This window comes from Gossypium hirsutum, chromosome A02, assembly GCF_007990345.1.
Source record: "Gossypium hirsutum isolate 1008001.06 chromosome A02, Gossypium_hirsutum_v2.1, whole genome shotgun sequence".
Classification (NCBI taxonomy): Eukaryota; Viridiplantae; Streptophyta; class Magnoliopsida; order Malvales; family Malvaceae; genus Gossypium; species Gossypium hirsutum.
The window spans coordinates 1,312,331-1,383,656 of record NC_053425.1 but is presented as its reverse complement, the minus strand read 5'-3'; the positions used below and the strand labels follow the sequence as shown (position 1 = coordinate 1,383,656).

Here is a 71,326-nt window from a genome sequence, read left to right as displayed (position 1 = left end):
ACATGGAAATTATTTTTACCACACACATGTTAATTTATGGTTTAATTGCTTATTTAGTCCATTGACTTTTCTCCATTCTATAATTCAATTTTTACCCTATATTCAATCTAGTCCTTATACCTAATTACTCTTAATTCAAGCTAATTCACCTAGCCAAAACCTAATTAACCACACAACGAACTTCGTAAATATTTTTAATAAATATTTACGAATCTGATTTACAAAAATGGAGACCCAAAAATACACTTTTCGATAACCGTAAATTTCGAGTCGTTACATAAAATTTACTAATAGTTGGGTGACTACCAATATAATTACCCAAGAAAATATTGCAAATGTTGGGATTTGATTTTTAAATTAATTCAAATTATTTGAGTTACGGGTGATGATGGGTTGAGCCAAAAAGACACTTAAGGATTTTTTTTTACTAAATTCAGTTAAGGAAATATTTGCAAATGCTAAGGCTTTAGGATCATGATGTCTTAAGTTCAAATTTTGATCATGTTTGAGCGTCTCAAATTCATTATGGTTTTAAAGCTAGCTACTTGTTGATCCTTTCTAAACTATTCTAGTTTGATTTTGTATATTAAACTGATTGCACTTTGTAGTGTTTCGTTCTAGTTATAGTTCAATTAGATATGCATTGCTTGTAATTCCAAACTTCAAAAAAATTTACCACAACTTCTTAACATGCCTCAAACAACATCATCAAGGGATCTATGCAATCCATAGAAAATATATATACAGAGCAAAGAACTTATGACAACATATGTCAATCTATCACATTTCAAACATTTTATTTGGTCTCATCCAAGTCGACTCCAACAATATTTTAAGCTAACACATGTCACCCTATCACTGCATTCAGGGTAAAAACAACTCAATAATTGAGATCTATATCAAACCCCCATTCCCCAATAAATACCCTCACCAAGGTAAGGGAAGAGCAAGCTAACTTTATAAAAACTCTTCTTCATGATGTCTCCAATATAACGATTCTCTACACCATTACATCCCACAATACAAACCATCACTACAAACTACATCTACATTTTGCATTGTAACACTAACAATTAATTAGAGCCAAAATGTAGCCACTTTTAAACTATAGAATCTATGGGCTAATCTTTAAAATAGTTTGGGGGTATATTTGGGCACAATTTATTGATTTATATTTGAAAAATATATGTTAATTTAAGTAATATTTTCAAAATAGAAGAAACCCAAAATAAATAAATAAATAAAGTCCATAACAAAAAATAAATAAATATTCGTTCTCAAAATAGAAAAAAAAACTATTTGCTTTGAAAGAAAGAGTTTTATTTAAATATTATTTCAATTCGAATAAAATTAATTTTTAACATTACAATGAATAAATATTTATAATAAAATAAAAAGTAAAATTTAAGTTTGAAAATCGATTCAATTATTATTTTTAAATAATTTTTTAATAAGTGAAGTTTTAATCAAAATCACATGCCCATCCCATGTTCATTAGCAATTTTGGTAAGAACTTGAAGGGGAAAAAAGAAAGATAATTTTAAGAACAATTGATAATAAAGGTAAAGATAGTATAGTGAAAGGTGTATTTCGTTTTATAATATTTTAATCAATTTATTTTTTAAATTTTAAAATTCAGGTCCTATTATTAATACTATTAAATTTTTTGTTAAATTTAAGTTAATTACAACATATTTTTTTAATTATATAGCTATTAAATAAATATATATTTTTTATTTTAAAATATCAACAATAAATCTAACAAAGAAAATAATATTAACAGTTGAAGCTGAATTTTAAAATCTAAAAAAAAACTAAATTTCTAATTTTCAAAAAATACTGGTTGTATACACAAATTTCTAACCTACATATTTCTATGGAAGGCTGTGGGCTAGCAAGAGAATCCAAAGAAGAGTCAAACCCTGGGCACCATACAAGAGAGGAACCAACTGTGAAACCTCCCGAAAGTAAACTGATGTTTATCCACTCACTAAACTCGAGGTTACAACATCCCATAATATTAAACACGCTATAAATACAATATAAAAAAAATCAAAATTTACCTAATACAAGTAAACTATTATTATATAGATTTTTTAATTTTTATCTATACTTAGTATAAATCCTCTTATCAAATTGATATTACGAATTAATTGAATAACAATTTAATTAAAAAAGGAAGAAAACACCCTTATTTTACAAAATAAATTATATTATTTTAAAAATATTTTTGTCAGTTACATCATTTATATTAAACATATACATATAAAAAGATTTAAACCCGTACCTTTTTAGTGTTCAAAATTTATATTCAAATTTTTATGAATATATTTATTAAATAATTTTATTTTTCACTAGAGGTGTCTATGGGCCCTAATAAAATTTTAAATCCGTTTGATATGCCTGGGCACAATTCGAAAAATGGGTCTAAAATTTTACCCAAATCCGACTCAGATAAAAAATGTTAAAACTCGAGTACAGCCCGACTTGCCCTATTAAAATTTTTTATATAAAATTTTTTGAAAAAATTAATACATCAAAAACACTGAAAACATTAAAATAAATGTTTCCAAACAAATTGAAAATAATTTTTTTTTTAAAGTATATTTAAATAACACAAAGATAAGTACAACTGAACATGTAAATGCCTCTAAAATAGTAGCAAAATTAACAATAAAACAAAAATTATACAATATTCAAATAATAACAACAGACCAAAAAACTTACATGAGGCCGAACCCATTTTCTAAATATGCCTTATTTTTTTACTTGAATCTATTTTCCGAACTTACATTTTTACTTAAATATTCAAATTTTTCAATCGATAGTGGACAATTCTATTTTTTTCACCTGATAGTATCTGTATTACTATAGAGATTTATATAATGATATGTTAGATATGGTTAATGAATATGAAAGACATAAAACATGATGTAATCTTTGTTAATGATAATGAAATCTAGGATTATAAGCATGTGAAAAAAAATAATTTATAGAAAAGGAAAACTTTGAAAATGGCCAAATTTAGGCAAAAAGTCAAACACCGCGTTGAATTTCAACAACTTAATTCATTAATATTAAAACTCAAAGCAAAAGTGTCCAGTCAAATCAAGTAAGCCAACAATAATTGGTGGTCTGTGTGTGTACTTATTTTACTACAAAAATTTTAATTACCCCTTTTTTTTCTTACACCAATACCTTAATTGTCGGCTAAATTCCAAACCTTTTGCATTGTATTTTTTTTTCAATTTTTTAAAACTATTTTTAACAAAATTTCGTCCCTAGTTATCCATATTTTCCGACCATATTTTTTAGTTATATTTATTAAATAATTTTATATTTGATTTCCATACCTTATCCAAAAGAAACAGATTTTAGGATGGCAAAACTCGAATTACTTTATAGAGTTTATATTAATGTGTTTGAAATAGATGAAGTTTTAAAAGGAAATGAATGCACGACGATAGAATAGGGCACTTGCAATAAATGCTTGCTCTATCCAGTTTTGTCTCGATATTTAAAAGGCGTTAACACTTAACGTTTATATTTTGTCAATTTTGTCTTTATTTTTTTAGCTAAATTTAAACATCAACGTTTTAAAAATAGTAGAATTTGACCATCAATTTTTCAAAAAGAGTGACAAAAATATTAGCTGAAATGTTAAATTTTTAAAACATGGTCACTCACAAGGCAATCCACGTTTATTTTATGTTCTTTCATTTTTTTAATATTTTTTATGAATTTTAAATTATTTGTTGACGTGACATATAAGACAAATAGTGCAATGCAGGTTGTCATGTCAACATTGTTAAAAAATAATATTTTAGTCAATATTTCTGTTAAAGAAAAGTAATTTGACTCTTTTTTAAAAGTTAATGGCCAAATTTAGTTCAAAATAAAGAGAATAAAGAAAAAATTAACAAAAAGTATAAACGTTATGGATTATATATATTGAAATTAGGTTAAAACTTACTACAAGTCCTTGTACCATACCGAAAAGTTCATTTTAACTCTACCATTAAAATAAGCATTTTAGTTTTCGTATGTTTCAAAATCAAACATTTTAGTGTTCGCACATTAACTTTATCGTTAATGGGATGGCGTGACTAAATGGTGGCTGATGTGATTTTAAATTAATTACTAAGTTGAATTGAAAAGCTTACTTGCATTTGAATATTAATTTTTTTATTAGTTAAAAGACATGGGTTTAATATTTGATTTAAGTCAATTTAAGGCACAATGATTAAATTGTTAGATTTTCAAACATACATGAACTAAAATGATTGTTTTAATAATAAATACATTAAAATGAACATTTTGATATGGTATAAAGACTTATAGTAAGCTTTAACAATCAAAATTATGTTCATGAATAAATTATAAATATATAATTTTGTTGATACACGGTATCAACGGAGATTAAAATCAAAGGTTAAGATGGAGGATGGTGTTCTAATCCAAAAAATAGAGAAGAAGGCCCCCTTAAATGAAGTGCCTGAAGTTACTTAAACTATGGGTATTTCGGGTCAAATTCTTATATATTTTTTAATAGTTATATAACAAATTTTATAATATTAAACTGAAAAATAAATAATAATAAAAGCGAGATAAAACAGTGTGGAGTGGTAATGAATATAACCAAATGATATGAAATAAATATCATATATACGATTATATCAATAAATTTGATAATTAATTTAATAAAAACCATATAATTAATTAATTTATATACTTTATCAAAAAAATTATTTTATTACAATGAATCCAAAAGCAATATACACATATAAAAAGAGTGGGTTTTATTTTTATTTTTATTATTGTTTGTTCCTAGTTAGTTCAACTCACTTAGAAAGCTTTTTAAGGTCAACCCCACAAAGTAACACCTTAAAAAGCTTATGCTCGTTTTTTCACTTAAAACACAATAATATATTTTGGGTTGTATGTCCGGGTTCAAAGACTTGCTAAATATTTGAGTAAAAATATTAAACTCCGACAATAAATATGAATAAAACAATTAAGTCCGTTTAAAATATTTTCCACATTTAAATTTTAATATTTAAAGCTTAAATTCGAACTCAATCTAGCTTGATTCGTTTTCAAGTTTATATATGCTATTTTTCATTTATTTTACGTTTTATTTAATTGATATAAAATTATAATATGTTATACTATAATATAAATATTAAAAAATGTTAGACTTGTTTATATTTATAATGGTAATAAAAGAAATGTTCGTATATAAAATTACTAAATATTAAATAAAAAATTATGTAAGTGAGCTTAAAGGGGCTCGGATTAGTTATTTACAAGCAAGCATGGACATAATTTTGCCAACTATATATACTATTATAATATTATACATTAATCTAACTCGAGCTTGACACGATTTAACCCATAAACTCCTCTACTTTAATATATATATATATAATGAGTTTGGGTTTGATATATATAAGGCAAAGGCAAATCTGACGAAAGATAAGCAAGGGCTTAGGTCCTCCAAAAATGAAAAAAATTGTAATTCAATTTTATCATAAAATAATAAAATTACACTTTAACTTCAAAAAATAATATATATTTAATCCTTTTAAAATTCTCAAATAATTTGTAATTTAATCCCCATCTCTAATTTTTTTTAAATGATGATAATAATCTATAATTTCATAAGTTGGAAGCCTATCTCGTGTCATATTATTAATCTCATGTATGCAACATAAAAAATTTACTATCAATTAAATTTCGACCCACCCAATATGTGCTTAAAAAATTATTTTTTAGAATAAAGTATTTAATTGCTAGATATTTACTATCAATATTAAATTTCAGGAATCGGTCAACTACATAAAACTTTTCAAAAAATTGTTTTTTAAAGTTAAAAGATATAATAATATAATTTTATGAATGATTACATTATTTATTTAAAATTAAGATTAAAAAATTACATTTTATGTCCGAAAAATATATTTGACAAAAAATTAAGTCCATTAAAATACAAGTATACATGGGTTTTAGTATCTAAAATTTGAATCTAAATCCAAACCTAATTCAATCTATTTTTATCTTTATAATTTATGTGATTTATCAAAAACATTTTAATTTTAAAAATAATATAAAAGAGCTTAAAACGAATATGAGTTAATCACTTATAAATATGTGCGAGCTTACTACTATTTCTCTTAGATGTAAGAGATAAAAAGTTATCTAAGCCTTAAATTCATAATTGCTATCAACTGAAGATACAAACCTTTTATCAATATAGTTATGACTGAATGAATAAATACATAAATTTATCAAGTGTGGCCTGAGTTCGAGTCGCGCTAGTTACGTTAGTTGTTTGAATTTTGCACTATTATTGAAATCTAAAAAAAAAAACATAAATTCGACTTTATTCATCAACATAGCTTAACTTTTCAGATCATACCATTTTTATATTTTATATAAAAGGTAAATATCTATTCTTTTTTCCATAAAAAGTAAATATAATTATTTACGAAAAATGTATAGTATTAATTACTACTACTATTTCTGTTAGGGTTAATATTTGGTACTCGACTGTATATTTTTTATTCCATAAGTAATTTTAAAAAACTTCCGCATGTATCTTTCCCTTATAGAAAAAAATCAAAGTTATCTACGCATTAATCTCATAACTAATGTTAAATGAAGATATGAATCTTTTATCGTTGTATCTATGATTAAATCGATTTATTTTATTTGAGGATAAAGCAACATTTAGTCTCTGAATTTAACAATTTTTCTCAACTTAACCCTTGAACCTTTTTTTGGTCCACATTAATTCATAAATTTATATTTTTTTCAAGTTTAGTACATGTGATGATGCAACACTCTAAGACTATATCACGTCTTAAAATGAATATATATATATTACATAACGATATGTCACAACCTCATAACCTCACACCATCTCACAGACTAAAACTGAGAAAAATTGCTAAGTTCATAGACAAGAAAAAACCAAGGATCAAGTTGAAAAAAATTACAAATTTTAATGACTAAATATAACAGTATCCCTTTTATTTATTTATAAAAGTAATGATGATGACCAGCCGTAACAATTTCAGCCTCCGAAAAACCCTACCGACCACTTAAAATATATAAAAATAAATAAAATTCCATTTTTCTTTTTATAAAATAAAGTTTTTAAATTTTATAAAATTTCCAGTCAAATGTCAAATACACGCCCAACGTGCTGTTTTGTTTTTTTTTTTCTTTTATATTTTCCTTCTTCCCTCAATTTCACCATAAAAGAAACACCGTTTTCATGGCGTTTAATTTTTTTCAACTTTCCTTCCTTTTTATATAAATCCCATTTCATCTCTTCCATTTTCATCCCCCAAATTTCATCTCTTTTCTCTCCTTCTGACAGTGTCTTCAAATGGCGTCCAAAGCTTTAATGAAGCCAACCTTGAACTTTAAACATGGTACCCTAAAGAACAATGAAGCTCAAGTTCAGTCACATTCTTTTGGTCAAGTTTGTTTCCCGGGAAAGAATGGGGTTTCTTCGTCGAGAAAATCTGTTGTCGTCTCAGTAGTAACAACGAAGACAGCATCGCCAGCGACGGTGGTGACAGTGCCTGTGAAAACTGGTTCGACGGTTTTGTTATCCCCGAAATGGAGAGAAATCCAGGGGTTAAACAACTGGGAAAGCTTGGTGGAACCTTTGCATCCTCTCCTTCGAAACGAGATAATCCGATATGGCGAGTTCGTTGCCGCTTGTTATAAGGCTTTTGATCTCGACTCGAACTCGAAACGTTACTTGAATTGTAAGTATGGCAAAAAGAACATGTTGAAAGAAGTGGGAATGGATGATTCTGGGTACGAAGTGACCAAGTACATTTACGCCACCCCAGACGTCAACATCCCAATCCAGAACGACGCCGCACCTGGTCGTTGGATTGGGTACGTAGCCGTTTCATCGGACGAAGTGACGAAACAGTTAGGAAGAAGAGACATGTTGGTTACGTTCAGAGGGACGGTGACGAACCACGAATGGGTAGCCAACTTTATGAGCTCACTAACCCCAGCACGCCTCGATCCACTCCATGATCGCCCAGACGTGAAAGTAGAATCCGGGTTTTTAAGCTTATACACATCGGAAGAAGCCGAGACCAAGTTTGGCCTCGAGAGTTGCCGGCAACAGCTATTATCCGAGGTTTCGAGGCTAATAAACAAATACAAAGGCGAAGAATTAAGTATCACTTTAGCTGGTCATAGCATGGGAAGTGCTTTAGCCCTACTATTAGCTTATGACATATCAGAGCTTGGGTTAAACAAAGCTGATGATCGTCGTAAAATACCAGTCACAGTGTTCTCTTTCGGGAGACCAAGAGTTGGTAACTTGAGCTTCAAGCAAAGATGTGAACAATTAGGGGTTAAAGTATTAAGAATTGTGAATGTCAATGACCCCATCACCAAGCTACCAGGTGTGTTATTCAATGAGAATTTTAGGGGTTTCATCGGCGGCAGCAGATACGAATTCCCCTGGTTCGCTTGCTCCTGTTACGTCCACGTCGGGGTCGAATTAGTCCTCGACTTTTTCAATGTTCAAAACCCTTCATGTGTTCATGATCTTGAAACCTACATCAACTTACTCAAATGGCCTCAAAGATTAGGGATTCAAAAAGAGGGTTTTGATTGGATGAACAAAGCTAGGGATTTGCTTACAAGTGCTCAAAGCCTTAACATCAATTTGATGCCATGGAAAGATGTTGCAATCAACATGGTAAACATGGTTCAATCTCAAAGAACATAAAAAAAAAATGTATATTTTGTTATCTGTTGTTAGTTTTGTATATTATTAACCCTAGGGCTAGACTTAAAAGGTGAAAAATTAGCTAACTTTTATACTTAGGGTAAATATTTTTGTAATCTCTAAGAAAAATAAAGAGATTATCTTGAAACAATAATAACTTAGTGTATAGATTATTATTTAAAGGCTATTCTTTTGCATTTTTGTTTACACTTAATATATATAATAGGATTATCCGATGATCAAACTCGAGATGAGGGTTAATTGACTAAAGATAAAGGTATAAAGATGATTGGATGATCGGACTCTGCATTGATGTATGCATTTGGGGTTCAATCAATAGCTCACATGAATGCTTGATTATAAGCAACTTTTTTATTTTTGATTTAACCCTAACCTTATTTATGATAATAGTTATCTAGATACTTTAAATATAATTAATTACCTTTTATTCATTTTCTGATTATGAAAAATTACCTTCCTTTTATACATTATTAGCATCGTTCTCGTTCACATATTTAGAATTTAATCTCTACTTTTATTTTCAAAAGTTTATTTTTTGTATTTTTTAAATTTAAAAATTTATGTCCAGTTGTTATCGTCGTTAAAATTCTTCTATTAAATTTACTGTTGTATCCTTCTGAAATTAATATATATTCAATTGGAAGTCATGTAACATTAAAAATAATGTTCAAAATATTGATTAGAATTTTTCTTAAAAACACTCGCTCAAACGTCAACATTTGAATATTAACTATTTAGATTAACTAATGACATTATAAAAGTAAAGGAACCGAATTATCTAAAAAAAATGAAGTATATTATAAAAACTACACGTCAGTCGCTAAGAATCTTAAAACATTCAAATTATATATAACCATATAATATTTTAATATAAAAATTAAAAATATTAACTATTTCGAACTAATTAATAATATTATAAAGTGATCAAATCATGTTAAAGATTAATATATATATATATCAAATTTAAGCATATTAAAGAACCAAAATTAAAATTTAATTATTTTTTTACAATGAAAAAGGAAAAAAAAGTATACCCATGTGCCATTAGAAGGAAAATCCTTTCATCTTTCTATAGATATATAATTATAGAAATTGTTATAAATTTGTAAAGGAAAAGATATAGATTGTTATAAAGGGTAAATTTTACGTGTATTTATGGACCGACTATTTGACTTCATGGATTTCACGAACGTTTTCGACGTGAAATCAATAGGATGGTGTGGTTTTATGTTGTTTAATATTAGATGTATTTGTAATGAATATATTTATAACTTACATAATATATAAATATAAAATATTTTAATCATGTCGATTGAGTATTAACTCGGTTGGTATGGTTATTGCTGTCAATGAGGAAAGACGTAAGTTTTAGTGCTCTGAAAGCGCATTAACCTCCTATTTATGAGTTAGGAGGGGTTATGGGTAGTTCTAGGTATATGTGTAAAAAAAACATATATAAACAGATTGCTCAAAAAAAGATAATTTAACTACAATTATGATACCATAAAATATATGATTGAAAGAATGATAAATCAACCCTAGAATGTTGCTTTCATTGACTTTACTCGATAAATTAAAAAATTTTGAAAATTTTATATCCTCAAGATGTCGAGATATGATATTCGTGTTCACCAGGGATGAGTTTAGAAAATTCTAAAAAGAAATTGGAATTGATTTTTAACCAGTCAAAATATAATTTTAGAAAGATTAAAGTATAATTCTATCATTTTAAGAGAGCTGAAATACTTTTTTTTTTCATTTTTGACAAGACTAAAACTCCTGCCTGCCCCGTTTGCATTCATTATCGGTATTCTCTAGTGATGTTAGATATGAATATGTATTTATATTTAAAAAATGTTTTTTTTATAATATCCTTGTATTTATATAACATAAAATATAAATAAAAAATATGAATATTAACTTATTGTCCCTTAGATCATTTGGCACCATTATCTTTGCATTAACGTAGAGGACGTGGGTAGGTTGGATGTATTTAAGCGCGTTTTTTTCCTATTTAAAGATTTAAGAGTTATAGGTAGAAGTATTATATAAAAAAATATTATTATTATGCTTTATTTGTATATTTTATATCCCAATCATGTTCAATGTTCCATATTTATCTTATATTTAAAACCCATGATTGAGTTGGTCTCATTAGCCAATCGAACGCCAACTCAATTGAAAAATAGCTAATACATCCTTTTTTGTTTTACAAAATAAAATTATATTATTATAAGAATATTTTTATTTTTATATATTTTTATAAAAAAGCAATAAAAAAACCCACACCATAAAATTTTTGATATTCTAATAATTCAATATTTTTTATATAAAATACTTCACTTAGAATTAGTATTATACTTTAATCATATAAAATACATAAATATATTGATAATTTTTCTTCTTCTTCTTCTAAAACTTGGACCAACGTTTTTTTAAGCACATCATTCGTCTATGCATGGAGCAAGTGTGAAAATAATTGAATACTAATCTAATTATTACGTTAATTATATTTTTTTTCACATTTTTATCTTATAATTTCTTTTCTCAAGGTATTTACCGGAACGAACTTAATAATTAATCATTCATGTTTTATAAACCCATTAAAAGATAAATACTGGTCATGAATTTTAAAATTACTCTTACCCGAAGTAAGAATCAAATCTTCAATCACTGGTTAAAGTAAGAAAAATTCTTACATCTTACTTAATTCCATGATTATATATATAATTTTAATATCACACAATTTGGGAGCAAAATAATTATTTTTTTATGTGGATAAGAATGTCTGCAATCGTGCATGCAAATTATGAAAACCGACACACAAAAAAAAACTGTGGAAGAGTGGAACACGTGAAAACTCATTTCTGTCACTAAAAATTGCATTTTGTCTGAATCAAATCCAAGTGGGTCGCAATTTCCATGTTCGCTTGTTGTCCAAAAGTCTTGGATTTGTTTGAAAAAACAAAACATATTTTTTAATATTAATATCAAATATTTGAATTAGAATATTTGGCTCAAACAATAGTGGAATTAATAATGGCATAATCACCATTAATTTGATACAAGAAAATTTTAGATTTTATAAGCAGATTGAGAGTATGGTAAATATCGTATTTTTTATATATTTAAAAAAATTATTGTATCTTACAAGACACTTGTTGTACCTTAAACCCGTTTGTAGAGTTTAAAACACTCCACAAGCAATGTTTGAGATAATTTTTCTAAAATAATTAATAAATTGTGTAGAAGAGCATTGGATTGTGTTGAGAGGAAGTTAATTCCTTCTGAAGTGTCGTTGGTTTGAGTCGATAAACCCCTCAACGGTTGGTATTATCTCTGGGTTGAGTTGAGGTTTCCTCTCTCGACTTTATAGAGAGCCTGAGTGCTAGAGGTAGGGTTCACAGAGTAGGAGCACCTTGTTAGATTAGGTTGTGCTCCACGCATGATATGATCTAATCAGGTTGGGAGACAAAATCTTGGCTTGTTGAGAGGTCTGTCGGCTTCGGACAGACGACATTTTGAATGATTCTCAAAAAAGAATCGATTTCCTCTTAACAGATTGAATATTTATATATTGGCAATGGCAACGTCAAAAATGACTGACTCCCTAAAGTGATAAAATTTTATTTCTGCTTCTTTAAAAATTCTAAAATTTATAAGTTAATACAATGGTAAACTGCAATTTGACTCCCTCTAAATGATAAAATTTTTGTTTATCTTTTTACAATTCTAAAATAATAAATTTGTACTTTAACTCCTATAAAAATTAATGAGTTCAATTTGATCTCACCTAAAATAAATTTATTACATCACCCTACTTTTTTATTTATACTAATATTGATTTTTCTTAAAATATTATATATGTAAAATTATTTATGAATAAAAAGACTTTGCTTTCACATAACAAACTTGAATGATGGTAAGTTCACCTTCAATCTCTAGAGAGAGAGGAAGGGAGAGAATGTGTTGAAATGGAATTAATTTTATTTTTTTAAATTGATTTTTTTGAAAAGTAATTATAAATTTTGTTTTTTATAAATTTAAAATCCAATCAATTAAAAAAATTCAATAAATTTGATATTTTAAGACTTCTGAATTTTACAAGTTTAAATTTTTGAAAAAAAAAGATTTTTTATAAAGTTAAACATGCTATTTATAAAATATTTTTTCCAAATTTGAATATGTGTTCGAGCCAAAGTCAAAAAGATGGTTGAAAAGTTAGGTATCTTTGAATTTGAGTTATTTTGAGTTTATATTCAATTTTGTTTCAATTGTTTACTGTTTGATTAATCACACATGGATTTAAATAATTTTAGATTCAATCTCGAATACTTTTCGAATCTAAACTTGAAAATGAAATTGAATCCAAAATTATTCAGAATCAAAAGAACATTTAAATTTAAAATTATCTAAACCTGAAAATCCGAGCCTAAATAATTTGAATTCGAAAATAGCTTCATCCGAATCAATTCAAATCTATTTAAATCATTTAACTATTCATCTAAAATTTCTAAAATATATTTAACTTTTGTAAAATAAAACTTATAAAATATAAAACCTTAAAAGATCAAATTTATTAATAAGAAAATAAATTTTATTTTATTTTAAATCCCAATTTTATATAGAAATATATATTTGAGAAATAAAAAAAATTAACATCAATTTAGAAAAAAAAAATCTTTATATGTCTTGTCATGTGGCATCTCAACTTTGCTTCAGACAGCAAGAAAAAAAGTGGAAGCTTGGCGTGTATCAAGTGCTTAATGTTTAAAGAGATTATCGAGTCAATATAGAGCTTTCTTGTTTAAGGATTTAAGTTCATAGTACAGCTTTGAAATTTATGAAGATTTGGTGAAAATGATATTTTAAAAAATGAATTTGGATAAAAAAAATTAGACTCAATTAAAGTATGATTTGGGTTTGAGCATCAACCCTTAAGGTTCGAGTCTGAACTGACTTTTTTTTATATTGTAATATATTATATTACTTTATTTTTTATATATTTTTTAATTTATATTTAATAAAAATAAATATATGATAATATACAATACTTTAATGTAAAACATTAAAAATATGTTACATTATCTATATTTAAAATTTAAATAAATTATCTACACTAATCATTTTCAAACACGAGTGTACTTGGTCAAAATTTGACTTTCATATTTCAAGTTGAATCGGGTTTAGGCAAGCATAGATAGTGTTAATACCATATAATAGTCTAGCTTGAGCTTAGCCCATGAACACTTCTAATAACAAAGTTGAAGCAGTAAGAATTTTGACATCCCAAGTTTGAGTCTCCCACTGTGTAAATTATGTGTGGGTTCTCTTCGAATTTTATTTTGATTTATATCCCACTACATGTAAGCTTTGTCTATATATATTCTGAATTTTAATCTAATTATGTTTTGTCTAATGCCAAACTTCTAACAATTTAGAGGGCTTCAAAGCATAGAAAGGAATGATCAAAATGTGTTGCTATGGGTGAAAAGAGCACCAACATCCTTCTTTCGAAATGGGAGGACGGAGATGGAGCAACTTGTAAATGGCCATGTTATTGATGGTGGATTTAGCAATGACAAAGTTCAAGACAGGGAGAACTTGCTACACGATATGGAATTATATTCATTCTCATTACTATATATAGTCAGATTTGTTGGAAAAAATCTGATTTGAAAATTATTTTCTTGCACAACAAAAAATAAAAATTTTGAAAGTAGACCCGGTTTGTGATATTTATAACAATAAACCCTAGATCGAATTTGCACCTGTGTTTTCGAATAGACGAATCCTTGTCATTCTCGGCTTTCAACTAAACGATCTTCACTGTTATTCTCAAACCACGAACTGCTTCAAATGTGGGCTTGAACTATTCGAATCAAACACAGAATTAGAAATAGTTTTCTTTTCTTTAATGTGAAAACGTAAATTCTTTTCTCAAATAGAAACTGGTAGAATCATTATTCTGGAAAATATATTTATTTTAGAGAATAAAAATCTCTCTATTTTTTTGCAGAATAACGATATCTGAAAGTTGTATTAATAGCCCTACCAGTGTCAAATATTTATAGGGAAAAAAGGTAGAAACCAAAATGAACTCCTAGTCTAACTAGGATGTAGGGGGCAGAAACCCTAGTTAATAATACTAGGGTTTGTTGTCTCAACTTATAACATAAGGGGCATTTGGGCCTCTTCCATATCGAGTCCAATTACAAGTACTTTTCGGGTTTTTAACCAATACTTTATAATTTGGTCAAACCTAATATTTGTTTTTCTATTTCCTAAAAATAAACTTCAATATATTTCCAATTAAATAATTTTCTCAACCCAATTCTAATTCCGTTGAAATCATGACTTTACTGTAAAAAAGTATATGAGAAAATATATTTAATATTTTGGCATTCAACTGTTAGCTATGACCAAATGATTTATTTTTATTTTTGAACTTCATTTAATTCAAGAAACATGAAATCATTTTTCAAGTCATTTTCATTTTCATTTTGGAGAAAGCCACATTCATTTCCAAATGATTTTATTTCTCCATTTTCATTTTCATTTTCATTTTCATTTTTAGAGAAAACCATAATCACTTCCAAATGTTTCATATTTCTTCATTTCTATTCGTTTAATTCAAAATGCAATTCATTTATGGTTTCAACAAGCTAGCGAATGAACTGATTGGACATATATAATTAAGGCTCAAATGATTTATAATAAGATTCAATTTTCTTCTATTAATTATAAACTCAATTAGTCACGAAGTCATTCCACTATAGTATCATAACTGAGCTCTCCCTAATAGCATACCATTACGAAAGCAACTCGATCAGTGTTCGTCCAATGACATTGTCATAAGTGTGTTACCCTCATAAGTATCCTTAATCCCTTTAGGGTAATATTCGTTCTCCTAATATGATCCTATTTTATCTCATGGTAATCATTATATTTTCCTATATGAAAAGTTAATTACTATCAAATAGTAATCCAATCATCCATTACAAAGACGAACAGCTCGTGGCCACATTTATTTTTCATTAACCATATAATGCCAATTAATGGATATCATTTACCCATGTCTTGGGCTGTAAATTCTACTGTTGTGAATGACGCTACATACTACAGAAGTCATACACCTAACGTGTAACGACTCGTTTTCGGTGAAATCAGAACAGTGATTTCGGGACCATAAATCCGAGGTCATAAAATTTATTTTAATATTATTTTATGGTCTATAGCATGTTATAATTATGGTATAAAAATATCGTTAAGAAATTTTATCGTTTTTATACTCAATTTGTGAAATAGGACTAAATCGCACAAAGTGCAAAAGTTGTGTTCTATTAGCTAAAAATGTCAAATAGCTATAGAAATTTAAATTAGAGGTCCTTATTGAGTAATTAAACCATTAATTGAGGTTGTGTATGTACATGGATTTCAATCATGAAATTTGACATATTAGGTTGGTATTAGGTGTGGTAAAAGATAAAATAATAAGGACAAACAAAAAGAAAGCTATCATCTTTCTCACTTTCTCCTTCCCCGAACGTTTCTAGTAGAAGAAAATAGCCATGGAAGCTTGAAAATTTCAGCAACATAAAACCCTTGCATGTAAGTGATTCTTTGTCCCGTTTTTGTTTATTTTTATGTTTTCAGGACCATTGTAGCTTAAGCTAGCTAAATATGGGACTAATTTTCAATATGATTGAAAGTTAAGGGTTTTTAATTAGAGCATATTGGTTGTTTTTGAAGTTTAATGGAAGGAAATAAATCATTGTTGTTGATTAAACAACTTTTGTTAAGTGATTTTTAGTGAAATTGTCATTTGAGGGCTAAATTGAAAAATGTGAAATTTATGTGATAAATGTGTGAATTTGTGAATTATATGGGCTGCTATGAGCACCTATAAAATTTGGCTAGGCTTAGGTGTAGATAAATTTACATGAATTTCATTTTACGAGCCCAGGGACTAATTTGTAAAAAGGTCAAAAATATAGAGGCAAAATGATAATTTTGCCATAGCATGAAATTTGGATCGAATTAATTAGAAATATGTTTAAATGAGTAAAATTTGATCATATAGATCAAGAAAAACAACTTTCGGAACAAAATCGGAGAAAAGATAAAGTTATGGATTAAATAACCGTTATCTCCATGCAAATTTGAGGTAAGTTCGTAAACTCAAACTTAATTTTATTTTTAATTATGATTTAAATTAATTAATGATAAATTAGCTCTTGATATAAAATGTAAGCATATTATGGAATTAATGTTAAAGAAAATAAATGAGGAATTTATGGAAGTGAATAATCAATATCGTCGGTTTATCCGACTAGTGCTGGGCGCAATTATTGTTAGTTTATCCAACTAGAGTTGGGAACAATTATTGTTGGTTTATCCAACTAGAGCTGGGTTCACAATTATTATTGTTGATATATCCGACTAGCACTAGGTGCAAATATCGTTGGTTTATCCAACTAGCGTTAGGTTCACAATTATTATCTTCGGTATATCCGACTAGCACTGGGTGCAAATATCGTTGGTTTATCCAACTAGAGCTGGGCTCAAAATTATTACAGTTGGAATATCCGACTAGAGCTGGGCTCAAAATTATTATCGTTGGTATATCCGACTAGCAGTAGGTGCAAATATCGTTGGTTTATCCAACTAGAGTTGGGCTCACAATTATTATCGTCAGTATATCCAACTAGTGCTGGGCACAAATATCGATGGTTTATCCAACTAGAGCTGGGCTCACATTCACTATCGTCGATTAATCCGACTAGCGCTGGGCGCAAACTCATCTGCACTAAGGTTACTTGAATTATCGAAAGAATTGAAATCTTATTTGGTTAAGTTATAATTTCATACTAATATTGATTATTTTTGTGTTTAGCTAATAAATGGAACCTATTAATGGTAAATTGATTTACATGTTGGCACATAGTGTACGAGACAATTGCTTATATGGTATTATTCTAAGTGGGTCAACGGGCACAGTGCTGTTACAAGGTTTTATAAGTTCAGTACAAACTAGTACAAATATGTACGCGAAATACGTGGAAATGATATACATTTATGACATATGAATTCATGGCATGGCGAACTTGATTGATGATTATGTGTTAGGCTTTTGGACCAAATTGAGTTATGATGTGCCTTGTTTTACTTATTTAAATTATGGTTAAACGGGTATGAAAAAAAAAGGGAAAGATTGTCAAATGCTTCAATTAGAATTGCTATGAAAGCACGGTAAGGTATGAATTATTAGATGATCGAAATAAGCTTAGACACATGCTTGAAAAGGTGAATGCATTTAAGTAGTGTGTACTTATGCTATGATGTTTTGAGATGGTTTGTTAGTTTATGTGATAATTAAAATTTGAGAGGCCAATGTTGTTTAGGCTAAGGCCAAGATATGTTAAATTGATTAAAGTGGCTTATGATTATAAATTGAAGTGATAAGCTTTATTTTTGAATTACGAACTTACTAAGCAATACATGCTTACTTTGTGTTAATTTCTTTATGTATTTAGAAATCGGAAGCTCGTTCGGGTTGGAAGTTTGCAGAGATTTCATCACATTATTTATCAGTTATTTTGGTATTGTGGTTTTATAATCTTGGTTATAATGGCATGTATAGGTCATTTTGGCTAATGGTAGTCTATATGTTTTTTGTGTTTTTAGCCATTCAATTTGGCTTGAAAATGTTATATGTTTTGTTATGTAAATATGTGTAAATGGCTTTATGATATGTGGTGTATGGTTGCCAAGTGAATGTCTTGTTTGTGAATTGGCATTTTGTGTACTAAATGGTTGAAATTGAGATATGATATGCATGTTAAATTTTAGGCACAAAGTCTCCTTTATGTGTTTGACTATTTAGATAGATTTTTGAAAGTATCATGGTTGTGTGTGATCTTATAAGATGTTATAAGCTTGTTATTGATTGGTTTTGAATGTCTAAATATGCCATGTTTATAAGCACATTGAGGTGTCTTGGTTGGTACCAAGTTGGGTGAGAAATATGGTTTGAAAAATGGCTTATTTCCGTCCACACAGGCAGAGACACGAGCATGTGTCTCAGTCGTGTGTGACACACGACCTAACACACTGGCGTATGTCTTGGTCGTGTGACCTCTACACCTAATTAATGCAAATTCAATTGTTCACACGGCCTAGTACACGGGTATGTTGCTTGGCCGTGTGACCCAAGTCAGAGAGTTACATGGGTATGGGGCACGAGCTGGGACACGACCGTGTGCCTCACATCAAATGCCCACACGGTATGAGACACGGGCATGTCACTTGGCTCTGTGAGCCACAAGGCCTCGCCACACGGGCGTGTGTCCCCTGCACTTAGGAGAAATTTTGTAATTTTGCGAAAAATTCTCCAAGCTTCTGGTTTAGTCTGGACTTGATTCTAATATTTATTTTGGGCCTCAAGGACCCATATAAGAGACTTTATGATTGATTATGAATGGTTCTTGATTTGAATGTGAGATGAACATGAAATGTCTGTTTGTTCGATTATAAGTCTAGTAATGCTTCGTAACCTTGTTCCGGCGTCGGATACGGGTTAGGGGTGTTAATAATGCACCATTTTTTGGTTCATTATCCATTCAAACTCAGGCTTTTACTTACATCAAAGTGTATGAGTCATGCATACATAACTCGTCATCCCCTTAAGATTTAGGTATGCCACACTATGAATGTCACAAGTGAATAAATCTATAAACGGATTCAATATCTATTCTTCTTACATCTAGTCTGATGTACTATTAGTCCAGTCAGTTATATCCATGTCTCTACCTTCTAGGAGTCATCCGCACCAATGCCCAAGGCAAAGCATATCCTTAATTGGACTTGATAGACGTCATATTAGTCTTTCAACCGGTTTGCTCATTTTCGATTAGAATAATAACATGTTTATGCTCGTCTACTAATATAAGTTGTCTTTTCGTATCACAATTTAACCATGTAATACCACTTAGTATTAGTTTAAACATTAGACAATCAACAAGCAACATTTGCTTCCATTTTGCTTTGCGTGCAAAAATCATATGAGGACAATCATATAAAATATATCATTGTAATCAATATCAATCTATTTAAAAAAATTACAAGTTTACAAATGAATATACCACACTTAGTGTACCAGAATCAACAAGATTCAGACTCACTGAGGTTCGAAAGATGCCTGGAAATTCCTCTTTACAACAAGCCAATGACCTACTAGTATGGGAATTGTAGGGTTGCAGGTCATCTCAGCTTCATCCCAATAGTTTGAGAAATGGTTTGACCACACAACCCCCAAATAATGGAATTTTTTATATTTAAACCCTTTAAAAATTTTAAGATTTTAAATTAATAAAGGTAAAATTGTACTTTGTTCTCTTAAAATGACAAAGAATTGATTCAATCATTTAAAAATTATAAAGATATAAGCTATTAAAATGGTGAAATTGTATTTTTATTGTCGTAAAAATTATAAGTTAATTTCAACCCCTAAAATTTTTCAAACTTTGCCCCTGAATTATTCAATAATAAAAAAATTTTAATACTATACGAAATAATTTATATAATAAAAATGTAGTAAATTTTCATTTCCTAATTTGACTTAGCAAATCATTTTTAGATTGCTTTTCAACAACCCAATTGTAAAAATCCACATTCTAAAGTGATCACCAATCCCCAACACAATTTTTTTTATATAATTCAATTTAAATTTATTATGTACAAAAAAATTATAATTAATGAATTATCATAAATTCATATACAAATTCTCTCCTATACCCGTTACCAATGACTTTCACAAAATTAATTAATTAATTAAATCTAGGAAGTTTCCAAATTAATTATCAAAATTTTGCGTCTGGGTTCCATTTCAGATTTACTTCCATTAATTCCCCCAGTTTTTGCTTTTATTTTATGAGTTGACCAAGTAATAATAATATTATTTATTCATTAAATTATTACAGAATTTGGTGGGAACTGTTGAGATTTTCCCATGATTTCTTAAAATATTGAATAAAAAATTAATTAAATATTTTAACACGGTTTAAGTGGTGGCTGCTTGATTAAGTGTAATCATTAAATCCAATAAAAAAAACCATAATTAAATAATCTTTTACCTTTTGTAAGATTCCGACATATTATAGTTTTTTTAATTAACCCAAATTTAATTGAGTTTTTGAAACTTTCAATGCCGATTTGTGGGACACTGTTTTTTTTAAATTAATTTTTCATATCTTTTTGAATATGACATCCTTTAATTGTGTTTGACATTTTTTTCTGCTTTTTATTTTATTCATTGACTTTCAATTAATTGTGAATGTTCTACATTTTAGATTATATTGTTTAATTATCGAGGTTTTAATCAGATTAGTAATTAAATCGATTAATTTTTAATTCGATTGATGTAATCGAGTTATTTTTATAATATTATATCAAATATAAAAGTGTATATTGTTTAATAATGTAAATAATGGTTTTTGATTAGTCGGGTTTTATAATTATTGTTTAAATTTAACATCGGATTCAAATGTAAAAATGTAATGATATGGGGATTAGAGTCAAATGATTGATTAAGTATAAAATAAAATATTATATTAAAATTTTTTAAAACAATAAATTACGTTTGTCGATTAGTTTAGAGTGAATCTGTGCAAGAAAATGAAACAAACCAGACTTAATTCATGAAAAATATAGGGACGGATTGTATAAATTAACCTAAAATTTTTGTTTGAAATGATGATTTAACGTACCGCGTCAACTTACCATTACACTGTTAACAACAATTAACGGCTTAGTGACTAAAATATTACAAGGTGATAATGTAAGTGACTAAAAATAACACTTCAAACATAAGTGACTAAAATGTAACTTAAAATGACTATTTTAATAGTTTACCCTTAAAATCTTAAAAACAAAATGCAACGATGAATTATTTGCCTAACCTGAGAAGACCGACCAACAAGCAATGCTTTGAACAAGAGATTATCAACTAATTGAACAATACAAATAATACAAATTTAAACTTATTAAAAATTCAACCCTAAGTTGAATCTTCAACATGTACAACATTATTTTTTGTTTCTCGACTCTAATTGGTTTAAACCAACAAAAAGATGAAATAAAGTCTAAGTAGGTAGTAAAGTGTAGACTATTATTGCATGGTGGAGAGGTTACGTAGCCATAAACTTTAGAATAATGTTTTAAGTGAAGTAATTAATTGCATGAAAATAATGTTTAGTGGGACATGAAAAGTATTTTGTGATTAATTTAGCTAATCTTTTCAGTTAAGAGGGGCCACTTTTGCCTGCTAAAGCACAAACAAAGAGATGTGGGTAAAAATATTGGAAAATTTTTAACCCAAATATTTTTTTAAAAATTTTAATTGAAATTTAGTCTTTAATATCAATTAATAAATTAATTATCTAGAAAGAATGTTGCTAGTCCCTAGAGCTAGAAAAGTAGGCCAAGAAAAACATGTGTTTTTATTTTTTATTTTTAAATAATGCTGTGATGATTAAAATTATTTACCACATGGGAAGTGGATTTTAACTTACTTTTTCTTATAATTCACTATGATGAGTGAGGTAAAAAGAATAATAAAAAATTTTCTTAGTTTCCAAACACGCAGCTAAATATGACTAAAATTATGACATTTTGATCATTGCTTTTGCAGATTCAATGACTCCGTGAATCTAAATCTGAATTTCATGTTATATTTTAATATAATTGTACGAAAAATATTATCGATTGAATTAGTTTATAGTGTTTATATATTAAGAAAATCGTTTCACACAGTTAGTAATGTTTAAAAAAATTGTAAATAATTGTCGATTGAGTCTTAACTCGATTAACATGAACATTGTCGCCAATGTAGGAAGATGTGGTTTGAGTGCACTAAAGCGCATTATCATTCTATTTATAAGTTGGGGAGAGATTATGAGTAGTTCTAGGCATTATGTTAAAAAGAACGAAAATTATATATTTTTAAACTTTAACAGAATCCAAATTTAGCGACTAAATTAAAAAAAATTCAAAGAATAAGATGGGAAAAGTTGACAAGCTCTGGGATTGAATGCCACTACATCACCAAAAGTAATTTTGATTATTTTTTAAACAATGAAACAGTACATTAAGCTCAAACTTGAATTTTTTTTCAAAAGAATCAAGTCTTTAATATATCTCTGTTCAACTCATAAATACTTCGGACAATCGAAATAATTTATATGTAACTATAGTTAATATGTATATTTGTTTAATATAATCTTTTTAGGGTTAGTATCTTTCTTTATTATAATTATGAGCTTGATTAGGGTCTATTTTCTATGATGAAAGGTTGAATTTTTTTAAAGTTAATGTTTTTATTTATGAGTAAGTGGCGTATGATTTGGGTTGTAGGGTTTTATTTTTATTTTTGTTATAATTATGATTTTTGTAGAAATTAATTTATATTATACTTAAAATTTTCTAATTAATTGATATCACGATTCAATTAGACAATAATTAAATTAAAATATGACTAAAAAATATATAAGTTAATTTTTGTATTTAAATTTTCTTTGTGGCATGTTTAAAATAGTAGGATTTGTAATTATTTAAATTAAGATAGTTGCTCAAATTAGTTATTGTCGTTAAAATTTTCGTCAATTCGCTAATGAATTGTGACTAAAGTTAGGGAGCTCGTTGTAATTAGTCCAAAACATTTTTTTATTGGCAACGTAAGATTAAAGTTTGTAAGTTTTCTCTTTTTTCTTCTTCTTGTTTGTTTCTTGAGAAAAGTAACAGAAAAGTAAAAGAGTAAAATGAGGATAATTTAGACTCTTTTAAAACAATCGAACCTCACTCTTATGAACAACAACTAGTAAACGATACTTGTACTACTCCTATTAATATTACACTCGTAGGAAACAAAAATTAAAATAGTAAAACTTTAAAATTTTCTTTAATTAATATTTTAACAATAAAAATAACGAGAAACTCTCTTGATTTATCTTCAACTCTGTGAGTTAATTACTTTTAATTTTCAAATTATAAAAAAAAGAGAGTTAAGAATATGGTTGGAGATCATTTGTGAAATTATCATTTACCAATTGTTTGAAACTTTTTCTATGACAGCAACGGCGTTTTAAATGTCAAAACTTCTTATTTCAATGCTATTTTCTCATTCACCAATTGGTTTTTTTGTTTTTGACAAATTCAACATCTTTATAAGTAAAATATAGAAAAATTGTTGATTTTGGTATAGCTTGTTGCTGAAATGAATTTGATTGTATAAATATTACTGGATTGTATTAGGTCTTGATTTCACAATATGAGATTGATTACTGAGGGCTAAGAAGAACCTCACGGCAAGCAACAAGGCTGGAACCAAGACAAGAGGAACGGTGACCAGGATGTCAAGTTGAGGATGAAAATGGGATTAGGTTGTTTTAAAAGTATCAAAACTATCCTCATTTTCCTCTATTACTTCTCACAGAAAACAAATAAGAAGGAGAAAAAAGAGATATCTTACACACATTATTCTTATGTTGTAAATAAACCAAAAAAAGTATTCTGGATTAATTACAAAGAGATCCATAGCTTTAGCCAAAAGTAAAAAAAATGCCACATCTGCATTCCGTTAGCGGATTAACAAAATTTTTAACAACAGTGACCAATTTGAGCATTTATCTTAATTAGAGTGACTAAAATGACAAAAAAAAATTAGAGTGACCTATATAGGAACCAACACCATTTTAAAGTGATTTGCTGTGTAGGTATTCTCACGAGTTGATCGAACATCAAAGCAATTGAAAAATGATTAAAATTATATAATTTTAAGGGATAATTTTTTAAAGGATTTTTATGAAATCAAAGTTGATGGACTAAATTGAAAAAACTGTCAATTTATAGAACTAATGCAAAAAAAATTCAAAAACCAATGTGAAAAAATTCCAAATTGGTTACCTTTTTTAAAAATATTTTTATATTAAAAAATATATAAAGAGGGAAAAATAATAATTGTAAAAACCTTCATTCATTTAGCTTTGGTCTCATTTTGGGCCGAGAGATCTGGATTTTGTCGAATTAACTGGGACAATTAATGGGCCTCGCCCAAGCCCACTCACTGTCAATGGTTATCTTCCTAAGGACAGGCTTTTGACATATTTTCTAAAGGGCAAGGACGTATCGCGATCAAGAAAAGGTAAATTACAATAGTAATTTTTTTTAAAAAATTCACATAATAGTAATTTTAACTTTCAACATTTATAGGTTGTATCAATTTAGTCTTGATTCTTAAACATTCAATATTTGACATTTACACATTATGTAATTTAACCTTTTTGGCAATATTATTTTACTTTGGATAACCTTTTTGGCAATATTATTTTACTTTGGATAGTGATATTGTTTATTTGGATAGGCCAGGTCGAGCCTAAATTTCTTTTAAAATTCGAGTTTTGACTCGGTCAATAAATAAGTCTACTTATTAAATGTTTACATAATAAATTACTTTTTTGTCGATATATATATAAAATATGTAAATTTCTCATTAGAATTTTTTTTACTTTCCAAAATTATTTTATTTATGAAATGTCGAAAAATTGTAAAAAAAATTAATAAATAAATATAACATATTTCAATAAATACACAATACCATAAAATTTTAAAAATTTATTAAAAAATAAAAAATATTGAAAGTGTTTCAACTACTTCCTAATTCCTATTATAGGTTTGATCGTATTTGAGTTTTTTGACATAATACAGTCTAGAATTACCCATGGTTGGGGGTGAAGTTAAATAGTATATTGCCCTCTTTGCTCCGCCACTGAATCATAGTTCCTCTTCAACCCATAAATAGAAAGATATTACCCAATTTAACTAAGAATCAATCACGAATGTAAATCTTATAAAAAAAAGAAAGTTTATTGTTCCTAAATTTAAAATTCAACGGTCGGAATTCGCTTACACATAATCTAACGACTCGCATTTTGGCAGCTTTTCCTAAGTTTATATTTTATTATTATTTTGAGCTTATGTTAGAAGTTTCCATACCATCCAACTTGTCTTTATTTCCTTTTTTTTTTTTTTAATTTCCTTCGTGCTTGTCTTAAACACCAAGAAAAGCCCCTCACCGCAACGGCGAAACCATGTCGGACTCCGACGACGATTCCGGCGGAGAAGAATACCTTTTCAAAATTGTCATAATCGGAGACTCTGCAGTCGGCAAATCCAACCTCTTATCCCGCTACGCTCGTAACGAGTTCAACCCACATTCAAAAGCCACCATCGGCGTGGAGTTCCAGACGCAAAGCATGGGAATTGACGGTAAAGAAGTCAAAGCTCAGATTTGGGACACCGCCGGCCAAGAAAGGTTCCGTGCCGTCACTTCAGCTTATTACAGAGGTGCTGTCGGTGCTCTTATTGTTTATGATATTAGCCGTAGAACTACCTTCGATAGTGTCGGCCGTTGGCTTGATGAACTCAAAAGTAAGTCTTTGCTGCTTTTTTCTAGATACCCTTTCCTTAGTTTTTGATTTTCAATTTGGGTTTTTCTTAATGTTGAATATAGATTGACTATATATATATATAGAATTCTAAGGGTATTATTGGATTTTAGTATTTGATTTGGTGGTTTTAGGTCAAAAAAATGAAGCTTTATGAGAAGATTCATTGAAAATTTTAGGGTTGTTTTTAAAGATTCTATCTTTGATTCGTTGATTCCATTGATGATTGTGGTTTAAAAAGTATTGGATCTGATGCTGAAAAATGATTGTAATGTAAGGCTTTAAGTTAGTAGAAAGCTGACAATGAGGCCAAGTTGAGGCCTCTGATCTGCCCGGTTCGAGTCTTACATTGCGTAAATTTCGTGATGTTTAAGTCTACTTGTAGTAATTCGGACTTGATCGGAAACTTTGAGATGAATTCTCAAAGAAAAAAGGGTTAGTATAAAGCTGAAAAGAGCCATAACAAAATGTTACCTAAAAGAAAATAGAGAAAAGTTGGCAAGGGACTAGTAGAATATAGGTTTGGAAAAAGATTACAGTTAACACGACATAGTATTGTGTGTTTTTATCAAATTGAATGGAATGTGGTCGGTAAAAACATAATAGATACCAAACCAAACACTATCGATAATCGAATTGGCCTGAATTGAATACTTTCAATTATTTCTAGGGTCAAAACTGAATTGAATTCAATAAAAACTTGAGTCAAACAAAATGCCAATGATGTTTGAACCAGATAGGACTGGCCGGCTTCCCTGTCCGGAGAATGGTATTGAGTTGGTTGGATCGGGAACCGGTATGGAACATTTGAACTGGCTGAACCGATTGAACTGGATTCTTATTTTTAAATATATAATTTTTAATTAAACCTGTTGAACTAGTGAATGGTGGCTTGACTGGTTTGACCACTGGTCCGGTTCTAAAAACATTGTAAAATGCATTCCATTATTAACCAAATTGAAAACAAACCACATTGAGTACACAACTCGAATAGAATACATTCACGTATTACTCAGATCGAAATCGAGCAACATTCAATAACAACCCAACCTGACATTATGGTTGCAGTCTGTTTCCGGTTTTCTCGATTTTTTTGAACTTGTTGCAAGTTTCTTAAATTGTATTGCCTTTTGATAGATAATGCACCTTTTCGGATATAGATTTATTAAACTTGAATTTCCAATTTCTGTAAATTCTTGTGTTCAGTAGTTTAGAGTCGATTGCTTCTATTTTGTCTGGTTTTATGATGAGGATTCTGCTCACTTAAAACCTTCTGCAGTGCATTCCGATACAACGGTAGCAAGGATGTTGGTAGGCAACAAATGCGACCTTGAAACTATTCGAGACGTGAGTGTTGAAGAAGGCAAAGCCCTAGCCGAAGAACATGATTTGTTCTTCATGGAGACATCTGCTTTAGACTCGACGAACGTCAAGAAAGCGTTCGAGCTTGTTATACGAGAGATTTACAACAACGTCAGCCGGAAAGTACTAAACTCAGATACTTATAAAGCTGAATTAACTGTCAATCGGGTAAGCCTTACTAAAACCGAAACCGATGCTTCGAAGAAAACTCAAAATTTCTCTTGCTGCTCTAGGTGAGGTATCGTTTATTCTGAAAAGTGTACAATGTCGTTGAGACCTTCCCTTGGTTATTCAATTCATTTCGATTGTTTGTTTTTGTGTTTTCTCGAAGGATACGTGTTTCGGGATTCTCTATTACCAAACAATATCGTGTTACATAGTTAAATTATTGTCTTCGGGTCAAAGAAACTCGGAGGCAGCCATGTTTTTTTTTACACATTGTATTATTGTATGTTGAGAACTTGATATCTTGGTATCATATTCATTATTTTTCTATGGCATTTGATATTTGATTAATTACTATGTTACTCGGATGTTACTGGGTCGGGTTGATAGCCCATATGTGACTCGGATTCTACTACTATCGTTTCACTAGTTTCCTACTGGATCAAGTGGATAACCCGTATGATATTCGGACCTGGTTATAAACATCGTCACTAGTTTCTTACCGGGTCGGGTTGATAGCTCATATGTGACTCGGACTCTATTGTGATATCGTCACTAGTTATGTTTCTAGAGGAGTGGACAACCCATATGATATTCGGACTCGGTTATAAATATCGTCACTAATTTCCTACCGAGTCGGGTTTTCTTACCGGGTTGGTTCAATGGCCCATACGTGACTTGGAGACTATGATATTTGAACTCTGTTATAAACATAGTCGGGTGAATACCGTCACTAGTTATTTTCTGGGACGGGTGGATAATAAAAGTGTTGTTTAAATCAGATTGGATCGATCAAGGTATTAGTCTGAAAAGTGATTTTGAACTGGTTAGATTGGAAATCTGTATGAATTGATATTTTTATTTTTTTTAATTTTTAATAATTTTTTAATTTGACCGATTGGACCGACGAATTGGTATTCTAACCGGTTCGATTTAGAAAACATTGATTATAAATATCATCGGATCAGTTAGATGGCCCAAATGCAACATGGGCTCTATTGTGATATTGTCACTAGTTTGCTATTAGTTCTTAAACTCTAAGAAAGTTGTGAATATAATCTCAGTAATTTAAGTTGGTTAATTTTAGTTTATTTATTTGTCAATTTTAGTCCTTATAAGTTTCGAAATTTGATATTTTAGTTCTGAACCAAATAGTAGTAGTTAAAATGCGTGTGATTAATTCAATTACTAGTTATGTATTTTGTATACATTTCCTAATTTAGTCTGTTTTTTCCAAATGGATCATTTCAAGTCACTATACTTTTGAAAATTTAAAATTCCAGTCTTAACGCTAACAGTATTTAATCCATTAAATGGATTTTTATTAAATAATATGTAGAAATAATAAGCTAACATGATATTAGACATATAGTAAAGCCGTATCAAATTTTGGAAATATCCTAACTTAATGAATGATGAATAGTAATAAATTGGTGAGGGTTGAAATTTTAAATTTTAAAAAATATAAATATTAAAATTAATTAAATTAAAGTACAAATATTAAATCAACCACTTTCATAAAATACATAAACTAATAGTGGAATTTAACCAAAATATAAACCTAATCTCGACTTGTTTTAATCGATGAATACCTTTACTATGAACTTAATGAACGTATTTAATAATAAATAAAATCTGACAAAAATAATAATTGCGGTAACTTGGATTAAAACTTTTAAATAATTAAAAAATTAAAATATATCATCATTACAATATCATTTTTTAGTTATATAGTTATCAGATAAAATTTTTTTTATTTTCAAATTTTCACACTAATAAATTTTAAAAAAATTAGCAATGTAATCCGAATAGTAAAAGTATTTAATTTCTAGAAATAAAAATATAGGAAATAAATTAAAAATATATGAAGATTAAGGACCTATGGCATATTTTCACCACAAGAAAATTAAAAAAACTATCCTTTTACTTTTTTGTATAGGGATGAAATATTAAAGTTTATCAAAATACAGAGACTTAAATAAAAATTTACCCATTATATAATGAGATTCGAGTTTAAGGAACCAATTTATTGGGTCCCACTTTCTCTCCCCCACACAAACACGAAATCGTCTCAAAGCTTTTTTTTTTTTTTTTTGAGCAATGTCTCAAGCTTTTCATAGACTTGAAAATGGACCTTCTTTTTTTCCCACTTTAAAAAGCAATTTCCCCTTTTTTTTCAATATGAAAATAGCTCTGAATAAAAACATAAGGAATTTTTTTTTGTTAATTTCAATTTCAATTTTCCATTAAAGCTTAAGCTATGATTCTTCGAGGAGTTATTAGCTCTCACTATTCGCTTCGTCTTCTTCTAATTGGCTTTCTAGTAGTTTCTTCTTCAATAACCAGAGTTCTCAGTTGGGGTGTTATTCATGTTAAATACAAATTCGCTGGCAGTCAACGTTCGATCGTTGACTTAAAAGTCCACGACAGCGTTCGTCAACTCCGGATCCTCGCTGGTGTTGATCTTCCCTTGGGTGGTTCCGGTCGACCCGACGGTCTTGGGTAAGTGTTCCGTTTTTTTCCCCTTCTTTCAATCATTGAATTCGCTATGTTTGTATGGAATTCGAATTAGCTTGGGTCCGTGTTTCATTAATTCTTCTTTTAATTATTCAGCTTGCTAAGTTCGTACTAGATTTGATTTTTTTTAAACGAAGTTTGTGTTTGTGTGTGCGTGTGTTTAAATGGTTATTATTTTTTTGTAGGCTTTATTATGCTAGAATAGGGATAGGAACACCTTCAAAGGATTACTATGTGCAAGTAGATACAGGAAGTGATATAATGTGGGTTAATTGTATTCAATGTAAAGAATGCCCCAGAAGAAGCTCTCTTGGTGTAAGTCTTTCCCCCTTTTTTTTTATCATTCTTTTTGTGTTTTCATTAAGCTTTATTTGGTTATGGCTTTTACTTATTATATTTTGCTTACTTTTAATCTTTGGTTCTTAAAGTAACACCTGGCTGGAAGTAAAATTACGCTAAATGATTGAATATTTATATATAAAGATTGATAAAATTCTGGGAAAATAGTTATTTGTTTTTGTATTCAAACCTAAACAGTAAAAGTTAAAAGTAACAATGAGTTGCTTTTGAAGTTCAATTTGTCAAAAATATTCATTGCCAAATATGTTATTAGGGTAACAACTAACTGCTAAAGATTGTCCTAAATTCTTGGTATATTTATCACATTTGATTGTTTTTTGTTTTACTTTATATGCTATGGTTACAGATAGATCTTACTTTGTACAATATTGAGGATTCTGCCACTGGCAAGTTGGTTTCATGTGATCAAGATTTTTGTTATGCCATAAGTGGAGGTCCACTGGCTGGTTGTACGGCTAATATGTCTTGTCCGTATCTTGAGATATATGGAGATGGGAGTTCCACTGCTGGATACTTTGTAAATGACATTGTGCTATATGATCGAGTGTCTGGTGATTTGAAGACCTCATCTGCAAATGGAAGTGTTATATTTGGGTGAGTCGTCAATCCTGCTCATACTCTTCTCTAATTCATACTTGTGCTACATGTGGTACTGTGTTAGCTTTTAAATTCTGAACTTGTAACATTCTGTGCACTTCATTGCTAAATATTCTAACTTGCATGTGTAACTACTGCTGATATCATTACAAGTTAATCTCTTTAATTTTAAAATTCAAAGTTCTTATGTTTCCTTTCTACGTAGCATAACATTATAGTCATCTAGATTTTAAGAACCATTTACAAATTATTCCTGAAAAGTAGAAAAAGTTTTTGAAAATTGAATCAAGTTCTTTAGTGCTCCACGTAGTTTCCTGATTAGTTTGTTTTGTGAGATTTTGTTTGAACTGTATACCCCTTTCAGGGTTCTTCAGAATCATGTCATGAGATCACTTTAGTTTCAAACATGCCTGGGTTAATGAATGCTTTTGCATATGTAACTTACAGATTGTGTTTGTAAAGTATGTGTATGTTTGCTGTTTTATTCTGCTTTTTTTAAAGGTATTTTATGGTTACTCTACCTTTCTTTTTTCATAGGTGTGGAGCTACACAATCAGGGAATCTAGGTTCATCTAATGAAGAATCACTTGATGGAATACTTGGTTTTGGAAAAGCTAATTCATCAATGATTTCCCAGCTTGCTTCATCTGGAAAAGTGAAAAATATGTTTGCTCACTGCTTAGATGGGGTTGATGGAGGCGGTATCTTTGCTATTGGGCATGTTGTGCGACCAAAAGTTAATATGACCCCATTGGTACCAAATCAGTATGTGACATCTTTGGTGAATATCATTGCTTGTACTTTAGCATCAATGTTTTCACTTGCTGATATTTTATTTTTCATTGATTTGGATTAGTTTAGCATTGTGTTATAAAACTACATTAGTTTTTCAAGGAAAGTATCACTGTTCATGGAGAATCATTTGCCTGAGTGGATTGAATGAGATAGTGTGTTGTTAAACTTTTTTCTGTTTTGGTCAACAAATTTTTCTAACATAATTGAAGTGGTCAAATTCTGGAAAGGCTCTCTTGTGAAATGCTGCATGAAATTGTTCACTTACTACATCTGAAATTCTCTATGGCTTAAAACCATTGTTTAGGTCAGCAACACATTGTTATTGTCTGGATCGTAGACTAGCTTCTCCAGCATACAATATTTAATCAGCTTATTCACTTATGCATGTGATTCTGTACATTGAACTCAATCTTGTTATGTGAAATTTCAGGCCACATTACAATGTCAATATGACAGCAGTTCAAGTTGGTCATGATTTCCTAAGTTTTACGCCTGATATTTTCGATTCCGGAGATCGACAAGGGGTAATAATAGACAGTGGAACAACCTTAGCTTATCTCCCAGAAATGGTTTATGAACCATTAGTTAGTAAGGTATGTGATATAAATTTGGTTTATATATTTCAGATAGTTTCACTTCAGTCTGCTAAAGTGTTACATTTTTTTCCTTTTTAATCTCTGGTTAGATACTTTCTCGGCAGCCTGATTTGAAGCTTCAAACTATTCATGATGAATATACATGTTTTCAGTACTCTAAGAGGTATGAAACATGGATATAGCAATTGTGACCTTTGAGCACCTATGTACATTCCCCTCTTGTTGCTTCTTTGAAAATGTTTATCATGCTTAAATTTGGATTTTATTTTCATTTATTTCTTATCTTAAATTTCTTTAAGTAACTAAATTTTATGTGACATCCTAATCTTATTGTGGGAATATTTTTATCAGATTTTTGCACTTCACATTTTCTTTTGGTTTGTGTTTCAATTTTTAATTAATTTTTCCTTAGTAATAGTTTGTGCTTGCTTCCTTTGTGCTAGCTTGAACCTGCCTTTTAGGTGCTTCTAATCAATTTTTCTGATCAAGGAAATTGTATGCCATTAGTACATTTCTTTATGATTATTGATTCAAATTTTATTTCTAGCTATATATTTCTTGATGACGCTAGTGTTAGTGCTTGACTCTCTTTTCCCCCTCCAAATGTTCTGAATACAATCTTTTGCTCCCATTGGCCAGATTAACTGGAGTAAATGACTCATATACTGAGTTCTATATGCTACACCTATTTTAATTCCTAGTTTGTCAAGGAACAATTTTATTTACATGTATTTATTTTCTTGCAGTCTTGATGAGGCATTTCCAAATGTCACTTTTCATTTTGAAAATTCAGTGACTCTGAAGGTTAATCCACATGAGTACCTATTCCCCTATGTAAGTATGTTTCACTGCAGAAATTTAGAATCTTTATTATTAATGGTGGCCGTATCTGTATGTTCTGATGAAATAAACATTTGTATCTCCATTCAATTTGGACTATGCTTTATGCTTGTGTGAAGAAGTCTTTCAAAACACTTGCCATTTCTCTTCCTTGGTCTAATTTTAGTTTAGGAAAGTCTTTAGTTTTGCTACTATTTAAGGGCCCCTTGTGTAACATTTACCTGGTCTTTGGCTCAACATGTAACTATTAGATTAGGTTCAATGAATTTTAAATAGGTTTTATTTGGGAACTACAATGTTTTTGAATGCAAACCAGTAGTATAATTTTAACAATTACTACATATTAGGATTGTTTATGCCATGTGATTAAATCTATAGTGTCTTACAGGTTCTTCAGAATATGTATAATTTTAACAATTACTGCATATTAGGATTATTTATGTTGCATGGTTAAATCTAAAGTATAAAACATGTAGAGTTTGCATAAATTGATATTTACAAGAATGGATTTGTGCAGAATGGGTTGTGGTGCATTGGATGGCAAAACAGTGGAATGCAATCCAGGGATCGAAAGAATATGACCCTTTTGGGAGGTATGCCTTCCTAACCTACTTTTTATTATGTCAGAATTAAAGACCTATCTTCCAACTGAGAATAACATGACTTAATGTAGATTTAGTCCCTGTTGCTTAAGTAAATAACATGAATTTTGTAACTTATCTGCCTTAATATTACTCTCAGCTAGGAGGGCTTGCATTGAATTAATGAAACTATCGGCTTCACACTACTAGGTTTGCCTCACTCAGTCCCTTGAGAATAATGATTGTATAAAAATCTCTTAAGCATGCTCCATTTATTGAAAAATGTCGTATACAGACTTTCAGAACAGCTCAGATAGAAAACTTTCAAGATGCTTTAAGCCAAATCTTAAAACTATATAAATGTCTGACATAAGTAAAACCTAAAATAAGATTCTATGGCCAAAATGTGCGAAATCCAGTGAATCCAAAACTCATCATAATTCCTAGAGAAACATATACCCCTTGACATTAGATGTCCTTTATATTACGGTGCGAAAATATTTTGTTGCTTATTCTTTTAAATTATCATTAAAAATACCTTTTTACCATACCCTTTTCAGAAATTTTTTTTTAGGTTGTCCTGAATGATTGGTTATTTTTATAACTTGGATTAAAAAGGTTTTACTCATCAAATCCAAGTGAATACTAAATGGAATTCTTGAGTGTGTACCGTGTAGCATTGATTTTATTAGACCGTAAGATGCAATAGTATTTGCTGAAATTAAAGTAATTTGAATTTTCCATGGGACTTTGCTTTGTTGCTTACAGATTTAGTGCTTTCCAACAAGCTGGTATTGTATGATTTGGAAAATCAGACCATTGGATGGACTGAGTACAATTGTGAGTGTCGTGTTACTTTCCCTTTCACGATTGCTTTATAAATTTTGTACTAATTGGTATAAATCTCAGTGAATTATTATTGTTTCTTTTGTTTTATAAGAGATGTTTCTGCTTTACTTATCTTACTTGATTGTGTCTCAATAAGTATTACTATAACAGAATGTTTTTGATAGTTACATTGCCCTTTCTATAAAGATATGCCAATCTTTTAAAGATATTCAAATTTTCCATCTATACTCTGACCTATGTTACTTGGAGTAGGATGTAAGTGCGGTTTACGAGTATATGTCCGACATCGGTATGTTCAATTTTTATTAAAAGTTTTTCCATGTATTTGGAGGGTTCTTAGAAAGTCATATCCGTACACCCATATGGGTATTTCAAGCAAAACTAAGGATTGGAGCAACCTAGACTCCAATTATTAACTCGTTCATGTTAAGAAAAGTCATGTTTTCCAAAATTACTTCTGTTTTTGACTTTCGAGTGAATACAATTCTTTTATCTAGTGTGTTTGATGGTTTTCAGCAGCGAAGTATCTATTATAGCTAGAAAGAAGCACATGATCTGTTGTAGAGATCTAAGGTTCTTTGTGTTCCTGTCTCATGACATTTTTCTATGGTTATTTATAGGTTCTTCAAGCATACAAGTGCTGGACGAAAGGACCGGAACTGTGCATTTAGTAGGTTCCCAAAACATTTCTTCTGCTTGCCATTTGAATGCCTGGTTTATTACGGTTTTGATCTTGTTAGCTACGTTACCGCACTTTTTGGGCTGCTAGTAAATCTGTAGACAATACGAAAAAAAGCTAACAATCAATTTAAAGATAAAAGAAATCAAATATAAAATAGAAATCAAGATATTCATCTTGATATAGTTTGTTGAAATGATAGAATAGAATAGATAACTTGTACATCTCTATATGTATCCATCCATACATGGCATAGCAATAAACTGGGATAAAAAAAATTGTAAGACAACCACTATTGTTCTATATTTTTTGCTTTGCCTGGTCAATATGTGGAAATACAGGAAATTAACCAGGTTCACTTGTTCTATTCCTATTTATGGTAGAGCTTAGCTTGTGGTGAAAGGTTTTTTTTTTTTTTGTTGGGTTCAAATGAGGTCGTAGTTGAGGTTGGGGTATAATCGTTTGGGTTTTGATGAATTTTTAAAAATTAGATATGTTTAAAAATCGAGTTCAATATATTATTGTTTTATTAAATATTAAATATTTATAATTAATTTTAATAAATATTGATTTATATTTAAATGGTAGTTCGATCCAAATCCAAATTTAAATTCAATCAAATCGGATCTGTTATTGAATAAGAAATATTATCGATAGAGTTTTAATTCGATTGATATGAGTATTATTACTAATATAAGAAGATGTCAATTTGAGTATGTTAAAATATATTATTATCTTATTTATTGGTTCGGGGTCGGATTAAAAAAATCATTACTTTTTGTTGGTTGAGGAGTAAAAATAAATAATTTGCTTCTACGTGAAACACATGCTCGAAGACAGCACGTGCGGTTGGTATTATGTTACTCTTAAACGGTAAAAATACTTAGCAGGTTCCTCTATCATATGGACTAGATTAAATTAATTCATTTATTATTGAAATGAAAACTTTAGTCATGCTATTAAAAAAAATCAAATTGGAAAAAATTTTAGGATTCAATAAAATCTTTTGTCTAGTTTTACAAAAAAAAAATTATATAATATTTTAAATAATACATATTAATTATATTACAATTTGACATTATTTGATATTTTAACGGTACATTGATTAAATTCTTCCATTTAATAATAGATGGATTAATTTAATCTAGTCCTTATAATAGAAAAACTTTGTAAGTACTTTCACCTTGTCAATACATAAACAACGACATCATTTTAAAGGTGTAAAACAAAAAAGGTTAAAATTATTTCATTCAGTCAAGTCAACTCTTTGTACATTAAATTTAATTCATCTAATTTTATTTTTGGAATTAATTTTTTATTTTCAAATTTCATAGTAATTTAGGTTGAATTGTTTACGTGGCATTTTGAAATAAAAAAGGGTTTAATTACAACGTTGGCCTCCAAATTATACACTTTTCGACTTAGATACTTAAAGGTTTTTTTTTGTCAAAAGTGATATTCAAACTATCAATTTCATCTCATTTTATCTGAAAAAGTCTAGGATGTCCAATAACAAATGTGCCATGTTCTTATTGGTTGATATCTTGTTTTTGGGTAAAACGAGACAAAATTGATAGTTTGTGTACCACTTTTGACAAAAAATTAAGTACTTAAGTGAGAAAAATAATATAGTTTGAGAGCTAGTTTTACATTTAAACCTAAAAAAATACTTAACTTGTTAGTCCAATAACCAAAAAAAAAACCTATTAAAATTGAGTTAACAAAAGGATTAACGATTTTAATTAACTGTAATTTTAAACCCGAAAAAATTAAAAATTTTGAAATAAAAATAAAACCCTAAATTTTAAATGGACAAAAATTACAAGGACTTATATAATATTTTAACCCATTAAAATTTTATTTACTGTGCGTGTAAACTGTAAAACCAAATTAAAGTTTATTTGTTTTATTATTTATATATTAATTTTATAGCTAAAACCCTAATCATTTAAATACCTCTTCACCTCTCTAAGTTTCTAGCAGTGTTCCTCAGCAAGCAAACATTTCTCTTATTTTTATTTTAATTTTTTTCACAAATTTCCTCTCTTTTTTCTAAACCCTAGAATCTCATCTCATTGAACTGAATTTGAGCATCTAGGGTTTAGGTTTTTTTTGGGTTTAAAATTTTAAGTTTACAAATTTTTTCATAAATTTCCTCTCTTTTTTCTAAACCCTAGAATCTCATCTCATTGAACTGAATTTGAGCATCTAGGGTTTAGGTTTTTTTTGGGTTTAAAGTTTTAATTTCACAATTTTTTTCATAAAAAAAATGGATGTTCCAAGTCTTGTTGTTGTTCTTCAAGCTGCTCTTAGTCCCAATCCTGCTGAACGCAAAGCTGCTGAAGAAAGTCTTACTAAGGTTCTTTTTTTTAGTTTAATTGTTATGTAATTGGCTTTGATTATCTGTTTTTAGATCAGAAGATTGATTTTCTTGGTTTTCTTTTTTGGATTTTTGGTTTCAGTTTCAGTATACGCCACAGCATCTGGTGAGATTGTTACAGATCGTCATTGATGAAAATTGCCCTATGGCTGTTCGTCAAGTTGCTTCTATTCAGTTCAAGAACTTCATTGCCAAGAATTGGGCTCCTCTTGATCCTAGTATAAAAATTTTAATCAATCAATTTTACTTTTTTAATATATTTTTCTCTCTATATTTATGTTTATGAATATGATAACGGATATATATTTGTTGTCTTTAATGAATGTAGATGAGCCACAGAAAATATTGCAAAGCGATAAAGTTATGGTTCGTGATCATATTCTTGTATTTATTGCTCAAGTTCCTCCTTTGTTAAGGTACCATTGTGTAGTGTCCCTCTTTTTTTGGTTTTTTTTCTTTCAGAATTGTTTACTAGTTCATTGGTTGTCTCGCAGATTGCATTCTTAAGTTGCTTTTTGATTCATGTTGTATTTTATTGCAGGGTGCAATTGGGTGAGTGTCTCAAGACCATTATCCATGCTGATTATCCGGAGCAGTGGCCACGGCTACTGGATTGGGTGAAGCATAACCTACAAGGTCAGCAGGTTTATGGGGCTTTGTTCGTGTTGCAGATTCTTGCTAGAAAATATGAGTAAGAACATATATATATATCACATTCTCTTTTTGTCAGCATGTTTTCTTTATTTCAGGTTCCAGTTATTATCTTGTATTGTTGCATTTGTATTGTAATTCTTTTAACGGAAAGTGCCTGCTGAAGGTGATGCAAACTATTTGTTTTAATGCAATTAACATCATTTGACGGCTTTAATGATTGATTATGGTATTTGCTTGGAGGAAAGTTTACGATGTTTTGATTCAAATAACCGGTCCTAGTTGTCTTAGTTTAGTGCATCCTTATGTTGTTATTCTTTGATTCTTTAATACTAATTTATAATTTTCTTTAATATTCTAGGTTCAAGTCAGAGGAGGAGAGAACTCCAGTTCAGCACATTGTTCAGGAGACATTTCCTCATCTTCTCAATATATTCAGCAGACTTGTCCAGATTGAAAAACCAGCAGTTGAAGTAGCAGATCTGATAAAGCTTATTTGTAAAATTTTCTGGTCATCAATCTATGTAAGTCCAAATTGCTACTTTATTGTTCATCATTTACTAGAATGCTAAATAATAGTCCATTTTAGTGCTTTCCTTTGTATTTATTTTTATCTCAAGGAACAGCATGTGCCAAATATTTTGAGCAGAACTATCTATAGTACAGTATTTTTATGTCTACGGTTACCAGTTTTCTTTAATTTGTTTTATGAGGTTTTTTGATTCATATGCCATCTTTGGGATATTTTTTCTACTTTTCAGTTGGAGATTCCAAAGCAGTTACTTGATCCTAATGCATTCAATGCTTGGATGATGCTCTTCTTAAATGTTCTGGAGAGGTCTGTCCCTTTGGAAGGCCAACCTCTAGATCCTGAGCTCCGGAAATCATGGGGCTGGTGGAAGGTGAAAAAATGGACTGTTCATATCTTAAATAGGCTATATACTAGGTAAGCTGAGAAATTGGAACATGGTTTGGAGTTATTTTTGGTAGTCCTCAAATTATCAATCTTGTTTGTGATTTTGGTGGCTATATTACAGGTTTGGAGATTTAAAGCTTAGGAATCCAGAAAACAGGGCTTTTGCCCAAATGTTTCAGAAGAACTATGCAGGAAAAATTTTGGAATGTCACTTAAACTTGTTGGGTGTTATTCGTGTTGGTGGCTATCTCCCTGACAGAGTTACCAACCTTATTCTTCAATATCTAAGCAACAGGTTTGCAGTGTGTTAATGCTTAAATTGGGTTAATAGTTGGTGCTTTGATTTGTTTAGTCAGTTTAAGATGTTCGTGAGAGCTGGCAATTATTTTGGGATAATTGGACCACCACTTTTTCAAGGCTAAAGTTGCCTGTATTTAACTGGAAGAATAGGTTTTTTTTTGAATATCTTCTTTCCATTGGTGCCTGTTACTTTCTCTCTGTTGCCAAGTGAGAAATATGCTGAGCTTAATGGAGGATTTATGACTACCTAGGATGTGATGTTCATATTGTGTTAACATAAAAGCCACGAATTTTTTCTGTTGCAGTGCTAATAAGAGTAATTTCTCTTTGTATTGTATAACTTCATTTTATTTTTGTAAACAAACGAAACCCCCATGCCAGTTCCTACTTTTCTGCCCTATATTATTATGATGGTAGGGTTCCTTGATTGCATCACACAAACAAGAAGAATGGATCATTTCCAAGGATGATTGTATCTCACAACCACAAAAGCTATAAGCTAAGATTGAAATGTATGCATATACCTTCAATAGAGGAGTACGCTAATTTATATATGGACCCTTAAACTTGCAGTGTAAGTTAACAAGCTTTACTTGACTTGAAACTCAAGAAAATGGAAAAACAAACTTCACTTGAAATCAAAATTAATAGGGTAAGGAAAACGACACTAAGACTAAGCCCTGATTAAATGTAAAGTACTAAATGATATATGAACAATTAAGCTCAACAAGTGTAACAAAATAATATCTCAAGTAACAAATAAAATACTAAATAAACCATGAACAATTATCTTCTAAGGTTTCTGCATATACCATGTTTTCATTCTGCAAATTGTATTTAGTTTACAAATGTTCCACATGGATTTTGACAGAAATAACATTTATTTATATGCAGCATCTCGAAAAATAGCATGTATACTTTATTGCAGCCACAGCTTGATGTTCTTCTTTTTGAGATAGTCTTCCCTCTCATGTGCTTCAATGACAATGATCAAAAGCTTTGGGAGGAAGATCCACATGAGTATGTAAGGAAGGGCTATGGTAAGCTCCAAAAACCTGGTATGTCTGTTGCAAAACCTTGAATGAGCCACATTGGTCATACATTTTATTCTTGCACTCCAGATATAATTGAAGATTTATATAGTCCAAGGACTGCTTCCATGGACTTTGTGAGTGAGTTAGTCAGAAAACGTGGAAAAGAGAATCTTCAAAAGTTTATTCAATTCATTGTGGAAATTTTCAAGAGGTATTCTTTTACTTTTGAAGCTTAATAGAGACAGGAATATTGGGATTCTTTAATTTTGACTTGTTGGTATATTCATGCCATCTTTTTCTTATTCCAGATATGATGAAGCACCGTTAGAATATAAGCCCTACCGACAGAAGGATGGTGCCCTCCTGGCTGTTGGAGCACTTTGTGATAAACTGAAACAGACCGAGCCCTATAAATCTGAATTGGAACATATGTTGATGCAGCATGTTTTCCCAGAGTTCCGCAGTCCTGTTGGTCATCTTAGAGCCAAGGTTTGTTTCAATTTTTTCTCATAGGGACATCTTGATCTTCTTCTTTCGATGCTCTTTTCTGAGGTTTCATAGAGATATATATATAGATACATTTGCATCTGAGAGAGTTCTCTTAGTTTTATACCTTTTTATATGGATTTTAGGCTGCATGGGTAGCAGGACAATATGCCCATGTAAACTTCTCTGACAAGAATAATTTCCTCCAAGCACTGCATAGCGTTGTTTCTGGGTTGCGTGATCCGGAACTTCCTGTTCGTGTCGATTCAGTTTTTGCATTGAGATCATTTGTTGAAGCTTGCAAAGGTAGATATTTGATACTTTTGCTTTGAGTATTATTTTATAATTTGTATGAGTTGATTTTGGATTAAGCAAGCTAGCAGTTAAGTCTGCATTTGTAGTAATCTGGTTTCTAATTACTACCTATGTTATGCCCATATACACCTCTTTTTTTGTCATTAATTGTAGTGTTGACTGCCTTACTGATATGAAGTTGTTTAAATGCAGATTTAAATGATATCCGTCCTATTCTTCCTCAACTACTTGATGGTAAGTGACATTTAGTGCTTGTAGTATCCTATTAGCAGCTTCTGATGATCTGATGTTTCAACTTTAACTTCTCACTTGGGACACTGCTATTTACTTTTCTTCTTTTCTAAACTCTCGAATATTTATATGATTATGTTGAGAATTCCGTCAATTCACACGGTACCGAGTTACTTTTTCTCATTCAAGTGATGTAGTCAATAATTTGCAATTTCATTTCCTACAGAGATTTTTAAACTTATGAATGAGGTTGAGAACGAGGACCTTGTTTTTACTCTGGAGACCATAGTTGACAAGTTTGGGGAGGAGATGGCGCCATATGCTCTTGGATTGTGTCAGAATCTGGTAATGCATGTTTTCATCATTTTTTAAATTACCAAGTTTCTAATTTTCTGGACCCGAAACTATCGTCATGTCTCTGCTTTCAGGCAGCTGCATTTTGGAGGTGTATGAACACCACAGAAGCTGATGATGAAGCTGATGATCCTGGTGCCCTTGCTGCAGTCGGCTGTTTGCGTGCCATAAGCACAATACTTGAATCAGTTAGCAGGCTTCCTCACTTGTTTGTTCAGGTTGAGCCAACTTTGCTTCCAATCATGCAAAGAATGCTGACAACTGATGGACAAGGTCTGTACAGTCTCTCTCTCTCAACTGTCCCAATGATTATTTTTATTTGTTTTATTTTCTCAATAGTGAAATGTACTGTTGCCACCAGAAATGAGACTGGATTGAATATGCATTATATTAGTTTATTAAAGAATCTAATGTTTAGGTGTGAAATTTCAAGCTGCTATAGTAAAGGTACTGTTTTTCCCTAGAAATTTCAAGTGTTTATTAGATTATTTTGGGCGTGGGCAAGTTGAAGAGGAAGGAAAATTTTTGCTCTATCCTTATTGGCATGTAAGACCTAACTTTATCTTTAGATATCACCTACTCTTTAGTTATGTTTAAAATTTATTTAAATTTTATAATCTTGGATCAAAGAGCAACTTATGACACCAGTGCAAGTTGGCTTTAGAATTTTGTCAGACTATCAGTAATAGTGGCAAATGTAGTTAGACTTAGATCTAGAATGTGTTCATGTAGAATAGGATATACCCATAAACACATTAAACATCAGCTAAAATGGTTAAAAAAACCCCAACTATAAAAAGTCAACTTTTTTGATGAGTTAATAGCTGGCGTGCTCTTTGATAAGTTATAGCTGCATGGTTTAAGTAAACCTAGCTTTGTTGTAAAGATACCTTAAAAGGTTTATGTCATTAATATTTTTGGTTAAAGCCACTTGAATTTTAAATTTTGTGCTGAGAGAACTTAAAAGTGAGTTGATAAAATACATTATCAAATAGTTTATGGGATGGCTACTGCATTTCATACATGCCAAATTTGACTTTTATAAGATGGTATTTGGTCTATATCATTTTATAGGGTCATTTTATTGAACCTTTTCTTTTTGTACACTTTTGCAGAGGTTTTTGAAGAAGTCTTGGAGATTGTTTCATATATGACATTCTTTTCTCCGGCTATATCCTTGGAAATGTGGAGCCTTTGGCCTTTGATGATTGAAGCATTAGCTGATTGGGCAATTGACTTCTTTCCAAGTATGATTTGATTTGATTTGATATTTCTTTTGCCTCATATCTGAAAGTTTTATGATTGTTAAGTAGACTTTTTATCTTAGCAGTTTAAGCATTTTCTGCTTATTTAGTTGTTCGCTGAAATTTGGCATGATCAACATGACACTATTTTTCTTTTTAGGATATTTGAAAATTTTCCATTTATCCAAAAAGAAGTAGATGTCTGCTACAATGCACAACTTGGGTAAAGCCTTACACAACTATGCTAGTACCACACTGTAAACAATTAATATGATACTATTTACTCTTTGAAAGTCTGCGTCAAATATAACTGATCAGAAACTTGTTTTTCATGCATGTTTGCCTAAGATCCACATTGCCAAATAAATTGTGAATTTGTGTCAAATTTGTTGATAGAACTAACTGTGTTTATTAACTTGTATGTTAAAGCATATGTCTTACAAATCCTAGAGAGTTTTAGTTCATAAATCAACCACTGAACTTTGGGATCAGGTTGCCACTGCAATATAGACATCCAGATTTTTTTATGATAGAATTTCGATAGTTCATTTATGTTGGTTCTAGTAGGTCCATATGATTACACAAGGTGAGAAGTTTATACCCATTTTTTGTTATTTAATTTCAATTTATCATTATTTGTTCTTATTTCATCTATTTTTTTGTGTGTTTCTAAGTAATAGCTGTTTTCATGCAGATATTTTGGTTCCTTTGGACAACTACATATCCAGGGGAACTGCACATTTTCTTACTTGCAAGGAACCTGACTACCAGCAGAGTCTTTGGAATATGATTTCTTCTGTGAGTCGCATTTTAGTTATAAAAATTGCCTTTTGATGGGAAACTTTCTAGGAAGATGAAAATAAACCATACATTCTTCAGTCTTTTTATCTTGCAAATTTTTATAATACCTTTATTTCAGTCCCTTTGGTTTATAAAGCTCTGTTATTTGCTTTGTCTTTGGTAGATTATGGCAGATAAAAATTTAGAGGACTATGATATTGAACCAGCCCCAAAGCTGATTGAAGTAGTGTTTCAAAACTGTAGAGGACAGGTGGATCACTGGGTTGAGCCATATTTGAGAATTACACTTGATCGATTGAATCGAACGGAGAAACCACGGTTGAAATGTCTTCTTGTACAAGTGGTATGGCGTCAAGGCATAGCTTTATTCTTTTGCATGATGATGTCATATTTTTATATGCTCATCTCATGTCTTGTAAATGTTACACATTTGATATTTTGCCTGTTGCTTTTCTTCTATCAGAAATACTCTTTTATTCCTGGAAACATTTTTGGCCTGTGATTTTATAACACGACACTGTTCCTCCTTACCCAGATTGCCAATGCAGTCTATTACAATGCAGCCTTGACACTCAGCATATTAAACAAGTTTTCTGTTACAACAGAAGTGTTCAACCTTTGGTTCCAGTTGTTGCAACAAGTTAGAAAGAGTGGTTTGCGGGCTAATTTTAAGCGGTAGTTAGTTTTGTATTTGCTTTGATCATTTTCCATGTCACTATGTTTAAGCCTTGAGAATAATATTGTTACTTTTACCATGAACTTTCACACTTCGGGTATTGTCTTGCTATGACTCAAGTTATCTTGCTTCTACAGGGAACATGATAAGAAAGTGTGCTGCTTGGGCCTTACATCACTTCTTGCACTTCCTGGTGACCAGATTGGCGGGGAGGCTCTTGGGCGTGTATTCAGGGCTGCCCTTGATCTCCTCGTTGCTTACAAGGATCAAGTTGCAGGTCTCTCTCTCTCTCTCTCTCTCTATGTATATATATGTATATGGGGTGTGTGTCAATGCGCTTATACTAGCATGTTGTGTCTGAATTTGCATCTTTTTGAGATTGTATCCTAAATCCTTCTGTGTTATTTATTTATTTACTTCGTTTGAGTGAGCAGAAGCTGCAAAGGAGGAAGAGGCTGAAGATGATGATGATATGGATGGTTTCCAGACTGATGATGACGAGGATGATGGTTCTGACAAGGAAATGGGAGTCGATGCGGAGGACGAAGATGAAGCTGATAGCATGATGCTTCAAAAATTAGCTGCCCAGGTATGCATTATTTTGGTCTTTGAAGGTTATTTGATACTTGGCTTTCATAAATATCACAAATTGGTAAATAAGATGGGAATGTCTAGCTACTGTATGGACAAAGATGGAAGATTATCGAATGCTGGTACCGATGACTAGCATGGCAAGGAGGGCTGGAATGATGAACTTTGGAAATTAATAATAATGCTTCGATGGGACCTTTTTAACGAGCCTATTATATATTTCCTTTTTGTAATTTGTCCTTGGACTTTCCAATCCTTTATTTCATTCCATCTTTGTTTTCTATAGGCTAAAGCTTTCCGCACAAATGATGATGATGACGAGGATGACTCTGATGATGACTTTAGTGACGATGAAGAACTACAGTCACCAATCGATGAAGTTGACCCGTTTATTTTCTTTGTCGATATTGTCAAGGGTAAATGTCGATTCTCCCTTTAATATTGTTTCTACCTTCTGGTTTTGTTCGATGTTTCCATGTCATTAGCTGAAACGAGGACTTTTTTCTTCCCTTCCTGATTTTGAATCTAGCTATGCAAGCTGCGGATCCTATGAGGTTGCAGAACCTTACACAGACTCTGGATTTCCATTATCAAGCTCTTGCAAATGGTGTAGCTCAACATGCTGAACAGAGGAGAGCGGAGATCGAAAAGGAACAAATGGAGAAGGCATCAGCTGCCGCCGCTCCACCATCATGAGTTCAGTTTCGAACTCGATGTTCATCCATAATTTTCATTCATTCAGAGATGGTTATTTTATGAAACCAAGATTTGTTTCCACTTGCAGTCCATTCAAGTCATTCATTGGTTCATACGGTCTTGAAGGTGATCAAAACCCCAAAAAGGTCAAGGTTCAAATCCATCGAGATTTTTTGTGTATAAAGTACTCTTCATCCGCAAAGCACGGGGTTAGGGAACTCCGAGTTTGCCAGTTTTGGCTAGTCTGGTGAGTCCGGCCCAACTCATCCATCAGTTTCTGTTTTGCATCTTTTCACACTATCCTTCAAAGTTATCCCCAATTAGTTGTTTCCGGAGTCGGATCTTCTCCGGGGCATGACTGGTCGGGGACCATGCATATAGTCTCTCTATAATATGCCATGTTTAATCAAATGGCAAAGTTTTTGTGTTTTGCATTGATGATTTTGGTGAAGAAAATTTTGCCTTTTACCTCATTTCGCTGTCATGTGTATCTACAGGATTTTTTTTGTTTGGGATTAAGATTTTTGTTTTGTTTTTTGCCCTTTAGAGGGCTACTTTGGTTGCCAATTTGTAAGAATATGATTCTTTGATGTTATGGGATTAATGAAAAAGAATATATTCGGATTTTGATTGTTTGCATGTTGTATTTGTGTTATTTTTAGTTACTAACGACGCAATCAATAGTATTAGTATTTTGGGAAATTTAGTTCCTTGCATGGGCACCAGAGAATAATTATTGTCATTTTGCTACCCACTATTTTGGCATGTTAATGTTCATTTTCTCTTTCAAGTGATTATATACTTTATAATTATAATTTTGTAGATATATTTCTTTAGTTTTTAATAATTTATTCAATTAAACTGTACATATCAATTCAACTGGGAACTTATTTTTTGATCTATTAGTTTGGTTTTAAAATCATTGTCATTCAGATTAAATTTGAGATTGGTTTAATAATGAATAATTATTTGATACAAAGCTTTTAGATTTCATAATAATTATGTATATATGAAATTTGACAAGTTTCTCATTTGCTTATATATCTAATTTTTATATTTTCACATTTTTACTCTTTTTGTAGAATTTAAAAAAAGTATTGAATAATTTTTTTAAATATTTTAATATAAAAACATAAATAACTAAATGTATTTATATTTAAATGTTTTCTATTTATGAGAATGAGTTTCGGGGGCTATTGTTAATAGCTATACGATGGTGATTATTGACGGGAATGAGTTCCCATCCTGAAGAAGACAGATAAGGAAATTGTATGAAATTATATACAAGGTTGTGATATAAGAAAGATAAATGAATTAATCTTTCAATTTTATTTGGAACTGTAATAATTTTAGTTTATCAAACGCTATACCTAATTTGAACGTGCAGCAAAAGAGAGAAATAATTTCAGAAAAAAGTTGTATTTTCAAGTGAACTTATATAAAGAAACAAAGAGAAGCATTCGACAACAACTTTATTATTGTAAGTACCAATCATACTCCCAAATTACAAGAAAATTTAAAATCAACAATCAAACACCAATGCAAACCACACAAGTTTCAACTTCAGATTATTACATGATATTTATTTAAAATTTTAAAAGTCGGATAAACTAAATTACAATGACAACAACTAACATCACAAGTAACAAGGTAAAGATCAAACCTTGTGTTCCACTCTTGAGTTTTCCTACAAATGAAGTGGTAGGTTTCAAGTATGATTACATCTGAATTGCTACATGGGCCATTCCGACCAAGACTGTAGAGAATCGGGTGCTACACAATCCCAGTGGACAATATATTTGCACTCCGACTTTGAGCATTCAAGAGCCACATCTTTACAAGGCTTACCACATTCATCACAATCAGGGTAGTAATACTTCTTCTTCACAATGGTGAGTGGGTGTGGATGATCTGTTTCATCATTGAAGCTCTCGAGTTTGAGGAATGGATATTTTCCAAGAACACAATTAACATGAATAGAAGTATCACATGTTGCACAATGATAAAATCAACAATTTGGATCTCGACTTTTTTCACAGATATCACAATGATGACTTTTTGAATAATTGTTATCATCATGATTAGTGAGCGAAAAAAGACGCTCATCGCATTTGTAACCAGCTGTATTTGAAAGTGAAAAACAATCAACATGTAGCCCAAAATTGCAATCCTTACAACGAAGTACTGCCTCTGGTTGACCACAAGCATTGCATTTCCCCTTGTGGCCTCTGTAGAAAAAGAGGGGGTGTTCATGTTTCAAACATGTTTGAGCACCAGGAGTAAGAGCAATCACACATCGGAGACATATTTTTTCCTCACATCCACAACATTCATAAGCAAAGGCATTAGATATGTTATAACAGTGTTGACACTTAAAAGCTTTGTCAGAAATAAGGGCGAGAGGCTCTTGGCAATTATGATGCCAAACATTCATCATCTTAGGTAAGTCGGCACACGCTTTGTGAAGAAAAAAACCACATTCTGAACAGTAGTAAAATGGATCCGAGATTGGCAACATACATCCCTTGCAATTATTTTCATCTCCCCCAACAAAGGGACTTAACATTAGATTATGCATATGCTTGAAATGCTTTATTTTTGTAGCTTCTCCAGCATCGTTCCTCTCAATATCACTGATGGAACTTTCATTGGGTATCTCATCTTCATTTTCTAGTGAAACTATTGAATATGAGTGTTTATCCTCTGTCAAACAATGTACATGGAATGTAACATTGCAATGTGAACAACAATAACTACCATACTCTGGATTGGCTTCATCATGACAAATGGTGCAGTCTGAACTTCTAAATTCATCCGGAAGGAAATATTTGTGAAAAAGGAGATGATCATGCTACCTGCTTTTGATGATACGTGGCAATGTAGTGCACCTATTATGGACCATAATGCTGCATGGAGAACATATATAGGCAACGTAAATTCCTTCCAGACCACACGCATCACAAATGTACGACACTCGTCTTGAAAATAGAGTGAATGTGTGTTGATGGCGTTTGTCTTCAACAGCAAGATCAAGTGGTGGTGGTAAACATTCTATGTGAAATACAAGCTTACAATATGTACAACCATAAGCAAATCCTCTTCGGCTAGTTGCTTTGCATATCTTGCAAGAAAGTCTCGCATTGTTAAATTGTAAAACAAGAGGATGTTGAGGATGGTACATAAAATTCAATTTGAGAGGAAGCTTAGCACATTTCTCATGTAAATTAAATCCACAATCAAGAGAAAAATGTGTATAATTTACTAATGGTTCCCAACACCCAAAGCACATATAGCAACATAATCACCATTTTCAGTGGAAATCAATGGATCTTGAAGGGCAACATGCTCAAGCTCTTTCAAATTATTCTCAGCCATATTAAGTGTAAATAAAGCACATTTAATATGCAAGTCAAAATCGCAAGAGCAGTGATAAACGAATTTCTTACATATTTCATAGCAGAAATTGCAAATAACGGGATATGGTGGCGCTTGCATAAGAAGAAGAGTATGGTCGAGGTGAAAAGGGTGATTAAGCTCCAAAGGTGCCTCAGCACATACCTTGTGAAGGTAAAACCCACAATCCTGGGCACAGCTAAAACATGGAGTTGACACCTTCTCTCCACAACTTGAGCAGTTAGCTACAATCCGCTGATCTTCATTCAAAAGAAGAAGCAAGGGATGTCGGTGACCATAGTTCTGTGACTCCATTTCTCCTTCTTCTTTGGCTTTTTCCGTCGACGTAGGAAGAACAAAAAAACAGAAAGTGAACGTTGGAAGTAAAGTAGAGATTTGAAAGAGAGAGACTCCAAAACTATCTTAGTATATTGCTTTTAATCTGTCTTTGCTTTCATACTTTACTTCATTAGTTGGTTTCCTTATATTTCTTAACTCTTGTTTTTTAAAAAATATTTTCTTAATAATAAAGTTAAAGATTAGTAAACAAGAAGACAAACCTTTATTCTAAAATTATAAGGGTATTTTAAATAATATTACAAAGTATAGTTCTGTTTATATATAAAAAAATATTACAAAGTATTTTAAATAATAGAACTATTTTGGAACGACTTCAAATTGCATGGGAAGCTTGTTATAGACATTTGGAACTAGAATGTAACAAAGTAATAATAGTTAAACCAATTTTGGTGGGAGAGGTTGCTGTTAGTAAGATGACAGAGTTGCAATTGATTATTCATCTCTTAAAACATAATTACAGTGTACAAATTTGACATATTCCTAGACACCACAATAAAGTTACTGACCACATAGTTAAACTAGCGAGTCATAATCTTAATAGTTTGTAGAGGTTTTAAAAACCCTCAGACTCAACTCTAATGTTGCTGCATGAAGATTTGAATACATCATCTCTTACTGTTAATCAGGAATTTCATTGGTTTGTAATTGTCATTGGTTGACTGTCCTTTATACAAAAAAAAAAAAACATTATTTAGATACATGCATTGTGATTATTTGACTTCCCATTTTCATATATATATATATATATTTATAATTCAATCTTAATTTATAATAGCTAAGAATGGGACGTATTGTAGGTTAATTATTAAATTTGAGAAGAATGGAAAAACTAAAGGAAGAATATAAAAATTTCACTTTATCCCTTGCTTTGTGGATTAGTAATGAATGTTGATATCCAGTCTTTTTGTTATTGTTGTGTGCCAAGAAACTACATCTCACAAATTTAAATCTCTCTTGCTTAATATTGATTTTTAATTTTATGTGTTTCACAAAAAAAAAAGAGAGAGTATAAAACATATTTTGAAGTTTATAAATCGAGGTTTAAATATTTTATTTGTATTTTTTTTTTGACAAATTTAACGATCAAATTCTCTTTATAGTTTTCTTTCTACAATTATAACCACTGCCATTGCTCTTACCTTTCTCAGTTTCATATGTCTATCTTGTTTTTCAAAGTCTGTTTTGATTTTTTTTTATTGTCATCTCTTTGTGATATCTCAGTTTGTTAAATTGTAACGTATTCTCATCTTACTAAAATAGTTCTTTACATTAATTTTTTATTTCTAGTATGAATTCTAACATTAAAATAAATTATAATTTTTAATATATAAAAAGTTTAATTTTTTATTTCTAGTATGAATTCTAACATTAAAATAAATTATAATTGAAATCTTAATTAATTTCCGAGTTTTTAACTTTTTAAATTGACATATGTATATTTATATAATTTTAAATTACACCAAAGTTTCAAATCTTTAAATCAAAGAATATCGTGACTTTAAATGCCTTTAAAATTTATTGCAATTGTGTCAATTAAAATTGTTTTCAGAATTAAATTGGTTGGATCAAAATCAATTAAGGCACTGGTTTCAAATAAGGAGTTGAATAATTTAAATTGGGCTACTGGAGCAGTTGAACCTCTTGCATCGATTTTTATTTTATTTTCAAAGAAATATATTTTTTTATTTTTTTAATAATTTATTTAATTAAACCGGACAAATTGATCAAACTGAGAATTGATTTTCTGATTGATTTGAACTATTAATTTGGTTTTAAAATCTTTGTTATTCATATTAAATTCGAAATTGGTTTAATTATGAACAATTATTTAATACAAAGTTTTTAGACTTCGTAATTATGTTTGAAATTTGACAAGTTTCTCATTGATTATATATTTAATTTTTATATTTTCACACCTTTAATCTATTTGTAGAATTTTAAAAAATTTACGGGATAATTTTCTTTTAAATATTTTAATATCAAACCATAAATAACTAAATGTATTTATATTTACATGTTTTCTATTCATGAGAATGAGTTTTGACGGCTATTCTCAACAGCCATTCGGTGGTAGTTATCGATCAGAATGAGTTCTGTTCCCATCCTAGAGAAGACGAGTAAGGAAATTACATACAAGGTTGTGATATAAGAGAGATAAATAAACTAATCCTCCAATTTTATTTGAAACGATACTAACTTCAGTTTATCAAATGCTAAACCCAATTTCAATGTGCAGTAAAAGAGAGAAATAATTTCGGAAAAAGTTGTAGTTTCATGTAAACTTTTATACAAAAACAAAGAGAAGCATCCAACAACACCTTTATTATTGTAAGTACAATCACACTCCCAAATTACAATAAATTTTAAAATTAACAATCAAACACCAATGCAAACATCACAATAGTTTCAAATTATTACAATGACATTTATTTAAAACTTAAAAAGTCAGAAAAATCAAATTACAATGACAACAACTACTAACATCACAAGTGACAAGGCAAAGATCAAACCCTGTTTTCCACTCTCAAGTTTTCTGGCAAATGAAATGGCTGGTTTCAAAGATGATTAGATCTAAATTGCTACATGCCCCACCACAAGGAACACTGTAGAGAATAGGGTGCTACACAATTCCAATGGACAATATATTTGCACTCCAACTTTGAGCATTCAAGAGCCACACCTTCACAAGGCTTACTGCATTTATCATAATCAGGGTAGTAATACTTCTTCTTCACAATGGTGAGTGGGTGTGGATGACCTGTTTCTTCATAGATGCTCCCGAGTTTGAGGAATGGATATTTTCCAAGAACACAATCAACATGAGCAGAAGTATCGCATATTGCACAATGATAAAACCAACGATTTAGATCTTGACTTTTTTCACAGATATCACAATGATGACTTTTTGAATAACTGTTATCATCATGATCAGTGAGTGAAAGAAGATGTTCGTCACAAATGTGACGAGCTGTAATTGGAAGTGAAAAACATCCACGATGTAGCACAAAATTGCAATCCTTACAACGAAATGCCTCATCTCCACTTGTATAACCACAAGCATTGCATTTCCCATTGCGCTTTATGTAGTAAAAGAGGGGTGTTCAGGTTTCAAACATGTTCGAGAACCAGGAGTAAGAGCAATCACACATCGGAGACATATTTTTCGCTTACATCCACAACATTCATAAGCAAAGGCATTAGATATGTCCCAACATTCTGCACACTTAAAAACCTTGTCTGAAATAAGGGTGAGAGGCTTTTGGCAATAATGATGCCAAACATTCTTCATCCTAGGTAACTCGGCACATGCTTTATGAAGAAAAAAATCACATTCTGAACAGTAGTAAAATGGATCCGAGATTGGCAACATACACCCATCGCAACTATTTTCATATCCTCCAACAAAGGGACCTAACATTAGATTATGCTTATGCTTGAAATGCTTTATTTTTGTAGCTTCTCCAGCATCGTTCCTCTCAATAACACTGATGGAACTTTCATTGGGCATCTCATCTTCATTTTCTAGTGAAACTATTGAATATGAATATTTATCCTTCAATGCACACTTCACATGGAATATAACATTGCACTTTGAACAATCGTAACTACCATGCTCTGTATTGACTTCATCATGGCATATCATGCAATCCAAAACCCTAAAATCTTCTATGTCATGGAAATATGTATGAAGAAGGCGATGGTCATGCCACTTACTTTTGATAATGCGAGGCAATGAACTGCAATTTTAATGGATTATAATGTTGCATGTACCACATGTATAGGCAACATGATTTCCTTCAGTGCCACACGCATCACAAGTGAATGGAACTTGTCTCAAAAATAAAGTGAATGGATGTTTATGATTTGTACTCTCAATAACTTGTAATAGTGATTGTGATCCACAATCAATGTGAACAACAAAGTTACAAGGACAACAACCATAAACAAATCCACTTCCCCTTCTTGTCCTTGTTACTTGGCATATCTTGCAAGAGAGCCGTTGGCTATTAAATTGTAGAACAAGAGGATGCTTGCGATGGCACGCATGATTCAGTTTGAAAGGAAGCTCAGCGCATTTTTCATGTAAATTAAATCCACAGTCAGGAGAAAAGTGTGTATAATTTGCTAATGAATCCCAACACCCAAAGCACTTACCAAGATAATCACCATATTCAGTGGAAATCGAAGGAAGTAGAAGGGCAACATGCTCAAGCTCTTTCAAATTATTCTCAGCAATATTAAATGTAAACAAAGCACATTTAATATGAAAGTCCAATCCGCAAGAGCAATGATAAACAAACTTATCATCCTCTTTATCACAAAAATCACAAATGTACTCTCCAGATGAATAAGGTGCATTTTGCATAAGAAGAAGAGGATGGTCGAGATGAAAAGGGTGATTAAGTTCCAAAGGAGCCTCAGCACATACCTTGTGAAGGTAAAAACCACAATCCTGGGCACAGCTAAAACATGGAGTTGACACCTTCTCTCCACACCTTGAGCAGTTAGCTACTATCCGCTGATCTTCATTCAAAAGAAGAAGCAAGGGATGTCGGTGACCATAGTTCTGTGACTCCATCTCTCCTTCCTCTTTGGCTTTTTCCGTCGACGTAGGAAGAACAAAAAAACAGAAACTGAATGTTGGAAGTAAAGTAGAAATTTGAAAGAGAGAGAGACTCCAAAACTATCTTAGTATATTGCTTTTAATCTGTCTTTGCTTTCATACTTTACTTGAGTTGGTTTCTTTTATTTCTTTATAATTCTGAACTTTTGTTTTCTAAAAAAATATTTTCTTAATAATAAAGTTAAAGTTAAGTATATGACAAACCTTTATTCTGAAATTACGAGGGTATTTTAAATAATATTACAAGTATTTTTCTGTTTATATATAAAATATACATTATTTATTACATCGCTTTTGTCACATATATTGATGCATGCATTGCGGTTATTTGGCTTCCCCTTCTTCATATATATATATATATATATTTGTTCATGACTGTAAATAGCATAGGTTTAGAGTGAAAGAGGAATTATAATAAAAGAAAACAACTAAAAAATGTAACACAAAATCACATAATTTTATACCTTACACTCAATCTTTATAAAAGATATCTCAGTAATTTTAAAGCATGATTGGAACATTTTAAAATAAAATATCACACCCACAACCAAAGCATGACAAACTAAAGGAATAATATAAAATTTTCACTTTATTCTTTGCTTGGTGGATTTGACAATGAATATTGATATCCAATCTTTTTGATATTGTTGTGTGCCAAGAAACTACAGCTCACAAATTTAAATCTCTCATATTAAATAGTGTGGTTGCTTAATATTTATTTTTAATTTTATGTGTTTCACAAAAAGAAAAGTATAAAACATATTTTATCTTGTATGAAACAAATTAAAAAGATATTCAAACATCTGGGTAAGATTTTCTGATAATTCTTTGACGAAATTTGATAATTAAAGTAAAACAAATATTTGAAAAAGAAAAACCCTAAATCTATCTTTAGTATATTTCTTTTAACAAGTTTCTTTAGACTATTTTGAAACTTTGTTCAAGTGAATGAGTTTCTTATAAATGTTTTTATAATTCAAGGAGGCTTAATACTTTGCTTGAGAGAGTGCATTTTTCGAAGACTTTTTTTCTATCAATACAATATTAGAAGATGGAGAAGGGGATTACAGAATTTAAATTAGGTGTCTTTTCTCCGACTATATCCTTGGAAATGTGGAGCCTTTGGCCTTTGATGATTGAAGCATTAGCTGATTGGGCAATTCACTTCCTTCCGAGTATGATTTGATTTGAATTTGATATTTCTTTTGCTCATATCTGAATGTTTTGGGATTTGTTAAGTAGACTTTTAATCTTAGCAGTTTAAGCATTTTCTGCTTATTATTATCAACATAAGCTACGTAGTGACACTATTTTAAGAAGTAGATGTCTGCTACAATGCAAAACTTGGGTAAAGCCTTACAATCAACTATGCTAGTACCACACTGTAAGCAATTCATAGTGATACTATTCACTCTTTGAAAATCTATGTCAAATATAACTGATCAGAAACTTGTGTTTTATGCATGTTTATAATACATTTATGTCAGTGCCTTTGGTTTATAAAGCTCTGTTATTTGCTTTGTCTTTGGCAGATTATGGCAGATAAAAATTTAGAGGACAATGATATTGAACCAGCCCCAAAGCTGATTGAAGTAGTGTTTCAAAACAGTAGAGGACAGGTGGATCACTGGGTTGAGCCGTATTTGAGAATCACACTTGATCGATTGAATCGAACGGAGAAACCACGGTTGAAATGTCATCTTGTACAAGGGGTATGGTGTCTGTTGAGCATTGGCCTGCAATGCAACATGTGACCAGCAGCTACTTCAAGCAGACCAGCAATGTAGCAGAACCGAGAGCAGCAACAGCTTGGTGCATTTTGTTTTCTCTTTTGTTCAAATGTAATTTGCCTAGTTAGTTTGTAACTTGAAACTAAAGCTTGTAGGATTAGTTTTTTATTTGTACTTGATGTAATGGCTGATGTATCAGCTAGCTTTGATTTGAATTTCAATCTTGTATTAGTTAAGTATAGGTGGGAGCAGTTACATTGTTAGGTAACTGTCAAATTCACTTTGTAACTTACATATAATTTGATATTATCAATGAAAATGTATGTTTTTCAGCTCAATCTTCTTGTTGTTCAATTTTCTTTCTCTTTTCAAACTTTTGCTTCGTTTTCTTACTGTCATTTTTAGCAAACTTAGTTCGTTTTGTGATTTGTTGCTGCCTTTGTTTCAACAGTGTCGAGGCATAGCTTTATTCTTTTGCAAGATGATGTCATATTTTTATATGCTCATCTCATGTCTTGTAAATGTTACACATTTGATATTTTGCCTGTTGCTTTTCTTCTATCAGAAATACTCTTTTATTCCTGGAAAGTGATTTAATAACACGACACTGTTCTTCCTTACCCAGATTGCTAATGCAGTCTATTACAATGCAGCCTTGACACTCAGCATATTAAACAAGTTCTCTGTTACAACTGAAGTGTTCAACCTTTGGCTCCAGTTGTTGCAACATGTTAGAAAGAGTGGTTTACGAGCGAATTTTAAGCGGTGGGTGGTTTTGTATTTGCTTTGATCATTTTCCATGTCACTCTGTTTAAGCCTTGGGTATAATATTGTTACTTTTACAATGAATTTTCATACTTCGGCTATTGTCTTGCTATGACTCAATAAGTTATCTGGCTTCTACAGGGAACATTATAAGAAAGTGTGCTTGTACGAGTTAAGAAACAGATTAGGATATCACAGCAGAGTCTTGAGCTAGAAGCTTCAATGACTTGATATGCAACCAAGAAAATCGGGCTTGAGAAATCAAGAACAAATTTCTTAACAAGAACCAAACAAGAAAGAATGCTGAAAGATTCATCTCTTGATTGCTGAAACATTTCATTACATATAAACAAGTAATTAACTCGTCTGAAAAATCAAAAGGTTGTCACCTAAACACACCTAACTCCACTAACATGTCTTGAAACTCATAAAACATTACTTGCACACATGGTTAAGCTGATTTATCAAATCCGTCAGCACCAAATACATTAGTTCAAATGTAACTAAGTAGAAAAACATTAGAGAAATACAAAACAGCAGTGTATTGTTCAGCTGCAACTTGCATGGCTCGTTCAAAACACTGCATGAAAGCCACTTCTTAACAGTGCTGCTTGTGCCTTACATCACTTCTTGCACTTCTCGGTGACCAGATTGGCTGGGAGGCTCTTGGGCGTGTATTTAGGGCTGCCCTTCATCTCCTAGTTGCTTACAAGGATCAAGTTGCAGGTCTCTCTCTCTCTCTCTATATATATATATGGGTGTCTGTGTGTGTGTGTCAATGCGCTTATACTAGCATGCTGTGTGTCTGAATTTTGAATCTTTTTTAGATTGAATCCTTAAATCCTTCCGTGTTATTTATTTTTTACTTCATTTGAGTGAGCAGAAGCTGCAAAGGAGTAAAAGGTTGAAGATGATGATGATATGGATGGTTTCCAGACTGATGATGACGATGATGTATTGAAGTTGGCATGCATGCAGCAGATAAAGCAACCAGGGAGCAGACAATGCAACATAAGTTATGCGGATGAAGTATGAAGAACAAGCTGCTGTAGTATTTCCGGATGAAGTGCATGCAGTTATTGAAGTTGATGCTATTGTTCAGTTTCAGTTTCATTTTGTTACTTTAAGTAATATTCTGTAACTTAGTTAATTGTGCAAGTTGATCTGCAAGTTGCAATGTGTAAGGAGTGCAATTAAGTCTAAAAATAGTAAATATGTCAAAGCTGACCAGCTTATGACTGGTTTATGTATTGGCAGTATGCCATCTTTTTAATCAATGAATTTCAATAGAAATCATTCAGAAAAAATACTTTCTCAATTTTTTCTTTCATAATTCAAACCAGATTCTGCTCTATTGCTTAAAACCCTTCATACTTATTGTCAAAGTTTTGTCGTTCTTCATCCTGATACAGTACTTTGTTGTTTAAATCCAGACTGAAGTTTATACTTCATCCGGACAAAATGTGTCAAAAATCCAACATGATGATGGTTCTGATGGGAGTCGACGCGGAGGACGAAGGTGCAGCTGATAGCATGAGGCTTCAAAAATTAGCTGCCCAGGCATGCATTATTTTGGTCTTTGAAGGTTATTTGATACTTGGCTCGTCATAAATATCACAAACTGGTAAATAAGATGGGAATGTCTAGCTACTATATGGATAAAGATGGAAGATTCTCGAATGTTGGTACCGATGACTAGCATGGCAAGGAGGGCTGGAATGATGAACTTTGGAAATTAATAGTAATGCTTCGATGGGACCTTTTTAACGAGCCTATTATAATATATTTCCTTTTTGTAATTGGTCCTTGGACTTTCCAATCCTTTATTTCACTCCATCTTTGTTTTCTATAGGCGAAAGCTTTCCGCACAAATAACGATGATGACGAGGATGACTCTGATGATGACTTTAGTGACGATGAAGAAATACAGTCACCAATTGATGTCGATATTGTTTGCAGTCCATTCAAGTCATTCATTGGTTCATACGGTTTTGAAGGTGATCAAAACCCCAAAAAGGTCAAGTTCCAAATCCATGGAGATTTTTTGTGTATAAAGTACTCTTCATCCGCAAAACACAGGGTTAGGGAACTCCGAGTTTGCCAGTTTTGGCTCGTCTGGTGAGTCCGTCCCAACTCATCCATCAGTTTCTGTTTTGCATCTTTTCACACTATCCGTCAAAGTTATTCCCAATTAGTTGTTTCCGGGTCGGATCTTCTCCCGGGAATGACTGGTCTGGGGCCATGCATACAGTCTATAGTATGCCATGTTTAATCAAATGGCAAAATTTTTGTGTTTTGCATTGATGATTTTGGTGAAGAAAATTTTGCCTTTTACCTCATTTCCCTGCCAGGTATAGTGTATCAATACCAGGGAATTTTATTTTTGTTTGGGATTAAGATTTATGTTTTGTTTTTTTGCCCTTTAGAGGGCTACTTTGGTTGCCAATTTGTAAGAATATGATTCTTTTATGTTATGGGATTAATGAAAAAGAATATATTCGGATTTTGATTGTTTGCATGTATTTGTGTTATTTTTAGTTACTACCGACGCAATCAATAGTATTAGTATTTTGGGAAATATAGTTCATTGCATGGGCACCTTTGAGAATAATTATTGTCAATTTTAATGCCCACTATTTTGGCATGTTTATGTTCATTTTCTCTTTCAAGTAATTATGTACTTTATAATTATACTTTTGTGGGCCAATATTTTTTTTTAGTTTTTGATAATTTATTCAATTAAACTGGACAAATCAATCCAATCGGGAACTTATTCTTTGATCTATCGGTTTAGTTTTAAAATCTTTGTTATTCAGATTAAATTCGCGATTGGTTTAATAATGAATAATTATTTGATACGAAACTTTTAGATTTCATAATAATTATGTTTGAAATTTGACAAGTTTCTCATTTGCTTATATATCTAATTTTTATATTTTCAAATCTTTACTCTACTCTATTTGTTGAATTTAAAAAATTTACATGATAATTTTCTTTTAAATATTTTAATATAAAAACATAATATCTAAATGTATTTATATTTAAATGTTTTCTATTCATGAGAATGAGTTCCGGCAGCTATTCTTAATAGCTATACGATGGTAGTTATCGATGAGAATGAGTTCCCATCCCGAAGAAGATGAGTAAGGAAACTACATACAAGGTTGTGATATAAGAGAGATAAATGAACTAATCCTTCAACTTTATTTGGAACTGTAATAATTTTAGTTTATTAAACGCTAAACCTAATTTGAATGTGCAACAAAAGAGAGAAATAATTTTAGAAAAAAAGTTCTATTTTCAAGTAAGCTTATATAAAGAAACAAAGAGAAGCATTCAACAATAGCTTTATTATTGTAAGTACAATCACACTCCCAAATTACAAGAAAAGCTAAAATCAACAATCAAACACCAATGCAAACCACACAAGTTTCAACTCCAGATTATTACATAATATTTATTTAAAATTTTAAAAGTCAGATAAACCAAATTATAATGAAAACTAAAATCACAAGTAATAAGGTAAAGATCAAACCTTGTGTTCCACTATTGAGTTTTTCTGCAAATGAAGTGGTAAGTTTAAAATATGATTACATCTGAATTACTACATGGGCCATTCCGACCAAGACTGTAGAGAATCGGGTGCTACACAATCCCAGTGGACAATATATTTACACTCCGACTTTGAGCATTCAAGAGCCACATCTTCACAAGGCTCACCACATTCATCACAACCAGGGTAGTAATACTTCTTCTTCACAATGGTAAGTGGGTGTGGATGATCTGTTTCTTCATAGATGCTCCCAAGTTTGAGGTATGGATAACTTCCAAGAACACAACCAACATGAGCAGAAGTATCACATGTTGCACAATGATAAAACCAACGATTTGGATCTCGACTTTTTTCACAGATATCACAATGATAACTTTTTGAATAACTGTTATCATCATGATCAGTGAGTGAAAGAAGATGCTCATCGCATTTGTGACGAGCTGTAATTGGAAGTGAAAAACATTCAAGATGTAGTACAAAATTGCAATCCTTATAACAAAATGCCCCATATCCACTTGTTGTATAACCACAAGCATTGCACTGGCCTTTGTAGTCTCTGTATAAAAAGAGGGGGTGTTCATGTCTCAAACATGTTCGAGCACCAGGAGTAAGAGCAATCACACATCGGAGACATATTTTTCCCTCACATCCACAACATTCATAAGCAAAGGCAGTAGATATGTTATTACAGTATTGACACTCAAAAGCTTTGTCAGAAATAAGGACGAGAGGCTCTTGGTTAGAATGATGCCAAACATTCATCATCTTTGGTAACTCGGCACACGCTTTATGAAGAAAAAAACCACATTTTGAACAGTAGTAAAATGGATCCGAGATTGGCAACATACACCCATCGCAACTATTTTCATATCCTCCAACAAAAGGACTTAACATTAGATTATGCATATGCTTGAAATGCTTTATTTTTGTAGCTTCTCCGGCATCTTTCCTCTCAATAACACTGATGGAACTTTCATTGGGCATCTCATCTTCATTCTCTAGTGAAACTATTGAATATGAGCTTTTATCCTCTGTCACACAATGCACATGGAATGTAACATTGCAATGTGAACAACAATAACTACCATACTCTGGATTGGCTTCATCATGACAAATGATGCAATCTGAACTTTTAAATTCATCCGAAAGGAAATATTTGTGAAAAATGTGATGATCATGCCAACTGCTTTTGATGATACGTGGCAATGTAGTGCACCTTCTATGGACCATAATTCTGCATGTAGAACATATATAGGCAACGTAAATTCCTTCAAGACCGCACGCATCACAAAAGTACGGCACTCGTCTCAGAAGTGGAATGAATGTGTGTTGATGGCTTTTGTCTTCAGCAGCAAGATCAAGTTGTGGTGGTAAACATATTGTGTGAAATACAAGCTTACAATATGTACAACCATAAACAAATCCTCTTTGGGTACTTGCTTTGCATATCTTGCAAGAAAGTCTCTCATTGTTAAATTGTAAAACAAGAGAGTGTTGGCAATGGTACGTAGAATTCAATTTGAAAGGAAGCTTAGCACATTTCTCATGTAAATTAAATCCACAATTAGGAGAAAAATGTTTATAATTTGCTAATGGTTCCCAACACAGAAAGCACACTGCAACATAATCACCGATTTCAGTGGAAATAAATGGATCTTGAAGGGCAACATGCTCAAGCTCTTTCAAATTATTCTCAGCGATATTAAGCGTTAATAAAGCACATTTAATATGAAAGTCCAAATTGCAAGAGCAGTGATAAGCGAATTTCTCACATCTTTCATTACAGAAATCGCAAAACACGAAAGAATGTTGTGACCTTTGCATAAGAAGAAGAGGCTGATGGGGATGAAAAGGATGATTAAGCTCCAAAGGTGCCTCAGCACATAACTTGTGAAGGTAAAACCCACAATCCTCGGCACAGCTAAAACATGGGGTTGACACCTTTGTTGAAAAATCAAATAAGGTAAGTGTTGAAAATTCAAAAATGGTTTGAGGTGCAATTGGCACCGAAAGAAAAAAAATAGTTGGCAAGTTGTTTAAAGTTGAAAGGGATAATTGCAATTTTGGTCCCTAATTTTTTAGGTCATTTGCAAGTTAGTCCCTAAACCTCAACTATAAATAGGCCTAACCATTTCTCATTTCAACCATCCCAACCAATCTTTCTCTCTTAGTTTTCTCTCTTCTCCCATTTGAGAATTCTTAAGGAATTCTATTTGTTTGTAATATTTTAGAGATAGTAAAGTTATCATCTGGTGTTAGTGCCCGAGGACGTAGGTATAATTTACCGAACCTCGTCAAAACTCTTGTGTTCTTTCTTGTCCTATTTTTCTTTCAATATTTGAGGGTATAATAGTAGTATTTAATTGTGCTATTAAATTACTATAGAAGGGATATTCTGACTAAGGAAAGACTTGGTATTTAAGAGATCCTTGTGATCTACCTCTCTTCCCTGAGAATTGAACTTTGTGTGATTTTTTAGTATAATAATTTACACGCTTCCGACCCTATTGGAATAACAAGTGGTATCAAGAGCCGAAGGTTAATCGTAGTATGCTCTGTGGTTGCAGTTTAAACTGATCTTCCACATCAGAAAAGATTTCCTTAGGTATATTGAAAGATTATGGAGAAAACGGTCGGTGTAGGAGCTTCAACATCGTCCATGTGGACAAGACCGACAATTGCAAATGCAAGATTGGCCGTGGAGATCTTTGATGGCACGGGCCATTTTGGTATGTGGCAAAGTAAGGTTCTAGATGCCCTTTTTCAGCAGGGTCTAGACATTGCCATTGATGAAGAGAAACCAGATGATGTACAGGAGAAAGATTGGAAGGCGATCAATCGGTTGGCATGTGGCACAATTCGATCATGCCTTTCTCGAGAGCAGAGGTATGCTTTTTCAAAGGAGACTTCTGCAAATAAGTTGTGGGTGGCACTTGAAGAAATTTTTTTGAAGAAAAACAGTCAAAATAAGCTCCACTTGAAGAAAAGACTGTTTCGCTTCACTTACGTCCCAAGTACCACAATGAATAATCACATCACCAAATTTAATCAGTTAGTTACTGATTTGCTAAATATGGATGAGACATTCAAAGATGAAGATTTGGCTTTGATGCTGTTAGGGTCACTTCCTGAGGAGTTTGAGTTCCTAGAAACTACTCTACTTCATGGCAGGAGTGATATATCTCTGAGCGAAGTCTGTGCGGCCTTATATAGTTATGAACAGAGAAAGAAGGACAAACAGAAAAACTCAATCAGAGATACAGAAGCTTTAGTAGTCCGAGGTCGTTCATACACTCGGAAGAAAACTCAGAAAGGGAGATCAAAGTCAAAGTCCAGACTCGAGAAAGATGAATGTGCCTTTTGTCATGAGAAAGGCCACTGGAAGATAAATTGTCCAAAGCTGAAGAATAAGGGAAAAGCTGCTGTAGATGCTTATGTTGCAAAGCATGATACCAGTGACTCTGAACTATCACTGGTTGCATCATCATCGTCGTTCCATTCAGATGAGTGGATATTGGATTCGGGTTGTACCTATCATATGTCCCCTAACCGGGAGTGGTTCTCTGATTTAGTAGAACTAAATAGAGGAGTTGTTTATATGGGCAATGACAATGCCTGTAAAACTGTTGGGATAGGTTCAATCCAATTAAAGAATAAAGATGGATCAACCAGAGTTCTGACTGATGTTCGGTACGTGCCCAGTTTGAAGAAAAATCTCATCTCATTGGGAGCCTTGGAATCCAATGGTTCAGTTGTTACTATGAGAGATGGGATTTTGAAAGTGACATCTGGCGCACTTGTGATATTGAAGGGCATCAGAAAAAATAACTTGTATTACTACCAAGGTAGTACAGTTATTGGAGCAGTCGTTGCAGCTTCCAGTAACAAAGAATTAGACTCAATGCAGTTGTGGCATATGAAGTTGGGACATGCCAGCGAAAAATCCTTGCAAATTCTGGCAAAGCAAGGATTATTGAAAGGTGCAAAGGCTTGCAAATTAAAATTTTGCGAGCATTGTGTTTTGGGAAAGAAAAAGAGAGTGAAATTCGGCACTGCTATCCATAATACAAAAGGTATTTTGGAATATGTTCACTCAGATGTGTGGGGGCCTTCCAAAACACCTTCGTTGGGAGGAAAACACTACTTTGTTACTTTTGTTGATGACTTTTCCAGAAGAGTTTGGGTGTATACCATGAAAACTAAGGATGAAGTGCTTGGATTTTTTCTTAAATGGAAAACTATGATCGAAAACCAGACTGGCAAGAAAATCAAGCGGCTTAGGACGGACAATGGAGGGGAATATAGAAGTGATCCGTTCTTCGATGTGTGCCAAGAGTATGGTATTGTTCGACACTTCACAGTTAGAGATACACCACAACAGAATGGAGTGGCAGAGCGTATGAATCGAACATTGCTGGAGAAAGTTCGATGTATGTTGTCCAATGCTGGGTTGGGCAAGCAATTTTGGGCTGAGGCTGTGACATACGCTGCCTATCTTGTTAATCGTTTGCCATCATCTGCATTAGAAAGAAAAACTCCTATGGAGGTATGGTCTGGAAAACCGGCTACAGATTATGATTCCTTACATGTGTTTGGATCCACTGCATATTACCATGTGAAGGAGTCAAAGTTAGATCCGAGAGCAAAGAAAGCTCTCTTTATGGGAATCACTTCTGGAGTGAAGGGATTTTGTCTTTGGTGCTTAGACACAAAGAAAATGATCTGTAGCAGAGATGTTACCTTTGATGAATCTGCCATATTGAAAAAGGTAGCAGATAAAGATATTCAGACGAGCGATACTCCATAGCAGGTAGAGTGTACTCCAAAACAGGTGGAGTTTGAGCAGATGGGGATTTGCCCAGTTAATAAGTCTAATTCTCCAGCCACAATGAAAGAATTAGAGGTTGAAGAGGTTCTGACCCAAGAACCATTAAGTATACCAGAACCAGTTGCAGTTGCAAGGCCACGAAGAGAAATTCATAAACCTGCTCGATTTACTGATATGGTGGCCTATGCCCTTCCCGTTGTTGATGATGATATTCCTGTCACTTATCAAGAAGCAATGCAATGTTTAGAAAGTGACAAATGGAAATGCGCCATGGATGAAGAAATGCAATCTCTCCTAAAGAAAAATATTTGGGAGTTGGCGCAATTACCGAAAGGTAAAAGGGCAATAGGATGCAAGTGGGTATTCGCAAAGAAAGATGGATCTCCTAGCAAGAAAGATGTTCGCTACAAGGCAAGATTCGTAGCTAAAGGCTACGCTCAGAAGGAGGGAATTGACTACAATGATGTATTTTCCCCTGTTGTGAAGCATTCCTCCATTAGAATTTTGTTGGCCTTGGTAGCACAGTTGAACTTGGAGCTAGCTCAACTTGATGTTAAGACGGCTTTCTTGCATGGTGAGTTAGAAGAGGAGATCTATATGACTCAGCCCGAAGGATACAAAGATGCTGGTGGTAGAAATTGGGTTTGTAAGCTGAACAAATCGCTATATGGATTGAAGCAATCCCCGAGGTAGTGGTACAAGCGATTTGATAGCTTTATGAGAAGGCAGAAGTACACAAGAAGCAAATATGACAATTGTGTGTATTTGCAGAAGCTGCATGATGGATCTTTCATTTATTTACTCTTGTATGTTGATGATATGTTAATTGCTTCGAAGAGCCAAAAAGAGATAGATAAGCTGAAGGCTCAGTTGAATCAAGAGTTCGAGATGAAAGATCTAGGTGAGGCCAAGAAGATTCTCGGCATGGAGATAAATAGAGATAGACAGAGAGGCAAGCTTTGTTTGAATCAGAAGCAATATCTGAAAAAGGTATTACAATGTTTTGGTGTAAATGAAAACACAAAACATGTAAGTACCCCACTTACTTCTCATTTGAAACTTAGTGCTCAATTATCTCCGAAAACTGAAGAAGAAAGAGAATATATGGCAAAAGTCCCATATGCTAATGCAGTTGGGAGTTTGATGTATGCGATGGTGTGTACGCGGCCTGACATTTCACAAGCTGTTGGAGTTGTGAGCAGGTATATGCATGGTCTTGGAAAAGGACATTGGCAAGCTGTGAAATGGATTCTACGGTATCTTCGAAAAATCGTAGATGTTGGTTTAATTTTTGAACAGGATGAAGCACTTGGTCAGTTTGTAGTTGGATATGTTGATTCCGACTTTGCTGGTGATTTAGATAAACGTCGTTCAACTACGGGGTATCTGTTTACTCTTGCGAAAGCCCCAGTGAGTTGGAAGTTTACCTTACAGTCTACAGTAGCTATGTCTACTACAGAGGCAGAATATATGGCAGTTACAGAAGCTATTAAGGAGGCTATTTGGCTTAATGGATTGTTGAAAGACTTCGGATTTGTTCAAAGTCACATTAGTCTATATTGTGACAGTCAGAGCGCTATTCATTTAGCGAAAAATCAAGTCTATCATTCAAGAACCAAGCATATCGACGTAAGATATCACTTTGTGCGGGAAGTTTTTGAAAAAGGAAAAATTCTACTTCAGAAGATTCTGACAGCAGATAATCCCGCAGATATGATGACCAAGGTGGTAACAACAATCAAGTTTAATCATTGTTTGAACTTGATTAACATCCTGAGAATTTGAGCACCTTCAGGTGTATGGCGCTCGAGAGCGCATTTGGAGGCACTACAAAAGATAACTTTATCGAATTTGGGGAGTTGAAGGAAATGTGTGAAGATGTGATTATCCTAATCAAATCTTCAAGGTGGAGATTGTTGAAAAATCAAATAAGGTAAGTGTTGAAAAGTCAAAAATGGTGGGAGGTGCAATTGGCACCGAAAGAAAAAAATAGTTGGCAAGTCGTTTAAAGTTGAAAGGGATAATTGCAATTTTGGTCCTTAATTTTTTAGGCCATTTGCAAGTTAGTCCCTAAACCTCAACTATAAATAGGCCTAACCATTTCTCATTTCAACCATCCCAACCAATCTTTCTCTCTTAGTTTTCTCTCTTCTCCTTTGAGAATTCTTAAGGAATTCTATTTGTTTGTAATATTTTAGAGATAGTAAAGTTATCATCTGGTGTTAGTGCCCGAGGACGTAGGTATAATTTACCGAACCTCGTTAAAACTCTTGTGTTCTTTCTTATCCTATTTTTCTTTCAGTATTTGAGGGTATAATAGTAGTATTTAATTGTGCTATTAAATTACTATAGAAGGGATATTCTGACTAAGGAAAGACTTGGTATTTAAGAGATCCTTGTGATCCACCTCTCTTCCCTGGGAATTGAACTTTGTATGATTTTTTAGTACAATAATTTACATGCTTCCGACCCTATTGGAATAACAACCTTCTCGCCACACCTTGAGCAGTTAGCTACAATCAGCAGCTGATCTTGATTCAAAAGAAGAAGCAGGGGATGTTGGTGACCATAATTCTGTGACTCCTCCATTTCTCCTTCCTCTTTGGTTTTTTCCGTCGATGTAGCAAGAAAGAAAAAAACAGAAAGTGAATGTTGGAAGTAGAGTAGAAATTTGAAAGAGAGAGACTACAAAACTATCTTAGTATGTTGCTTTTAGGGGTGAGCATTCGATCGAATCGAATCGAATCGAATAAAAAATTTTCGAGTTAATCGAGTTTTCGAATCTTATTTTATCATCCTAACTTTATTTGAAATTTTCTTGAATCGAGTCGAGCGAGATGGAATTCGAATCGAATCGAATATATTTGTTCGAGTTAAATTTTAAAAAATAATTTTGGGTCCTTGTAACCACTGTCACCCATCGTAATAAAATTTATCTACCTTAATTAAAATTTTTATTAACTTTCATCACCTCATAATTTATTTATTAATCTTTTATATACGGGTTAGCTTCTTTGTTTGTTTAGTTGCTTCAATTATCTTCAGATTCTTGTTACTATGTATTTTCGAATTAAAAAACATATTAGATGTAAAAATGTGATTTTTTAATAAAAATTATTTTAAAGATAAAATGTGAAATTGATACCAATATAAATTTTTAACATGAATAATTAATGGCATAATTAATAATTTAATTTTAATATCAATATTCAATATGACTAAACAATCCAATAATATAAATAATATAAAATGTGAAATTTAATTTAATAATATAAATAGTATCTAAATAAAATTATTACTATTTATGTTTAGTGATTTTTTTTAGATAATTTTAATTTTTTATTTGAGAGTAAAGGGTGAGAAGTAAAAATTTAGGGGGAAAATAAAAAGTTTTGGGAGATAAAAGTTTTGAGGGAAAGTAAATAGGGGAGAGTAAAATTTTGGAGGGAAAATATTAAAAAAAAATTGGGGGTTGATTTGGGGTAGATGGGAGGTGGGATTGAAAGGAAGTAAAAATTTTAAGAGGAAAGTGGGAGGGAGTAAAAATTATGGGGGAAAAGAAAAAGTTTTGAGTGTTTTTGGGAATAAAATTTTGAGAAAAAGTAAATGGGAGAGTAAAATTTTAGTGGGAAATGGATTTTGGGTAGATTGGGGGGTAAGGATTGAATGGGAGTAAAAGTTTTGGGGGGAAAGTGGGAAGGAGTAAAAGTTTTAAGGGAAAAATAAAAAGGTTTGGGAGTTTAGGGTAAAAATGTAAAATATTATAGTTTGATATTCGAATTATTCGAATTATTCGAGTTATTCGAATTCGAAAACTCAACTCGATTCGAACTCTAAATTCGAAAAAAATTCGAGTTGACTCGAATAACTCGATTCGTTTAACTCGAAATTCGAATTTTTTTTATTTTTCGAGTCGAATCGAGTTTTGCTCACCCCTAATTGCTTTTAATCTGTCTTTGCTTTCATACTTTACTTTTATTTGTTTATATTTCTAACTTTCAAAAAAAATATTTTCTTAATAATAAAGTTGAAGTATAAGACAAACCATTATTGTAAAATTATGAGGGTATTTTAAATAATATTACAAGTATTTTGATGTTTATATATTATTTATTACATATATTGGTGCATGCATTTTCATAATTCAATCTTAATTTATAATAACTAAGAATGGGATGTCATGGATTTGGGTGGTTTCTACCTTAACTATTAAATTTGAGAACAATGAAAAAATTAAAGAAAAATACAAAATTTTCACTTTATTCCTTGCTTTGTGGATTAGATAATGAATATTGGTATCCAATCTTTCTTGGTTTTGTTGTGTGCCCATAAATTTAAATGTCCCACATTGATTTTAATTTTATGTGTTTTACAGAAAGAAAACTATAAAAAAATAGTTTTTCCTGTGAAATAAATTAAAAATTTTAGAATAAATTATTAAAATAGTCACTTTTGTTTATATCAAGTTACATTTTAATCATTTATGTTTGAAATGTTACGTTTTAGTCACTTACATTAACATATTGTAACATTTTAGTCACTGAGTTGTTAATTGCCGTTAATGGTATAACAGTAAGATGACGTGGCACATTAAATCATTATTTCAAATGAAAATTTTAGGTTAAATTATACAATTGGTCCCATATTTTTTCGTTTTGAGCAATTTAAAGTTTTTTTCTTTTATATTCTTTAAACTTTCCTTTTTTCCCCCTTAGTTTTCCTACCTTCTTCATCTCTTTTAGCATAAATTTTTTTATATTTTCCATTTGTTGAACTTTTTTCTATTAATGAAAAAAGAAAAGGCGAAAGCTGAAACCAAAATAAAACTTAGTTCGCATATTCTCACCCCACAATTACAAACCCTCATCATCCATTATCACTTCAACAAACAAAATTTGGATCTCTCAATGACCTAGTCCACAAACTCACCTCACTCAGAGACCTCACCAATCATGACTTATGGTCGTCCACCCTCAACAAAGTTTCCTGAGCCCATTCCCTAAATCTCCTAACCAACTCCCACGACCACCTTATCTAGCTATCTTACCTACAAAATTCTCACCCTCTTGAAACTACGTTGTTTCATAAATTTTTCAAACGAGCTCTACACTCTCAATGACTAAAATGACCACCATACGAAACTTACCGTCAACTTTACCCAAACCAATTTGGTTCCACGCTACCTTTCTCTCTTCGGTTCATCCATGCTCGGCTTTCAATCAAGCTTGCTTGGAAATATCCAAGAATGTTTAGATCAATTTTATCATTTGCTTATTTTTATTCATCAGAAAAAAAAAGGAAAGGAATAATCTTCACGCTTTTGTAAAAGTTTGAAAATGGAAAAAATTTATTTTGAATATAAAGAATTCAATTTATGTTTAGATTTGATTAATGATATGATTTTTTATATTGATTAGTTAGACCCAATTTTAGTTTCAAAATTAGGTTATATTCATATCAAGATTTAATTAAGAAGGATTGATATTCGATTTTCAGTGAAATTCAATTTAAAAAACATGTGAAAGAAACAATGACTTGGTTTATTTGGCAGGTAAAGATTATGTTTCTGCTGTGAAAATATAATAAGAGAGAAAAATAAAGGGGGAAGAAAAAAAGAGAAATAAAGAAATAAAAAGAAAAAAATAAATTGTTCAAAAAATAAAAGTATAGGGACTAGTTTTAATAAATGAAAAACATAGAAAAATTATATTAAAAGAAATGGAGATAGGAGAAAATAGGGGGAGAAGAAGAAGAGAATGAAAACA

At 31.4% G+C, this 71,326-nt stretch overlaps 7 protein-coding genes and 1 long non-coding RNA gene across 9 annotated transcripts; 5 read left to right on the top strand and 3 right to left on the bottom strand.

The window, feature by feature from the left end:
• Positions 1-7,361: 7,361 nt before the first annotated feature.
• LOC107927431 (galactolipase DONGLE, chloroplastic) lies at positions 7,362-8,864 on the top strand. Its single transcript, XM_016858477.2, has one exon. The coding sequence runs from the start codon at positions 7,394-7,396 to the stop codon at positions 8,768-8,770; it is 1,377 nt and encodes a 458-aa protein (XP_016713966.2). The 5' UTR covers positions 7,362-7,393; the 3' UTR covers positions 8,771-8,864.
• Positions 8,865-25,730: 16,866 nt separating this feature from the next.
• LOC107927504 (ras-related protein RABA5e) lies at positions 25,731-28,170 on the top strand. Its single transcript, XM_016858587.2, has 2 exons — positions 25,731-26,275; positions 27,572-28,170. Exons 1-2 carry the CDS (start codon positions 25,936-25,938, stop codon positions 27,889-27,891), a joined length of 660 nt encoding a protein of 219 aa, XP_016714076.1. The 5' UTR covers positions 25,731-25,935; the 3' UTR covers positions 27,892-28,170.
• A 1,706-nt stretch (positions 28,171-29,876) lies between these two features.
• On the top strand, positions 29,877-35,991 carry LOC107927516 (aspartic proteinase 36). Its single transcript, XM_016858603.2, has 10 exons — positions 29,877-30,321; positions 30,522-30,651; positions 31,043-31,290; positions 31,831-32,058; positions 32,519-32,681; positions 32,774-32,847; positions 33,431-33,518; positions 34,042-34,117; positions 34,874-34,945; positions 35,575-35,991. The coding sequence occupies exons 1-10, from the start codon at positions 30,080-30,082 to the stop codon at positions 35,721-35,723; spliced, it is 1,470 nt and encodes a 489-aa protein (XP_016714092.2). The 5' UTR covers positions 29,877-30,079; the 3' UTR covers positions 35,724-35,991.
• Positions 35,992-37,601: 1,610 nt separating this feature from the next.
• Positions 37,602-46,935, top strand: LOC107938714 (importin beta-like SAD2). Of its 2 annotated transcripts, none has more exons than XM_041088123.1 (23): positions 37,602-37,782; positions 37,896-37,992; positions 38,096-38,231; positions 38,342-38,429; positions 38,555-38,704; positions 39,026-39,188; positions 39,426-39,610; positions 39,702-39,875; positions 40,775-40,920; positions 41,002-41,125; positions 41,223-41,403; positions 41,547-41,706; positions 41,908-41,949; positions 42,173-42,291; positions 42,375-42,573; positions 43,416-43,547; positions 44,239-44,342; positions 44,509-44,688; positions 44,881-45,020; positions 45,159-45,298; positions 45,456-45,610; positions 45,899-46,028; positions 46,142-46,935. In XM_041088123.1, the coding sequence occupies exons 2-23, from the start codon at positions 37,903-37,905 to the stop codon at positions 46,306-46,308; spliced, it is 3,105 nt and encodes a 1,034-aa protein (XP_040944057.1). In that variant the 5' UTR covers positions 37,602-37,782; positions 37,896-37,902; the 3' UTR covers positions 46,309-46,935. The 2 variants fall into 2 exon arrangements, with proteins under 2 accessions (XP_040944057.1, XP_040944052.1); XM_041088118.1 differs by lacking the exon at positions 37,602-37,782 and having other exon boundaries at positions 37,793-37,992; positions 46,142-46,308; positions 46,397-46,935.
• Positions 46,936-48,316: 1,381 nt separating this feature from the next.
• Positions 48,317-50,016, bottom strand: LOC107927396 (paxillin-B-like). Its single transcript, XM_041091616.1, has 3 exons — positions 49,596-50,016; positions 49,071-49,214; positions 48,317-49,011 (listed from the first exon to the last, which is right to left on the bottom strand). The coding sequence occupies exons 1-3, from the start codon at positions 50,014-50,016 to the stop codon at positions 48,317-48,319; spliced, it is 1,260 nt and encodes a 419-aa protein (XP_040947550.1).
• A 2,624-nt stretch (positions 50,017-52,640) lies between these two features.
• On the bottom strand, positions 52,641-54,640 carry LOC107927398 (uncharacterized). Its single transcript, XM_041091613.1, has 3 exons — positions 54,217-54,640; positions 53,176-53,592; positions 52,641-53,029 (listed from the first exon to the last, which is right to left on the bottom strand). Exons 1-3 carry the CDS (start codon positions 54,638-54,640, stop codon positions 52,641-52,643), a joined length of 1,230 nt encoding a protein of 409 aa, XP_040947547.1.
• Positions 54,641-56,766: 2,126 nt separating this feature from the next.
• On the top strand, positions 56,767-58,494 carry LOC107927467 (uncharacterized). Its single transcript, XR_001692446.2, has 2 exons — positions 56,767-57,906; positions 58,064-58,494. It is a non-coding gene; the product is annotated as an uncharacterized lncRNA (long non-coding RNA).
• Positions 58,495-60,784: 2,290 nt separating this feature from the next.
• On the bottom strand, positions 60,785-68,150 carry LOC107938705 (uncharacterized). The gene is made up of 2 exons (XM_041091607.1): positions 68,062-68,150; positions 60,785-62,654 (listed from the first exon to the last, which is right to left on the bottom strand). Exons 1-2 carry the CDS (start codon positions 68,148-68,150, stop codon positions 60,785-60,787), a joined length of 1,959 nt encoding a protein of 652 aa, XP_040947541.1.
• Positions 68,151-71,326: the final 3,176 nt, after the last annotated feature.

Bases quoted from the DNA above. Each gene is read 5' to 3' on its own strand.
- LOC107927431 (XM_016858477.2), top strand. From the start codon at position 7,394: ATGGCGTCCAAAGCTTTAATGAAGCCAACCTTGAACTTTAAACATGGT.
- LOC107927504 (XM_016858587.2), top strand. From the start codon at position 25,936: ATGTCGGACTCCGACGACGATTCCGGCGGAGAAGAATACCTTTTCAAA. The intron at 26,276-27,571 runs GTAAGTCTTTGC...AACCTTCTGCAG, and splicing joins TTGGCTTGATGAACTCAAAA to TGCATTCCGATACAACGGTA.
- LOC107927516 (XM_016858603.2), top strand. From the start codon at position 30,080: ATGATTCTTCGAGGAGTTATTAGCTCTCACTATTCGCTTCGTCTTCTT. The intron at 32,682-32,773 runs GTATGTGATATA...ATCTCTGGTTAG, and splicing joins ATGAACCATTAGTTAGTAAG to ATACTTTCTCGGCAGCCTGA. The intron at 34,946-35,574 runs GTGAGTGTCGTG...GGTTATTTATAG, and splicing joins TGGATGGACTGAGTACAATT to GTTCTTCAAGCATACAAGTG.
- LOC107938714 (XM_041088123.1), top strand. From the start codon at position 37,903: ATGGATGTTCCAAGTCTTGTTGTTGTTCTTCAAGCTGCTCTTAGTCCC. The intron at 39,876-40,774 runs GTTTGCAGTGTG...ATTTATATGCAG, and splicing joins CTTCAATATCTAAGCAACAG to CATCTCGAAAAATAGCATGT. The intron at 45,299-45,455 runs GTCTCTCTCTCT...TTGAGTGAGCAG, and splicing joins TTACAAGGATCAAGTTGCAG to AAGCTGCAAAGGAGGAAGAG.
- LOC107927396 (XM_041091616.1), bottom strand. From the start codon at position 50,016: ATGGAGTCACAGAACTATGGTCACCGACATCCCTTGCTTCTTCTTTTG. The intron at 49,215-49,595 runs GTGCTTTGGGTG...TTCTCCATGCAG, and splicing joins TGGTGATTATGTTGCTATAT to CATTATGGTCCATAATAGGT. The intron at 49,012-49,070 runs GTATGGTAGTTA...ATTGTTTGACAG, and splicing joins CATGATGAAGCCAATCCAGA to AGGATAAACACTCATATTCA.
- LOC107927398 (XM_041091613.1), bottom strand. From the start codon at position 54,640: ATGGAGTCACAGAACTATGGTCACCGACATCCCTTGCTTCTTCTTTTG. The intron at 53,593-54,216 runs GTAAGTGCTTTG...CATATTCAATAG, and splicing joins TGAATATGGTGATTATCTTG to TTTCACTAGAAAATGAAGAT. The intron at 53,030-53,175 runs GTTTGAAACCTG...TTCCAATTACAG, and splicing joins TACTCCTGGTTCTCGAACAT to CTCGTCACATTTGTGACGAA.
- LOC107938705 (XM_041091607.1), bottom strand. From the start codon at position 68,150: ATGGAGGAGTCACAGAATTATGGTCACCAACATCCCCTGCTTCTTCTT. The intron at 62,655-68,061 runs GTGTGGCGAGAA...CCCATGTTTTAG, and splicing joins ATTGTAGCTAACTGCTCAAG to CTGTGCCGAGGATTGTGGGT.